The sequence below is a fragment of the Tachypleus tridentatus genome, chromosome 10 (assembly GCF_004210375.1).
Source record: "Tachypleus tridentatus isolate NWPU-2018 chromosome 10, ASM421037v1, whole genome shotgun sequence".
NCBI classification, from domain to species: Eukaryota; Metazoa; Arthropoda; class Merostomata; order Xiphosura; family Limulidae; genus Tachypleus; species Tachypleus tridentatus.
In genome coordinates this window covers 133,134,275-133,195,222 of record NC_134834.1, presented here as the reverse complement: position 1 = coordinate 133,195,222, position 60,948 = coordinate 133,134,275, and the positions used below count along the sequence as shown (strand labels likewise).

The window sequence follows — 60,948 nt, the reverse complement described above, 5'->3', positions numbered from 1 at the left end:
GTTTATTTTGGGTTTAAGTTGTTGTATAAGTAAGGCTTCTTTAATTTTACGTTTGTTTATGTTTGTTTCTTTATTTAGTATTTGAGTGTTTTTTATGGTTATGTTGTGTTTATTTGACTTGCAGTGTTCGAAAACGTGTGAAGGTGACTTTGGAAACCAGATTCAAAGAACATAAAAAGTCACCTTCACACGTTTTCGAACACTGCAAGTCAAATAAACACAACATAACCATAAAAAACACTCAAATACTAAATAAAGAAACAAACATAAACAAACGTAAAATTAAAGAAGCCTTACTTATACAACAACTTAAACCCAAAATAAACCAATATAAAGGAACGCCTTTATACCTATATTAATATAATAAATAAAATTATATATTCAAACATCTAATACCGCCCTCTACATTTCGACACACAGTTACACAACCCCTTTCAAACATGTGGTCAGCTTCCGGTCAGTTACCTCTTTCTTTGTGAACCTGACGATGACCGAAGAAGGTCGAAACGTTGTTCGCTCTTCTATGTAAAGTGTTTTCTCAGCCCAAACGAGCCGTTTTTGCATATAATGTTATTGTAGGGTTTTGATAAATTTAGGTAAATGCACTTTACTATATTCCTTTGCTTTCTCGTATAACATAAGTTTTATTTTTTATGTAACATATGGAAACACAACCTTCAAAATGAAAGTCTTATATGCAAGAAGAGGAGTTTTATGTTAAGAGAAAATTACGATCTAAGAGAATAGTAATGTCTAGGAGAAATCCTCTTTTGCAAATAGGTCCTTCACCATTATAGCAAATAATCATGTCTACAATCAAGTAAACAACAGAAATTCTGAAATGGTAAATGCAGTCTAGACCTTCTAGAGCTAATGAAAAAATTCTACCCTTGAATATTACTTCTTTCCTTATAGAGAGCATGGATGACTGAGTGTCAACAAAGTAACTCAGATAATGTAAATCATGAAATTAAGTAGAGGAGTCTCTGTAGGGTATTGATACAGTTGCCAATCGCGTTTCTCAGGACGGCTGATATAAGTATTAACACTTTTACTAAAATAAAGCAGAGAATAACTTTTCGGCCTTCTTAGGTCATCTTCAGATTAACAAAGAGAGAGTCTCTTCTCTGCTGTATTTTGATAAAAGTGTTAATACCCATATCAGCCATCGTGAGATACATTTTTACTTCAAGTCGTCAATCAGGTTAACCAAACCTCTACCCTCTCACCTATGAAGAGCTAAAGCAGACTGAAGGTTCCATTAATACATAAAGTCAGTCACTGAAGAGGAAAGATGCACTGCTACAACAAAAGTAAGCCATGACAAACCCTGAGGTCGACAGGTCTAGAAAATGACTTTTATGTAGCAACTTGATATTCTGTCACACAGATGTAGGGATCAAATGGTCAACCAAATGTAAAGGTCTTTGGGTACCAACTTTATTGTCTGCTTATGATGTCACAAGTTTATCAACCTCGTATCTTCCGACAGACCACTACAGACATCTCGTTTCTGCAGACACATGTTTATGTGATCTGAGTGAGGCAATTTCTCTTTTTTAATTCTGGGGTACTAACAAAGAGAACCTGGATCACTTCCTTCAGTGTTTCAAGCAGATCACTGTTTGAAATGCTCACCAGTGACACAGCGGTATGTCTTCAGGCTTACAACGCTAGAAACCAAGTTTTGATACCCACGGCAGGCAGACCACAAATAACCCAATGTGTAGCTTTGTGCTTAATTCCAAACCAATAAACTATTTAGAATAGATGCCTCAAGAATGGATAGTGCGATGCTTGATATTGTATTCTGATGGACTAACACTGGACTCAATAAAGCACCTGAGTGAGAAACAATTCTGCGACAGAGGATGAGTTATAGATGAATAGAACTAACTTTTGGACTCAGTGAAGAACTAAACTATTCATCAAGCTAAATTCAAGGTTCAAAAGAGATGCCCCTTAGGTTACTTTGCTACTTTGATGTAGACCTGTGTTGCTTACGTGGGAAGGTATCTCTCAGTATGGTGTCAGAAGGTCGTGAGAATATTCTGTCGTGAAAGGATGCAAGCAATACATCATGCTATTATTATACATTTAGGACAGCTGAAGTTAGTAGATGTTGGATAATGACATCACAAGAATATGAGTTTGTTGGATGTTATAGCAACATAGAAATGGCAACAGGTTGTTTCACCAGATGTGAGAACTTGCCCATTCTTATGCAGGGCAATATGTGAGAGTGAAAATCATTGCAATACCAGTAATTTCAAATTATACAGCATTTGACGATTCCATTTGTGGATGGGTACCATGAACGATACTCTATGAGCTTAGGAAAAAGTACCTGAATGACCCAGATCTAGCATGGGCTAAACCTGCTGCTTAGCTAGATGAAATACTAGTGCTACAGATTGAAAAATGTTGTGTAGATGCATATAACCTGTGGCACTTGCATGAGCAGTTGAAAGTGCACTGTACTATGTTTATGAACCACCATGGTGTAATTTTTAATATGTACTGACTTAGTTTCTCTTATAGCTTTCAGGCAGGAGATACTTCAGACTTTGCATAATACAATAACCCAAAGTCACGATGGTGCTACATGTACGTGGTAACATGGGAAAGAGATTTTACCAGTTGGATTTGTGTCGAGATATTGAGCAATGATTATCTGTTTGTCACTGCAGAAAATAGCCTTGGATAGAACCAATCCTCTCCTGACCATACTTATAGAGTTTAACACGTCCCATAAATCACGACTACATAGTGTGTGGTAGAACAGAAGTCGATAGGTTGTTTGCCAAACTACGTCACTTTGGCCAGGAAATACAACTTCCTTTATTGTATTCTTAAGACTACTGGTATGGGTGATAAAACTTTAATTAAAATAAAGTACAAAACAACGTTTCGGTCTTCTTAGGTTGAAAATGACATAAGAAGGTTGACACATTATTCTGTACTTTATTTTAATTAATGTTTTAACACCCATACCAGTAGCCTTAAGAATACATTTTTATTTCAAGTGGGTTTCTCGTCATTACGAATACCTCATTTACTGTGTGTCACAATGTCTACCAGAATATGTAGAGTGGTTAAGATCTGCATCAGTCGACAGGCATGAATTGGTATGTCAGGAGGTAGAAAATACTACCTTACTGCAGAAGGAATAAAGCTTTGGATGTGACGAGTTGGGTATGGGTAAGAGGAAGATGTTGAAACTACTCTGGTAGTCCAAGAGGAGATAGATAAGAAAACATCCGTGGAGGAGTTGTATGACAACTTTCTTGGTCCGCTAAGATGCCGAAGAAGACATCTTAATAAATGTGGCTGGGTTTAATTGTTAGTTAAGAAGTTAAAACAATGAATTAAAGCAGTATTTAACCACTAAAAAGAAGCAGTGTTACTTGCTTTCCAAACGATCAAGTTGTGTTTCACGACAACATATAAGCAATATATAATTAATAGCTACTTGATTATCATACAGCTAGAGCAGGTGAAGTTTGAAGATATAACGCATAACTTGAGTTGATCGCTAGTTGGCAAGAATTGAAACTGAGAGGAAGTTGACTTCCTAACTTTCTGAAATTTCTAGCAATATTCGCTAGTGAGACATTTGTATGACTCAATCACAATATCTAGCAGTGATCGCAGTTCTGCTTCAGAACAGATCATGTAATACTTCCCGGAGGCATAGCTAGTGCAGCTAATGCTTCGCTTCTTCTTTGTGGGTATTTGGGTATGTTAAATTTTAGATACCCAGGAAGGTCAGGTGCAAACGACCTCTTCCTTCTGACGTTTGTTTGGTTTTTTAATTTCGTGCAAAGGTACATGAGGGCTGTCTGTGCTAGCCATCCCTAATTTAGCAGCGTGAGAAATAAAAGTAAGGCAACTAGTCATCATCACCCACTAATAACTTTTGAGCTATTCTTTGACCAACAAATAGTGGGATTGACTATATCTTTATAACGCCTCCATGATTGAAAGAGCAAGCATGTTTGATGTGACGAGAAATCGAGCGCGGGACCCTCAGATTAATGAGTCGAGAGTCATAGCCACCTGGCCATGATATTAGATATATTACATAGAATATATTGAGCATTAGAATGTCTTATCAGTGATGTCGAGAAATTTATATGCAAAAACGGCTCGTTTGGGTTGAGAAAATATTTTACACAGAAGAGCGAACAACGTTTCGACCTTCTTCGGTCATCGTCAGGTTCACAAAGAAAGAGGTAACTGACCGGAAGCTGACCACATGTTTGAAAGGGGTTGTGTAACTGAGTGTCGGAATGTAGAGGGCGGTGTTAGATGTTTGAATATATAATTTTATTTATTTTATTATATTAATATAGGTATAAAGGCGTTCCTTTATATTGGTTTATTTTGGGTTTAAGTTGTTGTATAAGTAAGGCTCCTTTAATTTTGCGTTTGTTTCTTTATTTAGTATTTGAGTGTTTTCTATGGTTGTGTTTATTTGACTTGCAGTGTTCGAAAACGTGTGAAGGTGACTTTTTATGTTTTGAATCTGGTTTCCATTTTTCTACTTGTTTCTCCAATATAGAAGTCGTGGCAGTTATCACATTGTATTTTATAAATAATGTTGGTGTGGTGTTTGTCAGTGTAGTTTTTTAGGCCCGGCATGGCCTAGCGCGTAAGGCGTGCGACTCGTAATCCGAGGGTCGCGGGTTCGCGCCCGCGTCGCGCTAAACATGCTCGCCCTCCCAGCCGTGGGGGTGTATAATGTGACGGTCAATCCCACTATTCGTTGGTAAAAGAGTAGCCCAAGAGTTGGCGGTGGGTGGTGATGACTATCTGCCTTCCCTCTAGTCTTACACTCTTAAATTAGGGACGGCTAGCACAGATAGCCCTCGAGTAGCTTTGTGCGAAATTCCCAAACAAACAAACAGTGTAGTTTTTACATAGTATAGACCTCAGTTTTGTGCCTGGTTTTTGAATAAATTTGGTATTAACTGGAATGTCATATTTTGTTACTAATTTTTGCCAAATGTTGGTTATTTGTTTGCTGATGTCGGGAATATATGGTATACAGTAGTATTTGGTTTCGTGATTTTTTGATTCGTGAGATACATTTACTTTAGTTGGTTGATTTTGCTTTCTGTCTAGGTGTGTGCGTATAATGTTTTCTACGGTTTGTGGAGGAAACTTATTGATGTTGATGAAGTGTTGTTTTATTTTGTCTATTTCATCGTTTATTTTATCTGGTGAGCATAGTTTTATAGCTCTGTTTATTTGGTTTCTTAGTATGTTGAGTTTTTGTTTTGTTTCATGTGCTGAGTCCCAAGGAATGTATAGTCCAGTATGGGTGATTTTTCGGTGGATTTCTGTTTTGAATTGTGTGCCAGTTCTTGTCAAATAAACACAACATAACCATAGAAAACACTCAAATACTAAATAAAGAAACAAACAAACAAGCATATAGAATGTCTAATGAATCTTTATAGTCCTTTCTTTAAGAAAACATCTGGAAAATTGCAGAAGTTTATACAAAATCGTTATAATGTAACTTTTGTAAGTGTAAAGTTACTCTTGTGTGTATAAAACCAGTACACAGCTTCCACAAGTGGAGTGAGGTAATTGTCTTCTTAATCAACATGGAATATAAGTCAGGTTGATTTATGCTATAATGAGCAGGATGAACAATGATCTTGACTGAAAATATCTTAGCTTAAAAATACTAGTTCACCTGAAATCTGCCTCCGAGTAGTTTGTGATGCGAAAAAAAGTTGACTTTATCAACTAGCTCATAGATGTATATAACATAACTTAAAGAATTAACTAACGTCTTTAACATGGCTATCGTACTTAAACTAGAAGCACATATAACACTATAAACATACTAAATTATATTTGATGTTGAGAAACATGGCTGAGACACTATACACATATGGCAATATGCGTGATGTGTCACGAGTACGAACATAACAAAATTGTTCATGAATGTTGCAGTACTCAGATGAATCATTTACTTATAGCACAACTGTAACGCTTGTTTGTTTTGGAATTTCGCACAAAGCTACTCGAGGGCTATCTGTGCTAGCCGTCCCTAATTTTGCAGTGTAAGACTAGAGGGAAGGCAGCTAGTCATCACCACCCACCGCCAACTCTTGGGCTACTCTTTTACCAACGAATAGTGGGATTGACCGTCACATTATACACCCCCACGGCTGGGAGGGCGAGCATGTTTAACGCGACGCGGGCGCGAACCCGCGACCCTCGGATTACGAGTCGCACGCCTTACGCGCTAGGCCATGCCGGGCCTAACTGTAACGCAACCAACAAGTAAATAATTTGAACAATTAAGTGATATATGTAAATATATGTGTTATATTGAAAGATATTGTGTACCAAATTTCTTGATTTATATTCGTGAAGTAACATAATTTTGACACTGGAACATTTTGCAAGTGAAGTTTTCATTAAAGAGTGAAACGGATTTCCCGTTACACGTTTATTAACACTAGACCATCAGAACTCCCTGTTATGGGATAAACCAAGGAAGCTCTTGCTGCTGAAACAGTATAATCTCTTTCTGTTGCTCAGCCTATTCTGTAAATTCTACCAGCTAGAGTTAACCCCCAACTGATTACAGTCCAGTTGATACTGTGGGAAGAATCAATAAGCTGTCAAGTTTTATTGGGTTAAGTACAGTATAATGTGTCATATTACAAATAGTTATTTTGCATACATAATAAATATTTTCATCATTTTGTATCAACTTTTATATAAGGATTTTTGAAAATTAAACATTTAGAGGGTTTAAGTTTTTGATGTAGTCACAACTTATAAATATATATAATGTGAGAATAATGTAAGTTATCGTGTGGTACCTGGAGGTATCACATTTTCTTAATGGTATCAGTAAGACAAACGGTCTGGTGAACCTTTTACCATAAAAGACCTTGTACAATTTTGAAACTGCAGATCTTATGTTAAGGTCTTTACTAATTTCCATTCATCATTTAACACATCAAAATATTATGTAGTTTGTGCTCAGAAAATGGGGAGGTATATGAAGTTTCATTGAATTCAACATGTCCTGTAGTTTCTTCTTAGTAGCTTCAACTGCTGCTTTTTCATACTCAAGATGAACCTGAAATTTATAAGTACCGATTTCTTGGAGCTGGCTACTGACTGCTAGCATGTTCTGGTAAATTACTTTCCATTCTGCTTTGAGATGTTCCAGTATTTCCTGAGCTGCTCTTCTGCAAGTGGATGGTTATCTATTACAAACACGTACCATTTCCAGTGGCATTTGACAGACTAAGAGTGCATTTAACAACAAGCATTCCTGCAAGAGAACTGCTGTAAATATACATATATATATATATATAAATCACATGCAATCTCTGATGGCTTACTCATGTTTTTAACATATGAGCACCATCAGATATAGTTGTTTTGATCAAAGTTTTCATCCCTGTCAGCTCATAAAGTCCTTTAACAAGAGACACAATCTGAATAAATTAATCACAGAATGAAAATTTCTCATTGTCCTGTCTGCTTAAAGTAACAAATAGTTTGAAACAATTGAGCATGCCACCGGATATAGCATATACTGAAATCTAACCATTAAAATTTTTAGTTATATGGATACATCATTAGTTCTCAAAAATATTAGAAGCAAGACTTAATAAACTACCATATATTCTGATTATAACCAATGTATGACATGAAAAATGCAAATAATTACTTTTTTTTCATCATCACACCTTTCCTCTAATAACACGCTGCCATAACTTGATTGACATTTCATTACTGTATAGTAAGCAGGAAGGTACTAAGACGACTTGGCACAGGGCATTCATAAAATTGCAGTTTTCTCATTTGTTGCTGAGGACCAAAATGGCTACCCTCAATTTTAGCTTATGTCCACATGAGTTTACTACAGAATCTCCCTCAGACACTGGCCTATAATGGAATCTTAACACGAATGAAAATTCAAATTATGCAATTACCATCACTCAAAAAACAAATGAAATTCAAACTGTTCCTGAATAAATTGACCTTCTAAACTTTTCTGGAATATTCAGAAAAAACTTTCTTTGCTCAATTTTATGATCAGAATTGTCTTGATCAGCTACTAACCAGTTCTTATTCTCATTTACAGTCTTTTCACTCACACATATTCATATTATGAATTCTCTTATGATTTTGCTGGATAATTCACACACAATGTTTAAACTATTTTTTTATTTATACAGAGAAAAACAAACTTACTACTGTGGCTAGTAACTGAACGTTTATTTCTGTACTTTGGATCTTTTTTATAAAACCTTTACACAAAATATTACCTCTAGCCTATAAAATGCCTGATGATATTTCAAGTAGACAGAAATTAATATAAAAAGTAGATTAGAAAGCCAAAATCAAATCCAAGGTAATCAAATGCAGCCACTGATATGTCCTCAGTTGTTTCATTACTGAACAAAAATTATAAATACTACTTTAAAAAAAGTATGTTGAATGTGAATTTCAGACAGTGCATCAGAATAACTAATGCAAACTGTACTGCCACTGCTCTTTCATATTTCAGTTATTACTTAAAACCATGCATGCTTCTTAAAATTTCACAAAAATGGAAGGCAAGAACTGTGTCTATAAACTTCTCAAAATAATAGGTTCCAATAAATACTAAAGAAGTTAGTCTATGACAGACTAACCACTGTCACAAAACGAAATTAAAAAGAAATAATTATATGTCAGTTTGTATAATCATAGGTAATAAAACATTTAATTTATTCCAGATATTGAAAAAATATCTGAAAGATCAATAATTATTTTCATGAAAACCTGAGCAGGTTTCAAAGTGAACGCCACTAAACTTGCTAAACACAAAAACAATCAGTAAAATCTAACATCAAGAAAACACATACCATATTTAGCACTAACACTCTCCATTTTATTCTTTTTTCACATACACACACACTACATAATGTAAGCATAATTAAAGCAAAATGTTGCATTTTATTTATACTATCTACAGTTTAGTAGTCTAGACTTTATTAGGATTTTTCAATGTAGTAATGTGGATCTTTGGACACATTAAAATGAAACACAACTAAGTGTTTGAGAGCTTAATTGGAGGAGTTGTTCTGTCAAACAAATTTTTTTGGTCCTTAATAATTTAGTTTTTCAGAGTTCATGTAAATCATGAAAAATAAGTTGGCCATAGTTCACAGATATTCAAATTAATTTATGATAACTATGTAACTATTACTCATTTTCAGTTTAATGAAAATAAAAAAAATCAACATTATTAAACAAACAAGTCATGGCATAGGATGTGTGAATAATTAACACAAATAAATAACAAAATAAAGTTAAATTATTCAAAAGATATTTAAAAGGTGAGAGACATGAAGGTGATAAAAGAGAAAAAAATATTAGTAAATTAAATTATGGCATATAACAAAATATGATCCAATCAAAGTAACTTTAATAGTTTATCATACACAAAGACCTATTTGGTTCAAATCCTACCCTCTGTGGGGCTACTAATTTTTTTTTCTTCACTCATTTGTAACGTCTTCCAATACTATGAAAATATTTATAGTCTTGATCTGAAATAAATAACTTATCCTTGATCAAATAAGTTTGTTTACGTTAAATCTTCAAGCAATAGTTTCACATTTCTTTCAAAATAAGTTAAGTATTGTCTAACTTTAAAGAGTTAATTTTTGTCAACAGGGATTGAGCATTTTCCAAGTGCCTGAGTTACAAATTCACAGTAAATTAATACAAAGTGAAAGAAATTTATCAAAATTAGTTGCTCAAATTGATTAAATAATATTCCATAAAATTATCTTCCCTTGCAATCTTTAACAAGGGTTGTTCAGATAATCAACAACACAATTTAAACAGTACAAATATCAACAACTATTTTTATAAATTAACATACAATGCTACATTGCTACTAGTTGAAAGCAACATCCATTTTGTGTTCTTTGTATGAAAGAAGATATTCATTCAAATTGCAGTTTTCTTCTTCAACAATCAGATAAATTTTAAATATACAGTTCTATGTTACATGATGCTTTGTATTACAATATTTACATGGTACTAAACATTTTCATACTTTGTGTTCGTAGAACAAGGTGTTTTAGCATTCAAATTTCTACATGTTGAAAAACACTAAGTTTTAATCATTCACTGATATGCATGTTGCAAAAATAATGCATTAAAATATTTACATACCCAATTTTGTAAATGTATTTCTCAAAAACTTGTATGTATGAATTGCACTTATGTAACTGTACATACATTGCATGAAACTGCATCCATTAACAGCACTCACCTGACAATGTACAATGAAAATCTTTGAGATAAGTACTTATGTAATACCTGAATGAAATGCATCCATAATGTAATGTCTTGAGATAACACGAGTTCTATTAGTACATCTTGGTTGTTCCATCCTCTAAACTAAATTAAAATAATTAAATAAACAATCTTTAAGCTTCCTCTTATAATTTATATACTTAAAGCTTTTCCTTAAAGTCACTTAAATTTACTGCCTCTAAAACATCTGTAAGCAATCCATTCCAAAAAACTTACTCTTTTACCCTCCTAAAATTTATACTTGTGTCCCCTAGTCCTACTATTCTCACTGTTAAATATGAAATATGATGATACATCAATACTTTTGATTCCCTTTACAATCTTAAACACTTCAGTTAGTTTTCTCTAGCTCTTCTTTTCCAAAGAGAAAAGAATTTGAGAGATTTAAACCTCTCTTCATATGATAACCCCTTCATCCCACACACTATTCCAGTAACCCTTCACTGAACACTTTCCAACAATTCAATGTCTTTCCTGAGGTAAAGAATCCAAGACTGAATACAATAATTGAAATTTGGTATAACCAGCTACTTGTACAGTGAAATTATAACATCTTTATACTTGTATTCAATATTTCTATAGATATGATCTACAATCCTATTTGCCCTACCACTAGCAACAGCACACTGCTTGGATGGCTTTAGAGACTGATCAACTATTACACCAAGATAAATATCCTTCATAATACTGTTAAGGTTATTGCAATTCAAATTTTGGTAACCTACATACATTATCTTGCATTTATTATAGTTCAACACCCACCTACCATTTATTTGTACAGCTCACTAAATGATCTAAATCCTTTTCTAAATCAGCAGCATCCTGTTTGTAGCTAGCAACACCCATTACCCTTATATAGTATGCAAATTTAAGTAATTTATTGATTATTCCTCCATTTATGTCTTTGACGAAAGAAAAAGAGCAAATGTCCTAAGACTGAGCCCTGAGGTACTACCCCACTTATGACATCAATCCAGTTTGACTAAATCCCATTTATAACAGCCCTCTGCTTCCTTCAGTCCAGCTACTCTATCTAATTTGCTATTTTATCACCCAGATCTGTAGAGATAATATTTTTTTACAATGGTTTCTGAAAATACAGATATATCAAATCTACACTCTTACCCTCATCTCCATAAGCAGTAACCTTTTCAAAAAATGTCAAAAGATTTGTAAAGCAAAATTTTCCCTCAGTGAAATCATGTTGACTATCCAATAACATTCTAAATTTTGCTAAATGAGTTTGCAAAGCATCTTTTAACAAATGTTTCAAAACCTTTTGTTACCTTCCTTAAAAAGAGGAGTTTCATTATCTAACTTCCAATCCTCTGGTACTTGCCCACTTTTCAAGGACTAACACAAAATAGTAGCAAGTGGCTCACATATCTAATCTTTAATCTCCTTCAAAATCCTTGAAGAAATATTATCTGACCCAGGAGCCTTATCATTTTTTAAACTTCTCAATTTTTCTTAACCAGCTTAGAGTCAATGCAGTGATTTTGCTTGATCTTGTTTCCATTTATCAACTATTCCAGATGTGGTATACTGTTTAAATCTTTGTTAGTAAAAACTGAAGAAAAAGGAAAATTTAGTAACCCAACCAGCTCATAATCATCAGATATTAGCCCTTGTTTATGATCCCTCAAGGGTTCTACTCTCATCATAATATTTTGTTTACTCTTAATGTATTTAAATAAATCCTTATTGTTAATTTTTACACTTTCAGCCAACCTTTCCTCTTTCATCCTTTTTGATGTCCTAATTTCCTGTTTCATCAACTTTCTTGATCTTCTAAGTCTCCTGTCTTGCCAGCCAATTTAAATTTCTTATGCTTTTCTCTAACCTTATCTCTTCAACATTTTGTGAGACAACTTGTTATTTTTACTTGCAGCTACCCTTTTTTTTCTATAAGGAATATGTTTACCTTCAATATTTAAGATTTTTCTTTACACATTTTCCAGGTCTGATCTGTGTCTCCCAATAACTCAGCTGCCCAATTTGCAACAGAATTCTTTTCACATCCCTTCAAAATTTGAAACCAAAATATCATTATTCCATATCTCCATATGCAGAAAGACATCAAATATAATAAAGCAATGATCACTTATACCAAGATCTTTTCCAGTCCAACCCTCTCATTCATTTGTATATTTGAAGTTAACAAAAAATTTAAAATGGCATTGTTTCTTGAAGGTTCTTAGACTAATTAGTGAAGAAAGCCATCCTGAACAGAGTCCAAAAACTTTTTTTCCTCATAGTTTGACTCTAGCATTTCAAAGTCTGCATGCTGAAATTAAAATCACCCATAATTACAACTCCATTAACAGCTGAAATCTTAATTTTATTGTAAAGTTTCTCAATAATTTCATTAGTATAATTTAGTAGTCTGTAACAACTTCCCAATAAAAAATTTTCCCTTTATATCCATTAAAAGAAATACAAATGGATCCAAGCTTTATGCTGTTATCTTTGATATTCTCAACTTTGACAGGACATCTCAAATTCTACATACAAAGTCACTCCTTCCCCTCTTTACGATTTCATCCTTTAATTATGAAAAAATCCTCCACTTCTACAAAGCTCTAAAGTCATCTATATTTATTCCTTATACTTTTAGCATTAAAACATAAACAACTAAGCCTAACTCTATAGCTACTTCTATACTACTTTCCTGTACTAAACATTTTTCTATCTCTTATTTGTTTTTGCATTTAGTTTTTTTCTGGCTCTCACCACTGTTTAGTCCTAGTTCAAAACTTCCCTTACAGCCAAGTTACTATCCTTAGCAAACAAGTCAGCCCTTACTCTATTTAGATATAAACAATCCATTCCAAAAAGCTCCCTTCTTCCACTGAACCAATCTCACAAATCTAACCAGCCAATCTGCTAATCCTTACACACTAACCTAAACCAAGCATTTAGCCCTTGTGACCTACTTATAACTTCATCCCCACAGTTAATTATAGGCAATATTTCTTTTTCTATAAATACTTTTATCAATTATTTGTACTATTAATTAGTTTCTCTGATCTACCTTTTCCTATACCATCATTAGTCCCTATGTGTACAACAAAAAAATTGTACTTGTACCTGCGCTTTTTGGAAACATAACCCGATTCTTTTTTCCCTATCTATTCCATGAACTAGTCTATCCACATGCCTTGTCAAATATCACCTATTACTATAACCTCAAATTTGTCATCCACATCCTTCTATAGCCCTTTTAATTTCCTTCCCTCCAGTACTTCCTCATCTGCAGAAGCCAAGGGCTAAAATTTGTTGCTCAACAGAATAGGCTCATTATAACTAAATCCACCACTTTTTTTAGTGTAATAGTACTCTAACTTTCTGAAAGTCAAACTTCTCTTCCAACCTACAAACTGTACAAAAAAAAAAATTGTACATCTTCATTACTAGCTTCCTTAAAAGTACATGCCAGTCCCAAGTTTCCAAATAAAACTCACTCATTTCACCAATTACACTTAAAAAACTGTGAATGCTTAACTCCTACACTTGTCATAACCATTCTACTTGTAGCCTGAAAATAAATAAACACTATGTAACAAAAATTTTGTTCCTGGATAGTATGCATTATTTCTTAATTGCTTATGTTGTAAAAGTACAAAAAATAGCCATTATTCCCTTCAAACTTTGCTTTTGTGACCTGGATAATTAAATTTAGAAATTAACCTATTTTTTTATGTAAAAACGGGCAAATTTGCACATTTTCATTTACACAAGGTCTGAATAAAACAACATATGAATCAAGATTTACATGTATTTATACTAAAGCTATACAAAAATGTTTAGAAGTGAGTAGTTTTTCGAGACTACTGACTGTAACGTAAATCACTTTCATGAGTCAGCCCCCCAAATATAGTTTCCCATCATGTTTTCATTATACACTCTTTGGTAGTGGCATTCAAAGTCCAGTATATCTTGGTGGAAGTGCTTGCCTTTTTCCTCTGAGTATGCTCCCATGTTCTCCTTGAATTTATCAAGATGAGCATCAAGGATATGGGCTATCCTACAGCCCATTGTGCCATAGTTCTTCACCAGAGCCTCAACCAGTTCCACATAATTTTCGGCCTTGTTATTGCCAAAGAAACCCTAAACCACTGTGACAAAACTGTCCCAAATTTTTTTTTCCTTCCTACAGAGCTTCTTGGGGAATACTGTGCACTTCAGGACCTTTATTTGTAGTCCAACGAAAACACCACACCAGCTTTGATCTTTGCCTCAGACAGCTTAGGGATGAAGTCTTGAAGGTATTGAACAAGATAAAAATGTTATTATGAAGAATAAATTTATTTCGTCCACAACTAATGTGCAAGAGGTTCATGCAAAATATTTTATGTGATATTTTTTCTATACTTTTAGAAATCAAAAAAATAAATTAATTAAAAGATATTTAAATTATAAAAGGTCTAAAATTTGTAATATAAAATCTTTCTATTCAAGCAAGCAAAAATTGTCAGTCTTACCTTCTAGAGTTTTTTTGCAGTGCTCGTAGGTAAAATGAGGTGCCCAGAGTTTGTCTTGTTCCCCAACTGGCATGCTGAAATATGCCTTGTAGGCTTCACACAATTTAGCAGATGCTGTCACAGAATACATTTTTGCTCTTGTCTTGATAAATTGGCCACGTATATAGCAGAACGCATCTGGAGAATCCTTACAGCTTCTTGATGCCATCTCTGATGAAATCAGATGTGTTCACTTAGGCAGCTAGAACTAAACTGAAGTGGTGAGTGATTAGCCCCTGTATATTTATTACTTTGGATAGTTCTAGAAAATTCTTGTAAGTTCTTATAAGTTTAAGAAAATTCTCTATCAGCTACTCAGCACTGAATCTACCTGGAATGTTCTGGAAAATGGATAAATTTGAAAATTTCATTATCCAGGTCACAAAAGCAAAGTTTGAAGAGTAAAATAGGTCTTTTCCATTTACTTTAGGCATAAGCAATTGGGATATAACACTTTCTGCCAGGAACAAGAAAAAGTAAAAATTTTGTTACATAGTGTAATCAATACTAAACACCAGTAGCCTACTGTTAACACTGTTACTGTTAAGCCTAATATTTAAAAACCAATTATATTTTTTATCATCACTTTGTCTTCACACAAAATTAATAAAGCTTATCTTTAATTATCTAAAAGTTAATAATTTATTAGAACTAACAACATATGTAATGTTAATAATAAAATGTTTTTAGTTTGATTTTTAATCTTTTTGAATCTAATATTTCTAATTTTAAGTAAACAATTCTTGAAACACCAAAAGACAATAAAATAGTTTTTATGTCGTATTTGTTTAATAAAATAACGTATTTATTCTGTTTTACGATTCAACAGAAGGTTAAAATATACCTAAGCCCAAAGTACCATTACAAGTACATAACCTATTTTAACATTGTAGTAAAATTTATACCACTAAACCCTTAAGTTAAAAGTTTGACCATCATACTTTTATTTACCAATCTTACAACATCTAGTTATTGTTGTGTTATTTAACCAAAATTACTACAAATTATAATATTAATATCAAAAACTTTCAGAAATTTATAACAGCTTAACTTTTCAGTGTTCTCCATTTCAAGTTGCACCCTCTTAAATTGTACTTACCTAACAATGTACAAAGTAATCATTTCTGAGATGATAATTTATGTAATTATATTTCAAGCAACTACATCCATGAACAGTATGTACCTAACAATGAATAAAGGAAACATTTCTGAGATAGGCATATATGTAATTATATCTCAAGAAACTTTCTAAACAGCACTTACACAATTGCATAAGAAGGAACCATCTTCTTAGATAAGCACTATGCACCTATGTCCGAATAGTTATTATATAACTCTAAACATTTACAGAACATTGTAAATATGAACCACAATAAATTTTTATCACAAAAAGTTATCATCTTTGCTTAAGTACAATCTATTTCTATAAATGGTTGAGCCAGTTACTAATAATTTAAAGACAAAATATGTATGATAATCAGAGATCACTTTATAAAGTACTTCTTAAACTATAGGTCACCATAACATGAGCATTGGTATAACATTCATTTTTTATACCAGTTTTATGGTGTAAATGCCTCTTAGAAGACAGAAAAGCATGATTACAAATAATTATACTTGTCATAAGACTATTACACTTTAAAATACTGCATTTTTCATTCTGTTTCTTTGGTGTTTTCAAGTATAAGAATGCATAATAGTGTTTAAACCACACTACATCCATTGCTGATGTTGTTTTTCACTCAATACCCCGAATGACACACAACAAATAAAGCAATGGTCAGAACATTACTTATATAGGCCAGTTGTTGTAACAGACTTATGGTATGAAGGCCTAGTTAAGCTGGTGAAGCATGATTACAATTAATTATACTTGTTAACAATTTAGGACTATTATAAAATATTGTACCAAACTGTGATTATGATAAACATTACCTTTTACTTCTTATTCAAAAATCTGTAGATAAGAAAAAAAAAAAAAAAGTGAGTAAAAATAGTAAAATGACCATAAGTACAAGTAATTTTTTTTTTTTTTTTTTAATGAACAGTAGTGACTACAACAATAATGATTATGTTATTTTCTCCAAGAAATGTTTAGGATAGCCATTTTGAAATATAGTGTTTTGTATGGAGGAACTTTTCTTGTGAAGGGCTAGACAAGATGTAAGGTTGTAGACTATTTAATAGGCAGAGAATGAGATTGCATTCAAAAGAAAAGACTATAAAACTGTCAAACTGAGTGAAAAGGTCAGTAAATGTATTTTTACAAGAAACAGAAGTTATAAAGCTGTTAGTATCATGACTAACCAGCAAGGCCGGATTAAGGGTTTCATTGGCCTTAGGCTTTAACTTATAAGAGTCCCCTCGAGACAGAATATCTATGTGCAATATACTGATAATCATAGCTTGAGGCCCCCTAATTAGTGTGAGGCCCTGGGCTTCAGCCCAGTAAGCCCATGCCTTAGTCTGGGGTTGCTAACCAGAATGTCTAAAAAAGAACTAGTTACTCATTTAATATTCATGGGTGAAGTGTATAGAGAGGTTGTGAGCTAAGATGGTCAAGAAAGCATTAGATAGAATCAGTATGGTGGAAAATAAGGAAAGTATATTCAACATACCTTTTGCAGACAACAGGCATGAAGCTTAAAGGACAGTTGTTAATCCAATTCTATTCATAGTAACAGATGAAAATCTTGACAAGCATAGGACTTGAAGAGAGGGGGGGGGGCAATAGCAAAGCCATCCATCTGCTTCTGCTTGTATAGAGTATTGTTAAAGAAATGACTAGTTGAGAGTTCAAGCATAGGTGTGAAATCAGAATTGGAAAGTCCATAACAATAATGCTTTTAGCAAAAGGATTAATGGTTTTGTGTAGGAGAATGTTAGTAAAAATGGAAGCAATATTAAAACTAGCCATCACAGGATTTTTAAGTGGGGGAAAAGTTGATTAATTTCTTGGGAAAATTGGACATAGTCAGATGTGTTTAGTTTGGTCCAAGTAAAAGGTTTTAAGTTGAGTATAAGGAAGTTATCTAAGCTATAACTGTAAGTGCCTAAGATGGAAAGTGTAGGTTGGAGATGGAAATGTCTGGTTTGTATATTTTCATCAGGTCATAATATTCTGGTTTGTGATCGTGTAGGATATAAATTGTTATTACACAATCAAAAATACTACTACTCTTGCTTAGGTTGCTAAAAGTCTCAAAGATTTTCTTTCAAGTTGTAAAGTGTAGTATAATACTACTTTGTTTATAAGTTTGAACATACTGTGACCATTAATAATATCAAGTATTTTCTTCACATAGTCAGCACTGTTGATGAATGCAACTGTTTCCTTTGTCTAGTCAGGTGATATTTTTATTGTGGGAGAGTTCTTTAATAAAGTAACACACAAGTAAAATACTTGAATATAAGAAATATAACAAGAGAAAATAAAAAGTATGTCACACAAATGAAATAGTTAAATTAATACCATCATCTTCTAATCATACAATGGACATAAGAGTTGTTATCCTTTTCAAAGCTGATTCTGGCAAAGGATTAAACAAAAACAGCTTGTGAAAATGGAGCACTGGAAGGGTAGAGGAAGAGGAAGTGTCAGTAGGAGCAACTACAGAAGTAGAAACCATGACTGCACTGACCAACGTGGTGTCAACAAAAAAAAAACAACACAGCATGGAGTGACTTGTAAGTCTACAAAGGCATGAAAAACAAATCAACTTACTCATGCAGCTTTTCAAAAAAGAAAGTGAGTGTGAAAGTAAAAGGTAGCATGCGAAGGATTTAGAAGCAGCTAATCGTCCATATAATAGTGGAAATGAAAGTCCCTAAATTACAGTAGACAGGCAAAGGCCTTGGCCACCTGACAAAAAATGTAAGAATCCAAAGCCAGCCAAAAACAAAGAGCCAAGAACTGGTAGAAACAAACTTAATGGACAAAACAAAGAAAATGTTGGGTAGATGGTAATGTCAGAGCACAAAAATCAGGAAAAGTCTTCACCAAAAACCCCGTAGGATAATGATGAAGAGCCTCAGACAGTAGGTGAATCAAGGAAAGTGAATGAAGGATGGAGGATAAAGAGAGGTGGAAAGAGAAAAATTGAGGTTGGGAAAATATGACTGAAGCATAAAGATCCAAAACCTCCAGAAGAGAAGAGAATATAACTGCTGGGAATAGAGAAGAAAATAAAATCCAAACCTATGGTAGGCCAAAGCTTCCATATTACATGGGGGTCAATGCGTACTGACTCCAAAACTTAAGCTTGGTCCACAAGCTTATTGGCATGAACCCAATAACCAGTGAGGGTGAAGGAGAACAAAATATTGGCCTGAAGGTATATCATTTAAAAGGGAAGTGGTAGAATTGAAGGAAATGGGAGTGAAATACAAAACATAACATACTGGATTGATCAAATCCAGGAAAAGAGAGGAGGTGTAGGTGCATCCACTGGAGCTAAACATAAGATAAGGAAACAGGCTGTCAAAATCACTGTTCTCTTGTACGTCTTCAGGTATGACAGGATAATCCTTTGGCAAATCAGAAGCCTGCAAGGTAGCCAACTCCTGGCAAACCAAGGCTGTGACATTGTCTGTCAATAATTATGGTCTTGTAATGACTGTGGACAAAGTAAGATTGACTGCAGTGTTAACAGTAGTAGCAGTAGTAGTTATAATATGAAAGTCAAAATTAATGGTAACTGTAAGTGAAAGTAAGTATTAAAATACACAAAGGATGCTTCAAAGAAGCAAGTATGAAAATTAAAGACATATAATTTTAATGTGCTCAAACTAAACTTGTTGAACTGAAATGTAACATACATAAAGAAGCAAAATTAAAAAGGTTTTATGAAAACAAAAACATGCACGTTAATGAAAATACCCTGAGGTAAAGTACAAGTGAAAAACATATCTTAAGTGCCAATCAAGAAGTGAAGCCAAGCTAAGCTGCATAGGGGAAGTCAACTGTACTAGGAGTTATGTCGCACTCATATTGGTTGAGGGTTGTCACATGCTCATTTGCATGCTATCATGCAGTTGACTAATGCGAAAACACGTAAGGTTAGGTGGAAGCATCAAGATAAAAGAGGGTAGTACAAGTTGAGAAAAGCTGTTATTTGAAAGGAGTTAAATTTTGTATCAGAATATGTTTTTTGATTTTATATAAACATAAGTAAATTATTCTTTGCTTTCTGACTCATGAGTACTATAAAAGAAATGCATGAAATTGAGTACAACTTTATAACATTTACAAGATACCTAATAATTTGATGACTAAAAAGCTATCAGAAAAAATTCATAAAAAGGCATAACCATTATAAAAAAATCAACCATGAAGAAAAAAGATAACTGAGGATATTATTGGTTAAAACAAAATATACTTAACACAGTAACTTCTCAAGATTATTATTGACTACATACCTTGTTGGAGGAATTTTTTCTTATTGCAATATTTTGATTTTGGTGATGCTAATATTCTTTCATTGTTCAGGCTATTCAAATCTGACCCTAATGACTGATCACTATATAATAACCTTTGTTTGGACAGCGTTAGGGACTGGTACTGCTAGACAGAATACCTAATTAATATCTGAATTCTAAAAAAACTAATTTTAATTGTACTTATACTTACACAGAAAAAGAAACTTCAAGTAAAAAATTAATCCCGATACATATTCAAGCCTGTTGTGAAATGTTTTAGATAAATAAAGTAAAAAAAATGTTCTTTGAATTTGCCGTTACAAAAACATTTATTAGAAAGAAAGTTCACTCCTAAAAGAAAGTAAAAAAAAAAAAATTCATGTCACCAACACAGATTTAACTTATTGAACAAGAGTATTTGAGCTTGTAAACGTTATTTTAAATTAAGATATCATTCTAGCGACCAGAAAAGTAAATTATCATATCTCTCTATCTAATAATAGTTTGAATGAAGAGTGCTCTTTCATGTTGATGTTGCAGTAGGAAATAACTTGGGAGATTTGTTTTTTGAAAGTGTGTAGCTGAAAGTCATTCAGTTAGTTGTAGCAAAAAAGATGGCTTCTCAATATTAACTTTAGAACCATCCTTTTTCATCAGACACAAAGTAACTAAGAATATTATAAAATTTCAGTAGAAAATAGCTATTCCTGATGGTTAGTATTTCATATAAGAGCTTGATAGTGTACTTTAACATTTTCATGGCTCACCTCAGTGGGAACTAACTGGCTCTCTTCTACTACAAACCAAAAAGAATCTTTCTTTGATTCATTAGGCTGCTTTTGTTTTTTCATTATACAAAACTGTTGCAACACAATCTCATTCACAGTTAACTCTTCATCTTTAGCTTTTTATTTTAAGTTCAAAGTGAAAAAGAAGTATTTCCGTTTAATATTGTAAGGATGCATAACACCTACAACTGTCAAACAGAGCATAAGTGTGTTATTGAACAGCCCAACACATTTATTTAATAGATGAAATTATTCTTGATTCATGACTGAAACACGAAAATTAATTTATGTTACACAACATTTCAAAGCTTTCTTTGTTAAGGAAACAAACCAAGATTAATGACTCTAGAATTTTAATCTTTTGCAGAACACTTTCATTTTTTTCTCTAGACAAACCTTTCTACTTTACAGAGCATTATTAATGTATTAAAATCCATATACAATGTGATTGCATTAGTTGCAATGTTTTTTGTAACAGTTTTCTACAATTATTTTTTTTATAGAATTTCAATAAGTAATTTATCTGGAAGATGACTGAATAATTACAACCACTACTATGTACAATTTCCATTCTATATCTTTAGAAAGTAAATATGTGATGTCAAGTATGTTGTGTCAGTAACTAAAATCTGAGCATCTATGTCAAAGACTACATATACACACATTTTCAAGTAGTTTTAACTGACAATGAAGGTTAATATCAAAGTTACTAGGTAGCTATTTCACTACAAAACATGCTACATTACCAAATGTTTAAGAAACCAGGTGAATGAAAATATACCTAAAGCATCTAAAAAAACCCATCATAAACAACAATAATAATAAAGCTCACAAAAAATGCAGTCATCCATTAGTGTTATAAGAAAATAAATGAATTTAGCACAAAAAATACACACGTTTTAAAAGCCACAAACAATAATAACTGGTTAACTGAATGTATTTGACTAATGAGCTAGAGAACTAATTAATTAATTAATAAATTCTAATAATCATCTAGCTCTAATCTTATGCATAGTTCTTTATGACAAAACTATGATGAATTTATGCATGCAACTTTCCATAATATTAAGCTCCAACAAGTTAGTCTCTATTGATATGTGTTGTTTAGCAAAGTAGAGGGAAAAGTCATAAATACAAGTGTGATTTTCATTACTACCTCTGTTATTATTTTTTGTAAGTTTTATAAAATTGCACATCTTTCAATGCCATATAAATAGTGAAAGACAATAAAGTTGCACAAAGACTTAACGTAGAAGACAGTTCAGAGAGACATCAGGAAAAGCTTCTAGATTATGACAGTAGTTACAAAGTTCTGCATACACATAGACACTTTTTTTTTATTAAAGCCACTTTCACTGAAAATGAGCACACAATGGAAAATACAGCAAGACATGGAAAAGCAATAAAGTAATGAAAAATTATTTCATCAGATATTTTATTTAAAAACTCAGAAGTGTCTTTGGAAAAGTTACTGTAGTAAATAGAAGCGTACATTAATAAAAAAAAAAAATTAAGTTCTAGCACACCTAAATTTTGGTTCAAAGTATGCCTACACAATTTTTAATGCACAGTCATTTGACCAGAAATTTTGGTTGTCGTTGACTGTTTGATAAAACCACATACCCTTATCAGAAGCTACTTCTAAATTTTTTGTGCTAAGCATCAAGCTTTTAAAATAAGTTGTAGCTGTTTTACTAGAAATAATCAACGTAACAAGCAGATTTGTGTTGTTTTTCTAACATTCCCTGCATAACGAGGGATACTTTATTCTGATCCACACTTTTCACACTGAACATTACTTCCTGTAACTGTTTCTGTAAGTAAAGGATATTTAGATTGCATATCTGACTTAAAAGTACATTTTCTTTTGGGCATTTTTGCTACCAGGATTAGCATGTTCATGAATTTAAGAAAGAATCTATATAAATATAATAGTACTGCCTGTTATATTTCCAGGTAACAATTTTGCACGGTATCGATGGATATTCACCAAAACTGATATAAAGACGTTCATATTAAGCATATGAAGAGGGAATACAGACAAACGTTCAATTCTCCATTTTGTGTTTTGTGGTTTTTATGGGTTATTACTACTACCTCTCCCCCTGTTGATGGATGTTCATCAACTTAGGCATGAATTTTTGTTTGGCACAAGCGGAGATGCGTGCAGATTTGCAGTTTCACATTTGGTGTTTTGCAATTTTATGGGCGTTTTTTACAATTACACGTAAGGGATGCAATTTTTCATGTTCTAATATAAAACTTTTTATGAATCATGAATTTACATAACTTTTTAACAGTTACTTATATTAACTCTAAAACCACTGTAAAGGCTTAACGTTAGTTCAAATTGAAATATACTCATTTATAGTTATCTGGAGACCGACCAGCATGGCTAAGTGGTTAAGGCGCTCGACACTACACATGCTCGCCCTTTCAGCCATGGGAGCGTTATAATGTGTCAATCAATCTCACTATTCGTTGGTTAAAAAACAACCTTCCTTCTTGTCTTACACTGCTAAATTAGTAACGGCGAGCAGAGATAGCCCTCGAGTAGCTTTGCGCGAAATTCAAAAACAAACAAACAAGCTTTCTCTCTAATCTTACACTGCTAAATTAAAGACGGCTAGCGCAGATAACCATCGTGTAGTTTTGCGCAAAATTCAAAAACAGACAATTTACTGGAGGGTGAAGGTAATTTTTTTCGTGACTTTTATAAAATCTGAAAATCCATCTAGTATGTACTACAAATTTTGAAAGACAACATTAAATGTATTCATGGCGTATTCATATAATACTTAATTATTAGCAAAAATGAGTTAGCTTAACAAAAGCGAATTGTTGGTTTAAATATAAATATATTATTTTATATTTATCTGGAGTGTAAAGGTAATTTTTTCGTAACTTTTATAAAAATCTGTAAATCCCTCCAGTATGTACGTAAATGTTGAGGCCCGACATGGCGAGGTGGATTAAGGAGTTTGATTCGTAACCTCCGGGTCGCGGGTTCGAATCCCCGTCATACCCAATATGCTCGCCCTTTCAGCTGTCGGGCGTTACAAGTTTTCGGTCAATCTCACTATTCATTGGTAAAAGAGAAGCCCACAAGTTGGCAGTGGGTGGTGATGACTAAGTGCCTTCCCTCTAGTCTTATACTGTTAAATTAGGGACGGCTAGCGCACATAGCCATCGTGTAGTTTTGTGCGATGTGGAAAAATACAAATTTTGAAAGATAACATTAAATGTTATCATAGGTATAAATGAATTAGATTACCAACTTCGGAACTTTTCTGTTTCGTGTACGTCATTCAAACAGAAAAAAACCAAAATTGAATGCAATTTTTAATGCTGATTTCAGAATTATAAATTAAGTTTTAGAGAAATGATAAGAAATATTTATATATATTTTCTTATTTTGCTAGGTTAGGTCATTTAGAGTCATTAGTAAATAAGTGCATGTTTATTTGATTAAAAAATATGTTTAAGCAAAATAATTATTTAAAAAATAGGAATATTTCCCACTTTCCCCTTTCAAAATAATCTCTTAGAATTTTAATTTATATTTCCGAAATCTTTAGCAAATTGAAAGTACTTTGAATGTGATTAAAAGACGTAACAAGCAACATTTTGGAACAAATTGTAATGTGATTGGTTTGCATCTCTCCGAGTTCGTTTGGTATCATAGGCATGGCCGAACGCGTTAAGGCATGCGCTCGTAATCTGAGGGTCGCGGGTTCGCATCCTAGTCGCGCTAAACATGCTCGCCCTCCCAGTCGTAAGGGCGTTAGTAAAAGAGTAGCCCAAGAGTAGCTTTGTGCGAAAATTCAAAACAAACAATCATAGGCATGGAAATGATGATCTTTTCTAGCGAATATTTGAGAATATAATTTAAATCTTCACATTGAATTCGTTAAATTGTCACTAGATACTTTGTACTGTCCTTGATGTTTTGCAATTCTTTTAAATGCATAGGTATATATGTAATGCTAAAGCTTCTTCCTTTATTTCATGTAAATAAAATAAAAATATTTCTTTCAATTTTTCCAAATTTTTTATTTATATTTTTGAAATCTGCTTTAACATTATATTCAAAAGTATTTTTTGAGCGCGGTGCATGAAACGGAAAACATCTACAACTTCAATTACGAAGTAAAGCTAGTGCGTTTTGATAACGCTACGTTTCAAGAATGACATGTCATGTCGCTTAGCAACAAAGCATAACCTAATTTTGTTATTCTGTGTACACAAAGTATAAAATAAAATGTGTAGACAACAAAACTGGAAAATATTTGTTGATTTCTTAATTTAGTTTCCATTGATTAAACAGGTTTATTTTTATTGCTAATACAAAATAGATTAAGTCAGAAACGATTTAAGTTTAAAGTGGAATCGATATTTTTGCTGTCATGACAAATTTTAAGCACTTGAGCCTAGATTAGATTATCCCACGCTACGTCTTTACTTTAGGCTTGTTACGCCAACGCTCACCACACGTAAAAGGTTTAGGCACTCTCCTCATGACCCTTTTTCATTCCCCTTACTAAAATCGCAATGGATAGAGAGTAACATAACTATTATACCTGAATAAATGCATTTTGACTTTTACGACTCTTTCTATTTCAAAAAATCAAGTGTAGCGTGACACACACTAGCTTCTGTAGATTAGATGAACAAGTTAATTTGATATTATTACATCCTCAGTTATGTAAATAACTATCTACGTATTTCACTATTAATATATGAAAATGAAGGATATACGAGGACAGAACAAATTCTTATGTGTAGTTGTAATCGGGTAGTAGTTACCAGTATTAATTTTGATAATGGATGACATGCAAGTTCATAATCTCCCAAAGAGTGACATTTTTGCTTCCTTTAAAGTAACTGGGGAATGCGAAACAAGCAGCAAACAGGACAGATATGCTGAAATCGAGAGGTCTTGTCACGTTATTAAAGTGTGAAACCATAGGTAGCAACGGTAGTAATAATGCTCTATTTGTAGGTCTTCACATACAAATTATCAAATAATGAGATATGAACATCTGCCTAACATAAAACATACTTTCACTTGTTTTCAGTTTTTTGAGTTTTAACTGAAGAACTAGTCTGCTGATAGCTTATAAAATAGTAAAACAAACTTGAAAGAATATTGTCTGAAAATTGTAGTTATTCTACTATATTTTATTAAATTTAATTAAACACTAAGACCGAGACATTTGTTATTATTCTAATAATAAAACTATCTTACAATACTTTTGAACATTTTGCATATAGCAAGGATACAGAATAGTTAGTGTGTGTGTGTGTGTGTGTGTGTGTGTGTGTGTGTGTGTGTGTGTGCGCGCGCTTGCTTTTCTTATAACAAAGCCACATCAGGCTATCTGCTGAGTTCACCGAACGAAATCGAACCCCTGATTTTAGTGTTGTAATTCCGTAGTCTTACCGCTGTACCAGCGGGAGACTACAAAGTAGTGTAATTCAACGTTTCCCAAAGTGTGGTCCAAGACCCAGAACTGGTCCACGAAAAAAAAATAATGCCGGTCTGTAGAAAACTACAAAAAAAACAAAAAAAAAACTTTAGACCTTTCACTACCAACAACCATTTTTAAACTTTCTTTAAGCCCTTATTGTATATTAAAGAAAAATGTAATTAAATCTGTTAATAAAAATATATTTTAAAATTAATAAATTCAAATACATTCTAATTTAAATTTTCATTTCATCTAACTTGGATATCTCAGTATTTAAACTAAACTAATATAACAGAAACGCAACTATAGAATTCAAAAGTTGATGGTTGACTTTATACCTTCAGTCCCTCAGTAATGAAGGTGTTCTCACTTAGGGCAATTTAGAGAGCTTAAAGATTAAGTTTTACAGTGTTGATAACCTTGAAATTATTTTGAAATGCCGTAAATTTATAATCACATGTTAGCCAGACACGTCCCCCTAGGACCGGCATAGCCAAGCGCGTTAAGGCGTGCAACTCGTAATCTGAGGGTCGCGGGTTCGCATCCCCGTCGCACCAAACATGCTCGCCCTTTCAGCCGGGGGGGGGGAGGGCGTTATAATTTGACGGTCAATCCCACTATTCGTTGGTAAAAAAGTAGCCCAAGAGTTGGCGGTGGGTGGTGATGACTAGCTGTCTTCCCTCTAGTCTTACACTGCTAAATTAGAGACGGCTAGCACAGATAGCCCTCGAGTAGCTTTGTGCGAAATTCAAAAACAAAACAAAATAAAGAAACATGTCCCGCTGCTGACTACAAGCCATAGTAATATAAAACACCTTTAAACTGATGGTGTATTGATAGAACTATTACTTCCAACTTGATGTTAAGACTTAGCTATGTCTTAATGGATTATCTAATTAGATATTTGAGGAGGCTGGACCTCATGAATAAATTGCAAAAATAAACCTGTCCCTAGCCGGAAAAGTTTGGGAAACGCTGGTCTAAGTCTCCGGGGTACAGATTAACATTTCAGACTCTTTAACACTCTGCTAACTTTTAAAACAAATGCTATGCTGGAGAACAGTAGCAATGAGGGTGTCATAGTGTGATAAAGTTGTGGTGCTTCTTTCACTCTTTAGTGTTTTTTAAATATTGTAGAAAAATATAAAACTTTGTACTAAGCCTTACTTCTCATCTCTATACAAAAATACAAAGGGATAAAGCTACTGTGTGGAAATGTTTTTCTATGGCCCTTTTCCAGTGATACCATGTCTCCTTGTAATCATCTGTGTTAGGCATGGTTCTTTTTCCTAGGAGATCTGTGGTAAGTTTTCCGATGCTTATTTCTCACCCTATTTAAGAGTCGTTTCTCTTCTGAGTTTCTTTAATGAATATTTTACTTATTTTATGTTTTAGATCGAATTTTATATTTCTTTTAGGTTTGTTATTTTTTTGTATTTTGTAGAATCTACAAAGTTTTGTTAGTTCGTTAGTAATGAGTACTTTCTTTCAGTTTTTTTATGTTTCTTTCTGGTCACTCTTCACAACCGACCTATGGTTTATATAGATTTTGTTTATGGATTTCTGCCTTCTATTCGCTTCCCCTCCATCTATGTCTCAGGTCTCCTTTCTTTCTCCTCATTCGTCTTGCTGAGTCTGTTTTAGTCCTACTACACAAAGGAGCAATCGAAAATGGGTGATGCCTACTTAACTGGGATTTTGTTCCTGTCTTTGTTTTGTCTCCAAAAATATAGAAGTTTGGAGTTCCATAATCGATCTGTTCTGGCCGTATCTTTATCTTGAAATATCTCACTTTGCCACGAAATCTCATCTCTCACGTAGTTTTTTTCCCAAAGTGTTACATCTTTTTTCTTCGATTTGTTAACGTAGGCTTTGTCTTCCAGTGGTGGACACTACCATTATATCTTTCTACAGTTTTGTATGTGTTTGATGAAGTAGTGTGCTATTTTACAGATCATGTTAACTCATTCGGTCTTCAAACTCACCATTCCATGGATTTCTGGCTTCTGTTCACATCTACCCATGCCCATCAGTCACCCGCACTTGCTTCCTTCTTCGAGAAGCTATTTGGATGGATTTCTAATAAAGTTGGATAAGTACTTTACTAAACTCTCGAAGTATATTATTCATTTTGAGGTTCTCTTCACTTTTTGTTTCAGTCGAGCCCACCTTTCTTCACTTGGTTCCAAGATAAGAGGCGTGCAGTCACAATAGCCATAACTATCTTTTTTTGGCAACGTGGGTATTCTTAAAAGCTCTCACTTCCTTGAGTCGGTTGCACATGCATTTCTTTATTGGATTCTTTTCGACCAGTGGAACCTCTCTCAAGATCCGTTGGACCATCCTATTTCCCTTCCAATTAGGATTAGGACCGACCTGGCTTTATGGCTCAACAGAGACATGACCATGAAGGGGGCTCTCATTCCTGCCCCACATCTAATCTGTTCACAGATGCCTTCTTGGTGGCTTGGGGTTTTTATTGATTCCCCAGAGATTTTGGGTTGATGATCAGTCGAGGAGGCTACAATCCATATCAACATCCTGGAACCTTTGACAGTTTATTGAGTTTTATATCATTTTTTACGATTCCTGCAGGAGGAGAGAAATTATGGTTCATTCTGACATGTCCACTGTCATTAGCTTTATCACCAAGCAGGGGGGAACCAAGTCCAGGTCTGTCTTTTCAGACTGTGGATTTCCTGTAGTAGGCCAGCTACCATGGCATGACGGTTAGTGTGGGTTATGTTCTCAGAGTTATGATTCTTATGGCTGATCTCTTATCATATCCCAACCAGGTTCTCCTCAGAGTGGTATTTTCAACCTCATGTTTCTGCGGGTGTGTTCTCGAAAGAAAACATCACGTAAATATATATTTTTTCCACTCACTTCCTTTTTAGTCTCCAGTTTCTCAGCTCTAAGAGTGGGTACTGCCGGTCAAGATTATAGAACTCTTCACTTGTATGCCTACTTTCTGATTAGACTTCTAATTTCGGTCTTTTTCCTTATCCATTTAACTTCTTGTTGCATTCTTCTGGTTGCTCCATATTGGCCAGCTAAGACGTGGTTTCCTTTGCTCTTGCTGAAGCAGCTGTTCTGACTGCTCCTCTGACAATCATGATATCATATTTTTCATCCCAATATTACCACACTTTATCTTTTCATGTGACTTTTGTCCAATCCCATGCCTCAACTCAGGGACTCACCCTTTTGGTAGCATCTTTTCTTGCCTGCATCATTTACCTTTTCTCCTTGTCTGACTTCAGCCTATTTACCTTGGTTTCTGATCATATTGTCCTTCTGTTCCATATCTGTGCCAGTTTTTCATCAGGTTGTTTCTTCAGGATTTGTCTGTTTCACCTGTTGATCTTTATATGGCTGCTCTGTTAAATACTTTCCATTCTCGTATTTTCGGAAATACTTCTCTTCTCCAGTTATTTATCTCCTTTTCCATTCCTTTTCAGCTAATTCATCTGCTACATTTCTTTGTTCTGTCAAATTGGGATCTCAGTGTTATTCTTCATGTCCTGTCCAGTTCTCCTTTAAACATAGTGCAATTTGTTATCTGTTCCGTTTTATTCTTAAGACCTAATTCCTCTCCCATCCTCGTTTGTGTTCATTATTATTCCAAAATTAAGACCATCCTCTACCATTGTTTCTCAGGTCCTTGGCTGCTCAGAAAGGTTGTTTTGCCTTTTTTCAGTTTCTTTATCTACCTCTTCTCATCTGTATTCCCGTTCAGATTTGTTTAGTTCATTCCCTGTTATGATGTTTGGCTTGTTCTGCGCACTTTTGTTGTTCTTGTTCCTGTCTAACTGTTCTGTGACATTCCTCTATCTTCCACGATATTTCACCTATTACATTCATTTCAACTGGATATTTTCTGTCCGGATTGATCACAACTGTCATACTACCACTTATCACAAGGAGTTTATCCAAATGTTTTTTGGCTTGGTGGGCCATTCTTGCTGATATTTCTTTCTTTTACAATCATAATAAACCATAATTTATCTTATTTTAGTGCTTCCACTGGATGTTTTCTGCTCAGATGGACTGCACTTAATATATTCCACATTATCCAAGGTACTTTCCTTAGATTTTTTTTTTGCCTGGGAAGATTGCACTTGTAGATCTTATAAATGTATGCAAGTTGCTTTAATGCTGTTTTTGTCTTTGAATCAAACATGGCACAATTTGTCGTGTCTTGAGGTACAGTACAAGGCAATCTGAAGGTCGCAGATTCAAATCTCCTCTCCATCACAAGAAACACTCTTTCTTTCAGATGGTTAAGGCACTCGACTCGTAATCCGAGGATCGGGAGTTCGAATCCCTGTCACACCAAACATGATCGCCCTTTCAGCCGTGGGTGCGTTATAATGTTACGGTCAATCTCGCTATTCGTTGATAAAAGAGTAGCCAAGAGCAGGCGGTGAGTGGTGATGACTAGTTACCTTCTCTCTAGTCTTATACTGCTAAATTATGGACGGCTAGCGTAGATAGTTCTTGTGTAGCTGGCCCTGGATGGCCAGGTGGATTAAGGCGTTCGACTGGTAATCCGAGGGTCGCGGGTTCGAACCGTGGTCGTACCAAACATGCTCGCCCTTTCAACCGTGGGGCGTTATAATGTGACGGTCAATCCCACTATTTGTTGGTAAAAGAGTAGCCCAAGAGTTGGTGATGGGTGATGCTGACTAGCTGCCTTCCCTCTAGTCTTACACTGCTATATTAGGGATAGCTAGTGCAGATATCTCGCTTTGCTCGAAATTTAGCACAAACAAATAATCCCAAGGAACGTCTCCTGGATTTTTTCTGCCTGGTGAAACAGAAAGTGGTTGTAACTCCCAGCTCTTTTTATATCTGAACAATTTTTCTATGTTGCATCAGAAACCGCTGAACTTTCATATTAAGTGTAACAAGGATTTTGTAGCCTGATGCACAGCTAATTAAAGCAATTAAAATCTAGATTTTAAACAAAAAAAACCTCTTAAAAATCATTTTCAGAAACATTGAAACCATAAGGAGCATATGGTTAGGTGATCAAGGGCTGGTAGTGGTACGAATTTAATTATTGTGTGTTTATTCAGTGTCTTTAAATATCTACAAAGTAAAGATGAGTTTCACTAAATGATGTGCAATGATTTATTTTTACTTGGATGTTATTTTCGAGCTTTATAGTTTGGACAATAATTAGGTTGTGTCTGACACAACAACATTGCCAATTTTTTCTAGCTATTAACTAATATTAACTTCTGATCGGAGTAATTTATATACTTAGTCTATTAGACCAAAGCTAAAAATCAACCTGGCAGCAGTATATCTAATTAAATATTTGCAAATCTATGTGCGCTATTCGTCAATAAAGCTGCTATAGCTAGGAAAAAAAATACACCAATGCTACTGTTGTCGCTACATATTTGTATAGCGGCGCTATCGTTACTGCTACGTTGAGACTGGTATTTTTAGTCATAATTTGTTTATTGTAAATGGGTAATGTAAGAATAACAAACGCAAATTTCTTGGTAAATAGTTTCCTTCTGAAATAAATTGAGCGCGCGTGCAACAGGTTGCACGATGATTACATATTATTTGATGGATTTGATATGGGAACAATTGAAACAAGCGATATCCTGCTTTATTTACTGAACTTTCTCTCTTCATTATTAGGCTGTCCATATTAACAAACGCATTGCATATAGAATTTCACCCTGTAGCGTATGGAACAACAAAGCGTTTGCCCAGTTCTTGTTGTACAAGTTAGGGCCTAACATAGCTAGGTGGTTAGGGCGCTAAATTCGTAATCATAGAGTCGTGGGCTCGAATCCCCGTCACACCAAACGTGCTCGCCCTTTCAGTCGTGGGGACGTTATAATATAATGGTCAACCCTACTATTCTTCGGTAAAAGAGTAGCCCAAGAATTAGCGATGGGTAGAGATTACTAGCTGCTTTCCCTCTTGTCTTACATTGCTAAATTATGGACGGCTAGAGCATATAGCCTTCGTGTAACTTTGGACAAAATTCAAAACAAAGAAACGAACAAAGTATAAGGTCAGCTGCTATAGTGTTGCAGTTCTGTTTGTTCCATGGTAAATGTGCCTTTACAAATGCTGAACGGGAAACGTTCTTGAATGTACCATCGCTTAAAGAGTTCTCTACATCATTAGCTGCTATTATATTATGTGCATGTTACACAAATCTGATGACGGTTAGGGAGAAAACAATCCTCACTGGACTCTGTCTCTACTAATGATATCAGTGTTGTAGTTTATCTCGTTATTCTTCACTTGACTCAAGTGTACTATGCTCTTCTTTAGAATCACCAGCTTATAGGCTCAACTTTTAGTTTGGTTGAAGAGATCTTGCAAAGAACAAATAGTAAAATATAAAGAGAGGCGTGTGTATATGATGTGTCGAATGGCTTAGTAGTGCTATCTTATTGTAGTACTGCCGTACAGGCATGCCATAATAAGAACAATTTAATTTTTTATACAGTACATCTCTAGCTAGTGTCAATTATTCAAAAGGCCAGACACTACTGTGCCAAGCTTCTCTTTCAGTAATCTTTATTCTTACTTTTTTGTGGGTGAATTTGTCGTTAATTCGTATGTTGGAGCTTTTATACAGAAAACTTTTATTTGGCAATAATATCCGAACAAGATATTTCAGAGCCTGATATTCAACAAATTTGGAAGTATTTCTTTAAGGAACAAATCAGTTATCAATGCGTTTATTTCCCATTGATTAACCCTCCTGCCACAGCAGCAATGAAGGTTTTTAAGTTGGTTATTCTGCTTCATTTTTTGCATTTTTTTCTTACTCGAAGCACAATTTCCCGTCTTTGCTGCTTTTGTTGCTGACCATTTGATTGACCTGTTTATCTCCATTCTTCTCTTGATGCACGACTGAAAATGTTTTGAATTTATGGGAATATTTAAAAATAGTGTGTTTCTTTACATTAAAAAGGGATTTTTTATTGGCATCATAAAAATTATTTTTGAGCAAACCCAACTTACACTGCAACAAAACCTTTTGAGAGTGGGATCCACTTGCACTTTCATATCCAACAAATTCAAAACAGTCTTTTATGTAAGACCAAGAATGGCTGTTTACACGATTATTCTCACTTTTAAAAAGTTTCTGTAATAGAAATATTGTCTGGTTATATCAGATTCCATTTTATGAAAATCCAATTTCTGTGTTGCAAGTTCGCATACACACCCGTATGGCGTTGGGAGGGGGACTTTACTAACAATAATATATAATTAATTATAACAATATATAAGCCCCCCCCAGTAGTGCGTCTGCGTACTTATAACGCTAAAAAACCAGGTTTTGGTGCACCTGGCTGGCAGAGCACAGATGACCCATTGAATAGCTTTCTGCTTAACTTCAAACAAACAATACATAGTCTAATATTGTAATATATATTATAAATTACGATTTATAATGATATATATGGCTGGGATATTTTAAACTAATTATTCCATATGAAATATACACTGGCTGGTTCACATGAACATTTTGTATTATCAAACGAAACGTTAATTAAGCAAGAAAAGTTTCTGTAAGAATTGTCCAACTCAGGAATTCAATAAAACATTCAACAGTACTTCTAAAATACAGTTTTACACAAAAGTAAATTAATAAAACTTCTAAATTAATGTTAAATGAAACCTAACCTATAAACAGTAAAACGTAAATATAACTATATTTACACACATGTATGTCTGCGGACTCGCACCACTAGGAAGCGGATTTCGATACATTACTTCTAATGTCCATTCTATTTGACGATATAACAGGAAATTGCTTAATTTAGAGACGCAATAAGTTTAAAATGGAATTGATGTTTTTTGCTTATGATAATTATTATGCACTTGCCCATTACTTTAGGATTATTATGCTAACACTCACCACACTAATAAGGTTTGACGGCATCTCCTTGACACCCCTTTGCATTAAGCCACTAAAACCGTTGTGCGTAGACAGTAGTCGAACTATGTATCTGTACAAATGCATTTTGGTGTTTATGACTTCTCGTATTTCAGGAAATCAAGAAAAATCAGGCATGACGTGACACACACTGGCTTTTAAATAGTTCGATTATGGAGGCAGAAATGGGGAAGGGATGAAGTCATATGTAATTAATATGCATATGCAAATTAATAATAATACATGGTGAACAATTTATTAATTAAAGGTCAATTAATTAATTTGATTATTAATATGTAAATGATATGCAAATTGAAATTAATTGATATGCAAAATGATAGTTAATAATATATATTAATATATAATGAACATTTTAACAATAAAGGGTTAATATTTGATCATTAATATGCAGGTAATAATAAAATTTAACATTCAATTTATTTTTATAATTAATATAGTTAGTCATCACCATTAGATTCCATCTAAGAACAAAGGGCCGCAATCGCTTGCGGATTCTTCAACAAGTATTTAAGTGAGTAGTTGTTAGCCCATTTCACCGAGCCGTCTCTAATTTAGAAGTGTAAGACTAGAGGGAAGGCAGCTTGTCATCACCACACACCGCCAACTCTTGGGCTACTCTTTTACCCACGGTTGGGAGGGCGAGCATGTTTGGCGCGACGCGGGCGTGAACCTGCGACCCTCGGATTACGAGTCGTACGCGTTAGGCCATGCCAGGCCTTTGTAATTAATATGGTGTCCTTTATCTATTTGGAAGTTGTTTCAAGAAATCTGACTGTTGTTAGGCGGTATCATATGATTGGACCATCAATGCCAGAGGGAGTATAGTTAGAAAGGCATTGCTAGGGGACATCATATGATTAAACCATCCTGACAAAAGGGTGTATTGTGAACATTGATCTTGATATATGATTTTATGAGTTTTATAGTTTTTCTTTTATACTTAGTTTTAAACATTCTTCTGTTTGAAAATAATAATATACAATGTTTTTACTAGATTATAATTTTACTATATAATGAAAAAAGGATTCAGACATCACATATTTTGCAGATTCAAATAGGTTATTCTTTCACTTGTATGAAACCGTAACATTTTCAAGCAGATATCGTTAATATATGTTAGTTATATCAGTCACAAACTTAGTGAAAGTTTATACTACTATACCTTTGTAGAACTGCACGCAGTTTCAAATTTGTATGAATTTTTGTTTCTAGTTTTCATTTATATATTTAATTGAATTAAATATGTATTAGAAAGGTGGATGGTAGTTTTATAGATGTGTAGTGTTACTAGTCCATTTAATGTGTGGTAGTATATTTGAAAAAAATATCATATTTATATTTAATATACATCGCATACCTTTGAATTTCCTAAATTTTCAGGTAAACATTTATTGTTAATTTATTAGTTTTTATTTTAAAATAACATATCGCATAACATTTATTTACCCTGAAAAGAATGCTTATTTGAATCTCCCATATAATTTCAAATTTTCATTCATTTTATAGTTTTTTTGCTTTTATAATTAATCTTTAAACATTTTTCTGTTTGAAAATAATGACATATGATGATTTTAGTAGATTATACATTTTTCTCTAAAATGATGGAAGGATTCAAACATATCTTATATTTGGCATATTGAAGTAGGTCATTCTTTTACTTATATAAAACCCTAATATGTTTTAAGCTGATATTGTTAATACATGTTAGTTAAATCACAGATTTAAGAAGACTGAAACAAATAGTAAAAAGGTACATCTTGCAAATGCTTGTTATATTTCTATGGCTAAACAGTATTACTATACCTCTGTATGACTGTGTACAGTTTTCACTTGCATATTTAATTGAGTTACATATGTTTTACAAAGTCAAGTGGGTGTTTCTATAGGTGGATATTGTTACTAATGCATTTAATATACAGAAATATAAGATTATAATTTTCACTTCTACATTTAATTTGCATAGCACATTTTCTTTTCCTTAAGTTTTATAGATAAAATACTTGTCAACTAATTCATTATTTTCATTTCTAAATTAATGTACTGCATAACATCCATTTGCCCTGAAAAAAAAAATGCCTATTTAAGTCTATAGATTATATTTTATAATTTTATTTTTTATTTTTAACTTAAGTTATTTGCTTCACTGAAGTTTAATTGTGAAAGATCTATGTAAATAACTATGCTTAATCATTACTACCATAGAAAATTATATCTTTCTGTAGAAAATTTCATAAATCTTTGTCTATAACTTATTTCTTGTTGGATTGGAACTTTATGCATAATGTTAACTGAAACAGGTTCCCATATTAATATGCTATCATAAGTGCATGTAAATAAAATCTAAATAAGACTGTTGTCACAGTTATTGAAATATTTATTCACAGAACTTTAAGTAACAGGTAGAGGATTATGATTTTAGATCATCTGTTGAGATTTATAGCTAATCTTTCTCAGCAAACTTGCAAGAAAGATCAGACAATAGATTAACACTAATGCCCATTGTAAATACTAAAAATAAGAAACCTTTTCATCAATAGAGCTAATATGTGTAATTGTTTTCTCTTTTTCAAGAAATGGTGGCCCTGAAAACTACTTTTAAACTTCATTTGTTTAAACAAAGTAATTCACTTCAGATGAACATCCCTTGTCTTCTCTATAATGTAGACGAATTATCTTTTGAAAAATAATATGCTGACTTCTCAGTATACGTACATGCTAACATAGTAAGATCTGCAGTATATCTAAATGTTTTAACAGGTAACTAATCAAATAGATAACATCATTGTGAACATAACATAAGGGACATTCCCTTATTAATATGACTATAGAATGTTTCTTCAGTTTATAAAATTCTATAAAACACATTATGCTTTGTAAACTGGTTATCAATAGGCCAGAGATAATGGAAACATATGGAAGTAGGAATGAAATTGACAGAAGATCAATGAGATTAGTAAGCCAAGTGTACAAACTGAAAAATTAGTTACATATATGGCAAAGACAGATGCTTCTTTCAGAGCATACATAGCTAAGCATTTTGCTTTTGTTGAAGGTGCACAATAACTCAAGGAATAAATTCTTAGTCAATTGTCTCTCTTAGTTGAAGTTAGGGACTTCTTACAATGAAATGGTAAATATCAAGGAAAGAACTGCGACTGCTATTAACAAGGAAATGGATGAAACTGGTGGATAATGCTTGCCTTTATGTGTTAAAAAAGACAAATAGACATTCTTTGCTGCTAACGACATTGAGTTTCTTGAGAATACCCCAGTTGGACAAAACATGGTACAATCCTTATAATTAATCAACAGCAATGTGATGCTCACAAACATATGAACAAACTAATTGGAACTCCACAAACAGTTGATGTTGTCAATATAAAGATCACATATCTCACCTCACCAGACTTAACAATAGCTAGTGTACATTCAATGCTTCGAACTTTCTTCACACATTAAGGTTATCAATGAAGCACAAAAGAAAGACCAGTCATAGCTTATTGGTTGTTATAATGAAGCAAATGTCAGAGCAAAAACAAGTTCAATTGACATGTTAGTAAAAGTAACTCACAGAGATAACATTCAAGAGAAAAATTCTAATAAATCTACAACAAAAAGATAGAATCAAAATGTAAAATTAAATCAACAATACCAACTGGAGTACAACAATTTCATTGTTTAAAGAACAGAAAAAGAGATGACCCGAACAGTAGACAAACAGCTATATTGTAGTGTCATTACTTCAAAATTTTTTAGCTGATTATAGTACTCTGTATTCAATACTATGTAGAACTTCACACATTTCAACTGTTGTTGATACATTCCAGGAAGTATACACATTTATGAAATAGCAGTAAGTATCCAGATGCTAGCAGGTAACAATAATCAGTTTTTGCATATGAGAGAGCTTTCTACACATTGTAACAGGTATGTTGAAAACATTGACTTAGGTTCAGTCAATGTTCAAGTTGATGTCTACTTTACTGTAACTACTTGACAGATATTTGCAAAAAAATGGTACAAAGGAGGAGTTGAGTATCACATGACCACTCTGTTGGCATTGTATTATCTTTCTTTTGAGTAATCAACAAAAAGTAGAAGTTTCATTGTAATGCAAGAAACATGTTAGCAGTTCTTTAATAAATTGACTAGAAAATCTCCCGATGCCTTAAAACATTGTTGCAATTTTCTCATTTTTCAATGATGGAATTCAAAAAAAAAAGATTCAAAGTAAAGCAAGTATAGCCATAGCTATTTTTTTTTGAGAAATGACATTAGCACTTTGTCTTTTTTGAGCTACTTGCGAGGGTAACTGGAAACTCTATTAAGTACCATTTGAGGAGCAAATAAAGTACTACTTCACACATGACTTGTATTAGTGTGCACACTTGCTCAATTCCTCTTCATATTGCAAAACTATGGGATTTCAAAGTAAATGATAACACAACAGGAAAATCTAACAAATGGTGACTTCCCTTGAGGAAGTCTGGAATTTCATTCTAAAATTTATATTTTGACCAAATTCTTGAGGAGAAAGTCAGAGGTTTGAAAGTAGTGAGTGGAGGTAAGTTATAACACAAAATAAAGAAGCCCTTCAGCACTACTTCATGATTGTTCCTGAGCTTGTAGGACTTGTAGATGAGTTTTACACAAGACTTGGAGAATCCCTTGCTGAAAGAAGGAACATTACCAACTTCATGTATCTACGTCTCTTTCAATTATGAGCAACTCATTTAAGATGAAATCTGCTATTCTCAAGCATTTAAACAGAAATACTATCAGCAGTGAACTACAGATAATGAATCTGTTCACTAATCTTTGAAAGATGGAATGGATGACAAACTCTTTAGAGACATAGAGGGTGGAATTTAGATCAACAAAATTATTAAAAAGCATGACAAAGATACTTGCATGAGATCTGATCAAGAATATGAAACTGAATACGTTTAATACTCTTGTAGCAAAGATGATAAAATAACCATAAAATTATGCAGTTGAGAGAAGACCAAAAGCACTTGGCTCGATTTTTAGTGATACAACAGTCATATTCAAATGTCATTGAGTGTCTAAGCAAGGCAATTGGAAAGTATGAACTTTCTGTGATATTAAACTAATTATTTTTGACTGATAAGTTCAACTGATTCCTGCAGATAAAAGCTTTCATCTAAGGTATTGAATAGAGGATTACTTTGCAATAAACTATACTGAATAATCTCTACAAAGTTCAGAAATGGGGAAAGAGTATGCATAATAGATGAGAAGAATTTTGTGCAATGGTCTTAGAAAACCACAGGAACTTAAACGTGCCTGAATTTTTCAAATGCATTTCCACAGAGTATTCAAGGACCACCTATTACCATGAAACAAGGGTAATCTTTGACTACTTCAAAAAATATTTGAAGTTAAATAAAAAGGCAAAATGAACTGGTAGAGAGGATTCTGTGAAATTCAATATTAGTGACAAAACCTAAATCAAGATAGTGCTCTTAAGAATTCATTTTTAACATATAAAAGGAAAGCCTCAACTCACAATGTATTTTAGCAAGCATATTTTCAGTACATTTAGTTAAATCACTAAGATAATTGGCACAGCATGGCCTGGTGGCCAGGGAGTTCAGGTTTGACATACAAAAGGAAAGCCTCAACTCACAGTGTATCTTAGCAAGCATATTTTTCGTACATTTAGTTAAATCATTAAGATAACGGGCACAGCATGGTCTGGCGGCCAGGAAGTTCGGGTTTCAATCCCTGTCACACCAAACATATACGCCTTTTCATCATGGGACGTTATAATGTGACGGCCAATTCTACTACTCGTTGGTAAAAGAGTAGCCCAAGAGTTGGTGGGTGGTGATGACAAGCTGCTTTCCCTCAAGTCTTACACTGCGTGAAATTCAAAACTAATATACTAAAATAATGACAATGGTCAATAAAAGAACAGCCTTTTCGAACAAAAGCAAATAATTTGATGAGCGTTCAAAGCATCATGTACTAAAGAAAGCAGGTACGGTAATTTCAGTTTATGTGATGGATGTAGCAAGATAGCAGATACATAAGAGCACTCTGACTATTAATGTATATTCACGCGACACGTGTGTATTTGTATGAGTGACATATCTATGAGCTTGATACTGATACCGAAGTAGTTGTTTGGCTTGCTACCAATAAAGACATTGATAAAAGAAAGATCATCATACACAAAAGGTATTCTATAATTAAAACTGAGAAAGAAGGAAGGTTACTTGAATTTCGCTTTTGTTTTGGATCAGACTAATATTTTGAAGAAAAGATGGTTGGTGGTTTACTTAAGTTTAGAGCCCTCCAATGAAATTGTAAACTGTGTAGATCACTTGGGGAAAGAAACAAAATCCACAAACCAGAACAGGAGATTCTACAGAAACTTGTTTGTTTGATGTATGCAGAGAAAACAGACATCATTAAAGTGAATGAATTGAGATGAGGACTATTCAGAATGAAGAATTATGAAATCGGAAAACAAACATCAACAATAGGCGCTTTTTTGCACATAAAATCCGAAGTTCGTCTGCTTATAATGATCTCCAAATAACACTATGTAACAAAATTTTTACTTTTTCTTGTTCCTGGGCAGAAAGTGTTATTTCTCAATTGTTTATGTCTAAAGTAAATGGGAAAAACCTATTTTCCTCTTCAAACTTTGCTTTTGTGATCTGGGTAATGAAATGTTCAAATTTACTCATTTTCCAGAACATTCCAGGTAGATTCAGTGCTGAGTAGCTGATAGAGAATTTTCTCGAACTTACAAGAATTTTCAAGACCTTTCTAGAATGTTGTAGAACTTTTCCCCTAGCTCATTCGGTGCACCTCAAAGAAGAATACAACAGCGTTAAGACATTGCTAGAAGACTTGAAGTATGATGATTATGGCTGGGAGGTCATCGGAGACTTCAAAATTATGGCATTCCGTATGGGTCTCCAAGGAGGCTTTGCCAAGTTTCCCTGTTATTTTTGCCTTTGGGACAGCATGGATATCGCAGCGCACTACAACAGGAAGCACTGGCCACAACAGACCGAGTTCTATGTGGAAAGGCACAATGTCAAGTGTGAGCCACTAGTGGATCTCCAGAAGGTGTTGTTCCTACCATTGCACATAAAATTGGGTCTTATGAAACAATTTGTCACAGCTCTTGATAAGGAGTCTGCAGCCTTCAAGTACCTTCGAGACTTCTTCCCTAAGCTATCTGAGGCAAAGGTCAAAACTAGTGTCTTCGTTGGATCATAAATAAAAAAGATCCTGAAGTGCACAGAATTCCCCAAGAAGCTCAGTAGGAAGAGAAAAAAAAAGCTAATTTTCGAGTGATGAGAGGAGATGAAAGGGCAAGCACGTTCAGTGACATTGTTCGATCTCGCGACCCACAGATAGCGAATCGAGTACCACCCGTTAGTGGGATTGGCTACCTCAGGGTAGGCAATGATACCATAGTACCACGAAGTCGTATTAGAGGGCACGTCAGTGGAAGAGGAGTCATGATGATGAGATCATCTATAACGAGTGAATTACCAGAGTAATGTAGAGTTATATGTCTTAATATGACATCAGATTTATAGTAACAACCAAAGTTCTTCAAATAAATATATATATATTTTTCTAGTTTGCATGATGTTCTTTTTTTCTCTCTTTACAATTATTATTGCTGAAAAATTTTATTACAACTACAGTTTTGCTCTGTAAGTAAATATTAAATCTCTTATTTTATTCTCTAGTTTTGTCGTAACGGCCAGCTTTATACTCTTGACATATATATTTAACTGCACTAAATATATTTTGCAAAGGAAGATGGTATTTCCATAGGCAGACAGTGTTATTATAGTCCTGTAAGACAGCATACAAATATTAACTTCTCACAAATCATGCTTATAGTTTTAATGTATATATTTAGCAGTATTATCTGTGTTTCTATAAGTGGATAATGTTACTATGTATCCTCTAAGTGTCGAAGAGACTTATACAAAACCTTACATCTTTCTGTTAAATGTCCTCACCAGGAAGACAGTCACTTTATTAATAGGAAAACTGGAAATAAGAGAATTAAAAATATAAGGTAAATGCTACAAAATACAATATATCATTTGTTCCAGCTTTTTACAAATTGCCACGTACAAATAGAATGAGTATTTTGAATCCCAGTATTTAGAATATGTTGGACTTGTCCATACTCCATTTGATCGGTAAAAATAAAGTTTATTTCAACCAACTTGATAAACTAATCAGTACATGTTTAAACGATAGGGATGATTTTCCATCTGATATGATCTTAACCGACGTAAAAAAGTCAATCAGAGTAAACAACATACCATTAGAAGAGTATTTTAAAATTTAGGTCACAACATTAGAATTACCTTTTGATATTTGCAAAATATAGTTATTGAATTTTATTCTTGATCGACTCGAAAAAGATTTGTTATAACTAAAAATAATTATGACTTTTGCTGTACTAAGGCTATGGTGAAAGTTTGAACATTGCTCAGAAAATAGCCCAAATGGAGATACATCAGAGATCAATGAAGTCTGCTACTTACATGCACAGCTAAGAACTTACACACTTCGTTTTAGCATCTCATCACAGAATAAGAGTAAAAAATGAATATCATATAAACATTTAAACACGTATAGGTTTCAAATAATTTCAATCACGTAAAATATATAGGTTCTTCATGTCCTGAAAATATGTTCATGGAGTTTGTGGTATCTTGATGTCATTACATCAACGAAGGGATTTCTTGAGATAAATTATTTTAGTTGAGATTGTGATAAGAGATCTGACCATTTAAATAAGAATTATTGTAACGTTTCTTTCAGTGACGAATGTTCAAAACGTCAACCACAATTTCTGATGATAGTAACAGGTTCTGTAAATTGGAAAACTGTTACAACAGATTTAAAACAAAACAGAGTGATTGTCTCTTTCCTTTCAGGCTGATAGTCTCAACGACTATAATTGCCCATTTACAGAGATGGGACTAGACCTGCAGTACTTTGGTCTGTCAGTACATTGGTTGGACTTGAGACTTCGCCATTTCTCGTTTGTCTTTCATGTTATTATTCTGGTTGTTTTGAAGTGGATTTAGCCAGAAAATGTTTTTCCTGACGCTTGGTACTGGGCTGTTGTTCTTCCCTTCTCTGTGCCTGGGGAGAATGCGAAGATTCCTTCTAACTATCGTCCAATTACTTTGACGAGCTGTCTCTGCAAGCTCACAGAAAGGATGGTTAATGGTCCTCTTGTTTGGTTCCTCGACTTAAACAACTTCCTCTCGCACATACAGTGTGGGATTTTACAGCAGCTCTCCGCCGTGGACCACCTGATTTAGCTTGAAATGTAGATCATGGAAGCTTTTCTGAGTGACAACCCCTTGTTTCCATATTCTTTTACTTTGAGAAAGCTAACGACACTACGTGGAGGTACGGCATTTTGCGAGACCTCCATTCATATGAGTTGTGTGGACATTTACTGGATAGAAATCCAGAATTTTTTAATGAGCTGGTGATTGCAAGTCCATGTGAGCTCGATGTTTTCATGTCCTTTTCCACAGGAACTCGGAGTCCCTGAGGGCTGTGTTTTCAGTGTCATACTTTTCAATGTGGAGATTAACGTTATCACTGCGCAACTTATTCCTACAAACAGGCTCTATGTCGACGACTTCCTCATCTCATGTCATTCATTAAGCTTGAGGTTCATTGAGTGGCAGCTTCAGTCTGCTCTCAATCGTTTGTTTATACAGATATTTCGAAATCAGGCGACTCTGTGAAATTTGCCCTGGTTTGTTGTGACTAAGTGGTTGCTAACAGGATTCCCTCTACAGTTTCTGTGTTCACTGACGAGTTGTATGCCATTTCTCTTTCCCTGGATCATGTAGAAGCTATGCAGTACAAAGATTGTAATATTTACACCAACTCTCTTAGCTCTGTACTGAACCTGAAATCACTTAGCATTAATTATCACCCTGTTCTCGTATATATTCAACAACGGCTAGCCCATTTTTCTCTATTTTCTATTCATATTAAATTTTTCTGGCTACTTGACGGCGGGGACGAGCACACTGACACTGCAGCCAAGTGCGTTTCCTCTGGTACAGTCAAAGTCGTGCGTATCTCAGGTTAACTTCGAGCCATAAGTAAGGCCGAAAAATTTGTTGAAGAAGAATTCTAGAGAAGGACTTCGTCTAGGTAAACTCGACTTTGTTTTTACGAGCTTTATTAGATTTTGAGAACATAAGGACAGTAGGCAGTTATAATAACATTCAATTTTGTCTGTACCGGAAATGAACTCGCACCTTACCATCTAAATGCACATACACACGCCCTTAAATTTAAACGAACGTAAACAAAAGCGGGTGTAACAATAGCTTATTAAATATTCTGTACAACAATATGTTAAAACTTATCAAAATTTTTTAAAAAGATCTAACGTTAAGATGTAAAATAATCGTATAAGTTTATTTACTGCTAGTATTAAGTACGGTAATCTTTAGCCATAACTAAAATAAAGCAAAAACGTACAAAAGTTTAAAGTGTAAACATATCTCTTTAGCAAGTATTGGCCTACTTTAATAACTAAGGCTAAAATAATGTTAGGCATAAGACAGTCGTACTTAAAAAGTTTCGGTGCCTGCTATAAGAATTATTTTGTATCATTCCAGAAATTCTGTAATTAAAAAGTACTGTATAACATATACTAATTTTACTGTAAATGTTTTGTAGTTTCCTGCTGGTATTGTTAAATAATTGTATTTTAACTGATTTACGTGTGCATTCCAGTAAACCAGCGATCAAAGACATGCTGTTTTTTCTTATTCTTGTGGAATGGGTGAAAGTCAAGGACTAACCTTCTACATCCTTTCAGCTAGGTCATTAGGCTAGACTCACAAGACGGAAATGAGTGTGGAAAAAAATTTTGCTCCTGGAGTCAGACTCTTTAATAACATTTATGATTCTTACGTGGTAAGTCTGAAAAAAAAAAACACCTAGCAAAACCACCAACAACAACAACGAAAAACGACCAGTCATTTTTAGTTCAATGTTGAAGTTAATGACTTGGTCACTGCACAAAGATTTGGAGAAATATGTATCTATTGTCTATACGCTTACAAAACGTGTTGAATATTTAACAGTTCAAAATAATGGAAACAAAACTACAGTTAAAAATTCGAAATACAGAGGATAATTATTGATTACACATCTACTTTTGTGCTTTATCTAAATGAAATGGTTTTGCAAAATATACATAAAAGTGTATATAATATTATACCTTTCATGTGTATTTTGCAAAATCACTTCATTTAGCGTAACTCGTTAGGTCAGATTATATCAAAATGGACATTATATGTATATAGTAAGTGTATTTATCATAAAATAAAATACTTTTAACGTTTAAAACATTCAGTTAGGTGACACAATTAGCAGGAAGTACTATTCTGGACTAATTCTATATTCTCTTTTATTTGTTTAAATGTTATTAAGAAACTCGTATTGTTTGCATAACAGTTTGATTAAAAAGTGCATTAAACGAATATTTGTCACAGATTTACTATTTTGCATTTATTTTAGTGCCTACGCTTGTTTCTGTATAGTTTTCTTTTTTGCATGTGATGTATATCCTTTACTGTGTATTGCGCACGTCCCATCTGTTCATGGAATTTGTAGAAGATTCTTGAAAGTGAGAATCAACAATATTTGTTTTAAGGAAACGCACTAGAATATTGTTGAAACTCGAGAAACTCGTGTGATTCCTACGAAAATCTGCTAGCCAGCCAAGAAGCAGAAGAAGAAGGTTATTATTGGTCGGCGACAGTCAGTGTGCTATAGGCCTAGGTATTTATAATCATGATTAACGCCTATTAATCGAAAAAACTACAGAATCTAACCAGGAACGTTTATAAAGTTGGAACACTACAAATTGATCAACTTCAGTGAATTACTTCGGATATTATTATTTCTACGAGGACGTTTAATATCTTCATCGGTAAGAAGTGGACTTGTAAGCAGTGCGAGGCCAGTCAAGAAGCAACACCTAGGTATCGGGGGGAAACAATATCAACTCAGAATTAATTTGTTCATATTGGACCTGAATCGTCGATAAAATATCCAGTTTTAGGTCGGATATAAGACTCAATGTTGTCTGTACGTTTGTAAAACTCTTGTATATAAACCATCATTAATAACTATTAGTAATAACCGTTATTATAAAATGTAGTTTTTAATGTTTGTGTATGAAAAGTATTAGTGTTAAAAAAGATATTGTGTGAATCAATCTTGTGGGCAAATATAATAAATTTGATATATATTAACATTTAATTCACTTCTAAATTACAGTTGAAAGTTACGGTTATTTGAAGTAGTAATACGTAACATAATAAATCGGAGATTCGTCTGAAATAAATTATATGTAATACATCTCAGCATAATTAAACATTGTAGTTCAGATTCGGGTACCTACGTTAGGTAACATCTGTAAAGTAATATTGGAATAGTGATAATATGCTTATTCATAAATAATAATACCATACTTAATATTTCTTTGAAATACCTATGATACCCAGTGACACAGCAGTATGTCTGCATACTTACAACGCTAGAAACCGGGTTTCAGTACTCGTGGTGGGTAAAACACAGATAGCCCATTGTGTAGTTTTGTATTTAAGTTCAAACAAACAAAATATACCCACGTAACTTTAGCAAATAAAAATTCAGAAAGAGCAAAAAGAAAGTAGAGTTCTAGAAAATAAGATTACATTTTTAAAAACTACAGTACGATAAATGATTCTTAAATAAAATTCTATAGAAAGAAAATAAAGTAGTAACGCTTCTATTCGACAGATGGCAGGATTAAGGGTATTTTGTTAACAGTTTGGGTGACAGTCAATCACCTCTACATCGTCCCGCAGATTTTTGGTCGGTTCTGATGTGGACTCGTTGGTATGCTAAAAAGACATCCAGCAGATGACAATTTATAATTTAATCATAAGCCATAATGGAATATTCTTGCTTGCCCTCGAGGAGTATTAGGTAGTTGTTTTTCTGATCTACATAACACATAGAGAAACCAAGCTTTCTGTTGAAATGTAGAATTTTATTTTGTTCGATTAAATTTACTTAATAATACGCTCTCATCACGATGCTTTGGTATCGAAAAGTCTACGATGCTCTTAAAACAATGTTTTAAGTAACCTACTTATTAAAATGTGATGGTATATGTTTTGATGCTTATAATTGTTAGAGAGCAGCAGTGGTGAATCTCTAACTGCAACTACGAGACGATTCTACTTTCACTAAGACGCGATAGTCTAGACTCTAGAGGGTAAGTGAACGCTCTAGAAGTGACTTTTACAAATAAATTGTAACAGTCATCGTTACTGACTATACCATGAAAAAGTATCATTTTTGTTTTCAGTTTTATAATATGTACAACATATGTAATTTAAAAAATATATATATATATATATCATACGATTTTATCCAATAATTAAAAGATTGGTTTGTTTTGAATTTCGCGCAGAGCTACACGAGGGCTATCTGTATTAATTGTCCCTAATTTAGCAGTGTAAGATTAGAGGGAAGGCAGCTAGTCATCACCACCCACCTTCAACTCTTGGGCTACTGTTTTACCAACGAATAGTGGGATTGACCGTAACATTATAACGCCCCCAGACTGAAAGGGCGAGCAAGTTTGGTGTGACGGGGATTCAAATAATTGAAAGATGTTTCGAAGTAGACACATTCAGTTAATAAAAGAAGTAACAGTATAGTTATTATTAATTAGAGTATTCCTGCAGGTACCCGAAAGTGTTCTGTTTCAAGAGTAAATAAAATCAAAATTAAGAGTGATAAATATTTTTATCTTTTGTTATTGAAGTTCATATTTTATGCTGTGTTCTAGTCTACAGAGTGCATAATTCTTTTCATGGTTCATGACATGCGTACGTTTTACCGACGTCACGACATTACAAAATGCAACGTTAAGCGTCCCTTATGTGATGTCATTTTAGTGTCTACTGACTGACTGACAGACAGAAACTATTGTTTAGTGTTGCGAGTGGTTAAAAAGTTGACCTATCCAGGCGGCCTTTCGTTCTCTTTCAGAGAAATAAAGTACGTAAAACAAATATCGAAAAATCGCAGTAATCGGAACAAACTGTCAGAAGTCTGATATCTGAAAGTTTGTTCCGCCTACTATGGGTTTTCTACACGCAATATTTTATTCTTTTATTATTACTTGAATAAAAAAAACAACTAACACGATTTTTAAAAGTGTTTCAGAAAACAGCCTTTCAAAAATAACGTTCAAAATATTCGTTGGCGTATTTATCGCAAATTTTAATTATACTTGGATGTGTGTTTTGTTGTTGTTCACATACTTGGTTTCACAAAATGAAAATCTTTGTTGTTACTTACCTCATTTTATTTCTAATGGTTTTGTCTAAGATAATACAAACTGTCAAAATAAGCAAAATATTTATGTTAAAGATATTAATAGCAACAATTCGGACATCGCTTGTAGATTAAGGCTTAGACATAATGTATTTATTTTAAATTTCGCTCGTATGTTGAAGTATCGAAAACGATTATAGGTTAGATTGCAAAACTTGTTGTATGTAATTCTTTCTCATTACATTATTCCAAATAGAGAAGTTATAGATTTTGGGTCATACGACCACATAACTTTGTATACGAACGTTACACATATTTTAGAAATAAAATTATTATGAGATTAAAGTTTAATAGATTAGGTTTGATAAACATACGAATAAGTAGGAACATGCAGATAGATGTGCAATGGTTGGCCTCTTTTAAAGACCCATCTTTAATAAAAACATATGCAGAGGTTTTTCATTTATTTCAATAGACGAAACAGACCGAAGGTGTGGCGTGTCATATAACTGTTTGAACTACATAAATGTGAAAATGTATTCTCTAAGACACTACAGATGTCTTAAATTAAGGATGTGTGTGACTTTCAAACGATAGTTAACCAACTGTCTTCGGAGTATCTCATCAGTAGAAACTGGAGGAAAATTATTATCACTAGAGGAAATAGCCACTCCCCGATGGTGACGCACCGAGAACTGAAAGACTTTCTAAAGTACAGGAACTATCAGACTGTGTCCCGATTGATTAATCAATGGTCAACTGACAAACTATTTATCTCAGTTTAAAACAAATAAACACTGCTTGTATGGTGTTTAGAGCATGAACATTGGTCAGGATGAGATTTTCTGATAAGACGTGTTCCGACCATTTTTCCTGCTAGTATAGAGTAACAACATATAGAAACTACATGGGAAAATTCATCCTGGCCCGGCGTGGACAGGTGATTAAGGTACTCGACACGTAATCTGAGGGTCGCGGGTTCGAATCCCCCGTCACACCAAACATTCTTGCCCTTTCAGCCTGGGGACGTTATAATGTGACGATCAATCCCATTCTTCGTTGGTAAAAGAGTAGCCCAACAGTTGGCGGTGGGTGGTGCTGACTAGCTGCTTTCCCTCTAGCCATACACTGCAGAATTAAGGACGGCTAGTGCAGATGGCCCTCTTGTAGCTTTGCGCGAAATTCAAAACAAACCAAATCAATTAATTCTTTCCTATGGTGATTCAACAGGATAGTCCAGTTGACGGAGCTTCAGTGGGAAACTCTTCAGTTATTGTTTTTATTATTATTCCTTCAGAAGAAACTATTAATATTTAAAGTGTCCATTCCCAAACCTTTGCATTTTTATTCCGATGAACAAGAGCTTTTCCCAGATAATAATGCAATTACCTACTACACGTATTGTATGATTGTATGAAATGTTTCGAAGAATATGATAACAGCTTCAGTTTTTTCTTTATTCAATACAATAACCAGATCTCAGTTTTCGTGAATAACTGCAAGCTTATTCTTAACTGTAAAATACATCTGTAAACCTCGTAGAAACAACAATTCTATAAGAATGAACTTTAACAAGATATACTCTAGAATTATTTGAACATTATATCATGCCTCCAAGCTGTTATCCAGTCAGATTTAATGTAAGGTTCCTAATAAATAATTGAATTTGTTAGTATAAAGGGCGTTCATCAAATCTATAAGCTTTTATATGACGTTTAACTTATTATATAAAAAGTATCAATCTGTAACTCGACCAGGTAAAAATGACTGTGTAAAACTTGACGTAATGAGTACAATGATAGAGACGATAATAAACCATAAGTCAATTTAACTACAAAAAGTAACTATGATTTTCTATTCTTTTCTTTTCATTTTATGTTTATTTTTGGCGTGAGACACCTAAATAAAGTGACTTTGGACTGTGCAAGGGATATCCGTTATTCTGTAGTCAACCGATAAAGTGTTCATATTTCAAACTTACCGACCCAGACGAGGGAGATCAGACAAAAATTGCCTCAGGGTAGCCGTTTAGATGTCGAATCGGAGTAGTAGTAGAAAAGAATGTGGGAAATGATGGCTCGGTGCCATTTCGCATTGGAATGTCGACTTATAATGTAACTTTAGTGCGGGGTAAAAATTTAAACGTAAAATCAATGTGTTTAAAATACTAATTAGGAAATTTGCAGTTAATAGTTTTAGTCTTGATAGAAGAAGTAATGCTATTCTTAAAAGAATGTAGTTACTGTTGAAGTCGATTTCTATTTAACATAAGACAAGTAAAACTCTATAAGTTGATGACAGTTGTTTAATTTGTAAAACACCTACAGAGTGTTGCATTCTATTTACAGCTTCATATTTACATCACTTACATCATGTTGGTAGAAGGTAAGTCCTACGTAAGCAATATTATACATAAATAATCACTAGTAATGCATTTCCTTTATATGCAGGTAGTTGTTCATTACATGTATTTAATCATTTGAAGAACATGAGATCACAGCAGTTTCTATCCGCACAGCTTTTTTGGCACTTTGAGCATGTGAGCACTTTACACCTGAGCGTTTTATATTCAAGATCACTTTCAAGGCTATAACTCGAAGACATACTTCTTTAAACGTTCCTTTTTATCTTGTAAATTACCTGAAACGGCCCGGCATGGCCAGATGGGTTTCGGTGTTAGACTCGTAATCCGAGGGTCGCGGGTTCGAATCCCCGTCGCACCAAACATGCTCGCCCTTTCAGCCGTGGGAGCGTTATAATGTGACGGTTAATCCCACTATTTTTTGGTAAAAGAGTAGCCCAAGAGTTGGCGGTGGGTGGTGATGACTAGGTGCCTTCCCTCTAGTCTTACACTGCTAAATTAGGGACGGCTATCGCAGATAGCCCTCGTGTAGCTTTGTGCAAAATTAAAAAAAAAACAATTACCTGAAACTAATCGGTTGAATTTTGGAGAATGTTGAGATCGGAGTGAAAAAGAAAAAAAAGGCGTCTTAATGAAGGTATAATGTCGAAACGTTCAAGGAAATGAAGATTTATTTCTAGTTGGTTTTGAATTTCGCGCAAAACTACACGAGGACTATTTGCACTAGCCATCCCTAACTTAGCAGTAAAAAGGAGTTTCAACAAATAAATTTACATATTGTCTTTATTAAATGATGTTTGTGTGTTTTCATCGGGCTGTCTCTTGAGTTCATTGAGGGAAAATGAACCCTTTATTTTAGCGTTGTAAATCCGTAGAGTTACCGCTGTACCCCTCACTGGGACAACAGTAACTTTGCGAACTTACAACACTAGATAACGACTTTCGATACTCAAGGTGGGCACAGCATAAATAGCCAATTGTGTTGTTGTGTGCTTACTTACCTAGAAACGGAATTTATAATGCACAAACTTACTTTCATACATCTCAAAACGACCCTTTAAATCACTAATAAATTTTGATAGTAAAGTTCCAAGCATATTGATTTTTTTAAACTTTTCTAGCATACCTCCTTACTCAAACATTTTAACATTACTAAATCCAATTCAACTTTTATTCGCGGTTACACCTCTTAGTATCAGAGATTTCAATGTATGTTAACCTGTGTTGGATAAATTTTAAATGCGTTCTACTTGAAGTGGTATTTTTGATTTAATGACACACAAATTATATGTATGGAACTTCGAGGAATTTGGTAAAAAGTTGTCCATGGATTATGTAGTTTCCCAGACATGTGAATGTATTAAGAACTCTGACCTAAAATTTCCCAAGAACTAGTTCTAGCATCGGTGGATGCTGTAGCAAGGCTCCAGAAAATTATCGTTTAGTGAAGGACATGAGTTAACGACTGCGTACAAAATAAAACATTTTTAAAGAAGGGAAATTTTTGTCTTGTGGTTTTGAGCACTTTCTTGATATACCAGCTTAAATTCAAAAGTAGCGAACACATTATTGTAAACGGACATTAAGTGTCACATTTTGAGTGAAAATATTTGGTTTAAAATTTTCATACAAGATTAGTTATTGATCATAGGCGACTCAATATGTTATCTGGGCTCTAAATAAATTACTGATATAGGTCTAAATTTTGAGTATTTAAATAAAATATTCAACACAAATAAAATACCAACAACTGAATATGGAAATACTTCCCTGGCAGTTCATTAGTAAACCGCCAACTCTTGGGCTACTCTTTTACCAACGAATAGTGGGATTGACCGTCACATTATAACGCCCCCACGGCTGAAAGGGCGAGCATGTTTGGCGCGACGGGGATGCGAACCCGCGACCCTCAGAATACGAGTCTAAGGCCTTAACCCACATGGCTATGCTGGGCCTCGAATTATCCGATCTGGATACGTTGTTCAGAAGGAGTTATTTCATTACAGGACGTGTTGTATTTCTTTATCTGCAACTACAATCGATTGTTTTTAATTCACCAATAACTGCACCTTTCTTTGAAGCCTTGGGATGATGGGAGTTAAAGAAAAATAAATTTTGTGATTAGTTTGGAAAAAAGGTGACTGTATATTATTACCACCATCAATCATTTACTTAACGTGAAGAAAATATATGTTCCTTTTATCATTCGAATAATTTAGAGTGAACTGGATATTCAGGAAATGATCTTACTAAGGAGTTCAAATGTCTTAGGAATAACCGGATATAGTCCTTCGTTTAAATCAGTTAATAACAGGCTAATTTACTGAATCTAAATAAGTACACATAAAAAATAATTGCAGAGTTGCTATCTAAACCTACACAAAACATAAAGACAAAGATAAAATTACAGTGGATGCACAACTTCTTGTAAAACCACATTTCCGCCTTTTTTCCATAACTCTAAACAAAGGTTGAATAAAACTTAACATTTTTAATTCGAAAACAAAGAAAGTGACCTCTTGAAAAAACAAGAAAAAACACTTGCAACTGAAACATTTTGCAGATTTTTCGATTTGTTTTTGGTTATTCAAACGTAACACTCATTCACAAAAAGACCTGCAATTTTATAAATAAAACAACAGTATTAGAACATTAGCAGTATATTTAGAGGCTGGTATATGACAATTTGGGTAATAATAATTTTAATCAAAATTTCCAATGGAACATCTAAGGTTCTGAGACAAAAGAACACGGACCGGGCTTGGCTAGGTGATTAGTGTGCTGGTCTATGTATCCGAGGGTCTGTTTTTGGATTTTTTTTTAAACAAAAAAATTTCACTCTGAATTTTGAGACCATGAATTAAGTAATAAGAGTGGTTGTCGAATTCCGCTACTTGAGTAAAGTAAGTTCATAATCAGGGACAGCTAGCGCTGGTACCCCTAGTGTGAATACTTGAAACAAACAAACAAACATAATACAGCATGATTTATGATGTGATGTAGTGTTATATTCCTAACAATTATCAGTTCTCTATATACCGCACTTAAATAGTAGATATCATAAAAATAAAATGATTCATTTACATGTGTAAAATTTAAGGACATTGTAATAATTAAAAATTTCTCCACAGTCTGATCGTCTAGCCTGTTCTTGTTTTGTTGTTATAATTCACTAAAGGTTGCAAAAGAAAATGAAACTGAAAACCAGGTTCAGTTTTAGTTACTACAGAAATTCGAATCGAACTGTATGTATATATAAAGGTTGTATTTGTACAATTCACCACTTTTATCTATGTAATAGATTATTTTTGCAAAATTAGCCAGTATTATTCGTGTATTAACATAAGTTGAAAGTTTTAACAGTATTTTCTGTCTAATAGTTTAACTTGTCAGGTTCACCAGCATTAATTATTTAATAGATTAAGTTTTAAAGTTTAATAAGCATTATCTGTGTAATAGATCAAGTTACAAAATTCACCAGTATTATACGTGTAATAGATTAATTTGTAAGGTTAGCCAGTATTAGCTTTGTAATATATTAAGTTGTTAGGTTCACTAGTGTTATGTAGAGAATAGATTAAGTTGTTAGATCAATTATTATTATCTGAATTGCATCTTACATTGCTCGAGTAATGTACCATATATTATGACTTAAATCACATTTTCAATTGAAGTCATAATAACACATATACGCTTTTTACTTATTTAGTTGGTTTCAAGACTTTTATATTTTGCTATCCACAAAATCACCAACTAACTGTTATTAATTCAAATATAGAAATCCTATACGTTTATCTCTATGTTTTTCTGACACGTTTCACTCATAAGTAGACATACAGGTAAGACAAACATAATCGGAGCAGTGTATGTTAGTACTAAGTGAAGCTGAACCAACGTGTTGTTGTTAGCAGCAATTTACTGAAAGTTGATTTGAAAAAAAACCTCAACATATAAAATCACAAATACCCACATCGGAGAAGAAGTTCTTTGTGGATCACAATGACTTTAAACATAATTTGAGGTAAAATACAATAAAGTAACTTTTTACGTACAATACATAGGCGATGTTTTACGGTACTGATAGTTGTACAACAATGTGCACTAACAATGATTTAATCTTCTAAATCAACATACTAAATATATGTTTGTTGTTATACAGCGTTATTTTTATTTAATTAATAAATAAGCTTTAGCCATTGGTGTCTCTAGGCACTGGCACACTGGTCTCGTGCCACAACTGTAATTGACTTTACTCCGAATCCTCAATATTTGAAACACCAGGATAGAAAATCACGCTCATTATCATACTGAAACGCCAAAAATTCCCAAAATGCCTTTGGCTTTAGGGCTCCATTGCGGTTGGAAGACTTTGGTTAATATATGCATTTATTATTCACTTATTAATTTATATCAGAATCGGAAACACTTTAAATCTTTTAGTTTGTTAATTCTGGAAACCATCAATTCACTGATAAAATGAATGCAATATATTCTGATACATACTTTACAAGAAACTATTGTCAATCAGCATTCTGCAGAGAAATTTACGATCTGGTAGCAGTGAGCTTTTTAACTGGCTATATTGATCAATGTACAGGGCTTAAACAGGCCTGCCGTTAAAATGCTCCTTCTTCATCAATTGAAGAACATTATTGTACCAACGTTTATTGTCCATTCACTGATTAAATTGTGGTTCTAATGAATTTCCAGTTAGTCAAGCAGCTCTACGTGGAACCTACTTAGTTCGTATCAATTTGCACAAGTTGAATGCCTTTCTTAACGAAGCTTGTAATCATAGTACAAGGTTGATCTTGCTTTTCGATGTGATGGGTGTAGTCTGAACTAAAGGTGCAAAGAAAAGTGAAGGACAGAAATCATATTGCCTTTGTGAAAGAACTTATCTCTGAAGCAATTCCAGTGTACCTCTCAAATATCTTTACTATTTTAAAACTGGTGTTGATCTTGCCTGTGACAATATATTTAAGTAAAGATAGTTTCTCTCGACCAAGAATACTGAAGACTTGGCTGAGATTTTCAACTGAAGAAAACAGTTTGATTGGTTTAACTTTGCTTTAGGTTCATTGACATTTGAAAGTGAAATCGATGAATGTACTTCGTCAGTGTGATTTGACAGAATATAGGAGAATCTAGTTTGCATTTGAAAAGCAAGTTTTATGAAATTAAGTTAAGAAATATGTTTATTTATATATGAATAATTCCACAGTAATCAACATTTTTTGGTGTCTACTAGCTTGTTACGCGGTGACACATAGGCATTTAAATAAGACAAACATTGGGTTATATTTTGCAGCACTTTATAGATATATTTGTGTATAGAGCAACTACTGAAAAAAGTTTCCAAAATTTTTTTTTTAATTGCAATATGACCCATATGGAAAAGATATTCAACATGTTAGGCTGATCATATGTACAGGTTACAGTTTGGACTTCGGTTACATTTTTGCTCTAACTACGACCAAGAAAAATATATTTTGTACTGTTTATAAATGTACGCTTACGTTTGGTTGATCACCAAATTGGAAGTTTCAGTATCACAGTTCAGTTTATCTCAGTTTTCTTACTTAAGACAACCAAATGTAGGTGACATTCAAATAATCTTAAAACGAGCACTGTCTTTTTGTGTTTGTAACATAATACTAGGTAACATTCAGTTTACAACTTTCGAAATACACAGAAATAAAAGTATAATGATTGACTATAATTTGTTATAAATAAACATTTATTAAATTCACGCTGTGAATTTATTATAAAAAAAGTTGTCTGGTTTCTTAATATGAGGAGCAAAAATTAGTGAGCCCAGATTGCGTGATTTTCTCATAACTCACAGAAGAAACTGTGGTTTTGTTTTATTGTTACACTATTTACGAGCGTCGCAAAAACTGTCGCGGGAGTTGGCTGCTCCTTCAAACGAGTAATGAGAGGTGGGTAAACGCGTGCTATGCGGGTGGTCAGATGAAGGAGTTCGTGCATTTGCACTAAATTAGCTTTTGTTCTCGCCTTTAAGATCGTCTACGCACAGAGGCAGCATGACCTCTTAGTCTTCTTCTGAGTTTCCTGCAGTTAACCACAGAACCAGAGACACCTAGACTCGCTACTAAAATACAAAAATAAAACAAATGAATGTGCTTCATTTCTCATTCGTCTTCTGTTTTCTTTTCAGACAAGAACAACACCCAAACCCATTGCTATAAGACATTGAAACTAATGGCGATGTGCTCTTTTAAAGCTAAGGCGTCATGTCATTCACTATTTAGAGGGGTAAAGGAAACTTTACAGGTTATCTTAGATGATAGATGACACCAATATTGTTGTAGCGTAAATGTTACAGGAAGATAACTGTTTGAGCAGTGTTGTTATAATAAATACATTTGCAGAAGGTTAACTATTTCATCAGTATCGTTATAATGTAGGTGTTGCGGAAGGACAACTGTTTCAGTAATATTTTATAACGTAAATGTAACAGGAGGTTAAGTGTTTGAGTTAAGAAGTGCTCACAACTCATCATATTAGTTTTACTACAAGAGATTTACTATTATTTGAATTGTGATAACAAAGCGCATTTAGCTATTTATTCATTAATTCAGCTATACGTTACTGAGGTCAAATGCTATCAAATAAGTGAAATAAACGTCATGAAGAAAATTACGTTGGTTTGGTCGTAACTTATTAACATGTAATTTGAAGGAACCTATAATACAAAATCTGGTGTCTCGAACATTATTATTTTAAACAAGCCCAAGTGGAATGAAACTACACATGATTAGTTATAAATGAAAATATCTTAAACAGTCTTACAGTAAACCGACGTATATATAAGATTTGATAGCCTTCTTATCTTGACAAGAACAATTATAAACTAATGTGCATTTTCCTTTGGCTTTGAAATATTCCTTTGAGGTTCAAAGGTAAAAGTAGTTTCGTTTATGTACATACTGGATTCTTCATTCTGGCAGACACGAAGAAGTAAACACTAATATGGTACTTTATGCTGTATATGGTCGTTATAGATTTACCTACGAAACAAGGAGCATTTTGTTCTTGTTAGAGAAAGAGAACGACCAGTACTATGTTAGAGCTATTTCACGTGCTTCTAAAACAACTAGTATCCAGTCCTAACAATCATTTTGTGCTGCTAGAGAAGAAAATAAGAATTTTTTAAGTTTATCTTCACTAGAGTTGTTTTTATTTCGTTTGCTTGTTTGGAAGTTCGCGCAAAGTTACACGATGGCTATCTGCGCTAGTTTAGCAGTTAGAGTAGAAGGAAGGCAATTAGTTTTAGCCACCTACTGCCAATTCTTATAGAGTATTTTATAAACAAATATTGGACGTTTTATGTTGTTTTGAATCGTTCTGGGATGATACAGATTATTTTTAACCATTATGTGATGTTACAGAGTGGTTTTAACTATTATGGAATTTTATTAAAATTAAACTATAACGAGATGTTATAGCTTAATTTTTGAAGTATCATGAGATGCTGTAATCTTGGTTGCTAACTAATTTGGGATGCCATAAGTGTTTTTATAACTATTAATAAATGTTTTACAAAGGTTTTTATCTATTATGGGATTTTACAGAAACAGTTTTTCAAACTTCTATGGAATTTCATAAAAATAGTTTCTCAAATATTATGAGATATCATAGAGAATTGTTCTCAACTATTATGGTATGTTTTATAGTGGTTTTTAACTAATAGGAGGTGTTAAGAGTGTTTTGTTTACCTTTTATGTGATGCTCTAGAGTGTTTTTCATATATTTTGGGATGGTATAGAATATTTTTAAACTATTATTGGATGTTATAGAATGATTATTTAACTATAATGGGCTGTTATAGAGTATCTTGTTTAAACTATTATGGGCTGTTACAGAGAAGTTTGTAACTGGTATGGGATGTTATAGAGTAGTTATTTGCATTTTTATAGAATGTTAGATTGTGTTTTTAAAAAAACTATTACCGGATATTGTATAAATGTTATTGAGTGTTTCTTGACTATTAGAGGATGTTACAGAGTAGTTTTATTTATTGGGGGATATAATAGAAATACCTTTTAACTATTACAGCATGTTATAAATTTTTTTACTTAAGTATGGTTGTTTTTGATATATTTATGGAATGTATAAAGTCGTTTTCTTAAAACTATTATAGTATGCTAAAGAGTGATTTTTAGTTATCTGTGATAATAAGGGCGTGTCTATGTGTGTGAGTGACCGCCATAGCTCCATGAAGAAAGTAAAAAGAAAGCTGAAATTTTGCATCCATAATAAGAGAACCCTGAGGGTGTGCACTTAAGTATTATTAATTATCCACTTGCGTGCACGCATGCGCATCGTTTTATGAAGCAAGCTAGCAAAAATCTACGTAGAACTAATATGCGACGTACCAGAGAGGCCTTTCATTAATATTTGATGTTATAGAATTTTATTCATTATGGAAGGCTACAAAGTAGTTTTTAACCATTATGGCATTTCACAGAAATGTTTTCTCAAACCATGATGGAAGATTTTAGAGCGTGTTACATAGAAATTTTATATGGTGTTTTGAATTATTATTGGATTTTATAGTGTTTTTATATTGGATATCTTAGTGTGATTTTTAACTAACAAGAGATGTTATAGAATGTTTTATTAACTGTTATTGGGTTTCTTAGAAATTACTTTTTATACTATGATAGAAGATGTTAAAGAGTGGGTTTTGACTGCCATTGGTTGTTATAATGCTTTTTCATCTATTATGGGATGATATAGAGTAAATTGTACTATTACAGGATGTTTTAATGTTGTTTTATTACTATTATAAAATGTTATAGAACTGCTTTATTCATTATGGGATATCATAGAAATGTTTTAAAACTATTATAGGATGTTATAGAATTTTATCTAAACTATTAGGGTATGTTATTTAGTGTTTTGTATTATTATGGGATTTTACGAAGTTTTTCTAAGCTATTAAGGGATGTCATAGTATGTTTTTAGAACTATTACACGATATTATAGTGCTTTTTATTTTGGATGTCTTACAGTGGTTTTTACTAGTTTGGGATGCTATAAATAATTTTATCAAATAACATGGATTATCTGAGCTTATTTTAATTGTTTATGTAATGTTATAGAGAAGTTTTAACTATTATGAGATTTTATAAAATTAAACTGTTATGGAATGTTATAGGACGGTTTTTGAAACATAATTGAATTGTTTTTATCTAAAATTGGATGTTATAGAGTGATCTTTAACTGTCATGACATTTTATAGTTTGTTTTTAAAATTATTATAGAATGTTGTTTTAAATATTTTGAAATTTTGTATAGTTTTAAAAACTATTATTTGATGTTACAGAATGTATTGGATAAACTATATACTTATAATGTATTTTTTAACTCTTTTGGAAATTTACAGAATGATTTTATAATTATTATGTAACGTTATAGAATGGTTTTAGTTATCATGGGATGCAATAGAAATGTTATAGAAAATGTTTTATAAACTATTATATAATGTTATAGCGCAGCTTTCTATCTATTATGAGATATTATAGAGTGGATATCAACTATTATGAAATATTACTAAGAGAATCTAAACTGTTGAATATTATGGATTAGTTTCTAGCTATTATAGGATGAAATAGATGGTTATTTAACTACTATAGGATTTTAA

At 33.4% G+C, this 60,948-nt stretch overlaps 2 long non-coding RNA genes across 12 annotated transcripts; one reads left to right on the top strand and one right to left on the bottom strand.

Annotated features, from left to right (window-relative positions):
• Positions 1–6,625: 6,625 nt before the first annotated feature.
• Positions 6,626–34,623, bottom strand: LOC143230353 (uncharacterized). 10 transcript variants are annotated; one of them, XR_013016402.1, is made up of 5 exons: positions 34,472–34,623; positions 20,304–20,445; positions 14,847–15,098; positions 7,715–14,623; positions 6,626–7,226 (listed from the first exon to the last, which is right to left on the bottom strand). It is a non-coding gene; the product is annotated as an uncharacterized LOC143230353 (long non-coding RNA). The 10 variants fall into 10 exon arrangements; XR_013016404.1 differs by lacking the exon at positions 34,472–34,623 and adding an exon at positions 23,030–23,585 and having other exon boundaries at positions 20,304–20,448; XR_013016403.1 differs by lacking the exon at positions 34,472–34,623 and adding an exon at positions 23,030–23,585.
• Positions 34,624–36,066: 1,443 nt separating this feature from the next.
• On the top strand, positions 36,067–46,830 carry LOC143230352 (uncharacterized). 2 transcript variants are annotated; one of them, XR_013016398.1, is made up of 2 exons: positions 36,067–36,151; positions 45,305–46,830. It is a non-coding gene; the product is annotated as an uncharacterized LOC143230352 (long non-coding RNA). The 2 variants fall into 2 exon arrangements; XR_013016399.1 differs by lacking the exon at positions 36,067–36,151 and adding an exon at positions 44,433–44,713.
• Positions 46,831–60,948: the final 14,118 nt, after the last annotated feature.